General features: G+C 44.8%; 2 protein-coding genes across 8 annotated transcripts; one reads left to right on the plus strand and one right to left on the minus strand.

Annotated features, from left to right (window-relative positions):
- Positions 1 to 2,474: 2,474 nt before the first annotated feature.
- On the plus strand, positions 2,475 to 3,730 carry LOC115137705 (DNA-binding protein inhibitor ID-1-like). Its single transcript, XM_029674033.2, has 2 exons — positions 2,475 to 2,982; positions 3,201 to 3,730. The coding sequence occupies exons 1-2, from the start codon at positions 2,626 to 2,628 to the stop codon at positions 3,234 to 3,236; spliced, it is 393 nt and encodes a 130-aa protein (XP_029529893.1). The 5' UTR covers positions 2,475 to 2,625; the 3' UTR covers positions 3,237 to 3,730.
- A 4,193-nt stretch (positions 3,731 to 7,923) lies between these two features.
- Positions 7,924 to 56,083, minus strand: LOC115137716 (nuclear receptor coactivator 3-like). Of its 7 annotated transcripts, none has more exons than XM_029674083.2 (23): positions 55,978 to 56,080; positions 55,181 to 55,230; positions 27,230 to 27,293; positions 21,503 to 21,607; positions 21,072 to 21,232; positions 19,222 to 19,322; positions 18,881 to 19,055; positions 18,548 to 18,748; positions 18,276 to 18,362; positions 16,447 to 16,590; positions 16,147 to 16,294; positions 14,380 to 15,955; positions 13,122 to 13,248; positions 12,766 to 12,966; positions 12,384 to 12,614; positions 12,165 to 12,282; positions 11,841 to 12,012; positions 11,408 to 11,725; positions 11,154 to 11,255; positions 10,789 to 11,026; positions 10,383 to 10,551; positions 10,067 to 10,286; positions 7,924 to 9,935 (listed from the first exon to the last, which is right to left on the minus strand). In XM_029674083.2, exons 4-23 carry the CDS (start codon positions 21,586 to 21,588, stop codon positions 9,924 to 9,926), a joined length of 4,587 nt encoding a protein of 1,528 aa, XP_029529943.1. In that variant the 5' UTR covers positions 21,589 to 21,607; positions 27,230 to 27,293; positions 55,181 to 55,230; positions 55,978 to 56,080; the 3' UTR covers positions 7,924 to 9,923. The 7 variants fall into 7 exon arrangements, with proteins under 7 accessions (XP_029529943.1, XP_029529937.1, XP_029529904.1 ...); XM_029674077.2 differs by having other exon boundaries at positions 10,789 to 11,005; positions 12,733 to 12,966; XM_029674044.2 differs by having other exon boundaries at positions 12,733 to 12,966.
- Between the last annotated feature and the right edge of the window lie 11,276 nt (positions 56,084 to 67,359).

The raw sequence follows: 67,359 nt of genomic DNA on the forward strand, positions 1-67,359 counted from the left end.
TGTTCTGGCACAAACTGTTGAAAACACTGCTGCACTGTACACAGTGTTCCTTCTAAGCAACAGACTGCAACTGTTGCATATCAGCCTTTTTGATAGATGCTCTAATAGCATGTTTACATTGATACGTTCAGAATACAATGCACAAAGATTAAATACAACGTGGGATCAGATTTTTACTATATGTCATTAAAATGAATTTGGCAATTAAATGCCTGTTTGCATTTCAGTATTAACTCAAATGAATGAATGTCCATGGAAAACAGGGTTTGGGGTAGTTGGATGGTGGTGAGGGTCATTGCCATTCTGTCAGTTAAAATCAGGAGCTAATTTCCTTCACTTTTCTTTTCCCTCATCTGTTTCTTCCCTTTTCCCTCTTTCCTCTCTCTGTCCTTGCCTTGATGTGCTGTAAACAGGCTAAAAAGGGCCCAGCTGTGTAGAGTTATTGTTGGTGTCAATAGGAAGTGCTGATAGCTTTTGCAGCTGAACAAAAGCTGGATGAGGGGAGTGGAGGGGCGCTCCAGACACTGTGGCTCCAGCCTAGATTCTCTCCCACAATCCCTTCACCGCACTCCCATTGTTCTGGCAGCCGGCCCTCCCCCTTCCCCCCTCCGCCCTGTCAGCTGCAACCTGGGACAGAGTGCAAAAAAATACAATACTAAATTACGTTTAAGACAGTAGGCTAAAATTATTTTAAACGGACTATTTTCTGCTTTTAATTCATTTTTTCCATAGTTTTCCTAGTGATATCTAGGCTAATTTGCATACATATAGGCTAATTTCAATAAGTCGCTTCTTCAAAAAGTTTATTTCAATTTTATAACTAAACCCATTGCTATAGGGTTCAACAGAAGTGAACTATTATCATTTGTAAGAACAAAGTTAAGGAACTTTTTAAAACTTGCGGCAGTAGCTCCTACATTTGTTTTAAAATGTTGCATATTATATCATTGTATAATACTTTTTGATATAAACTTTTCTTGGAAATTCCAGCTTTTAGAAAAGCTGCATGTTTTATATAAGATGTTGATTTTAGGAGACATTCACATACAGCCTCCATAGAGTTTCATGTGAAGGAATGCTGCCGCAATTTATCCTATCAATTTGCGTACAAATGCGGTACAAATGCATGGTTTCACTTTACAGCGCTCGCTCTTTCTCTTTCTTATTCGTTTCCTAAAATACTATGCTTGAGTAAACTGGCGAGAATGACGGTTTGCAGGTGTGCGGGGCGGTAATCTCATCAAAGTGATTTAAAGTGATAAATTAATAATGAACTCTGATGCCAGTTTGTTCTCAGGGTTTGCGCGTGGTTAGTGCATTATGGGATCCTTGGGACGTCCATAGCCTAACCATAACTCTTTACCTAACCCTAATCTTAAATATTTGAAATGTCAACGTCCCAAGGATTCGAAATAGCATGGACCGTTGGCGCTCTACTCAGGTGAACAGTGGAGTGCGAGCCTGTTGTTTGAGGTCTCCATAGCGACCGCCCGCTCGGCGCCAGGCTGACAGGCGTCAAGGCTCCAATGAATGGGTGACGTCACGGCGCTGGCGCCTGCCTGTCTGCCTTGGCTTGTTTGGACAATCTGGGGAAAGATTCAGAACAGAGCAATGCAATTTCAATGTGCACACAAGGCTGAGCACACACGGAGAACATGTGAAGGAATCCGTGAAGTGGCTCACAGGGGCTTCCCTCATGAGAGGAAAAAGAGAGTCTGTGCTAAAAAGTGCAGTTTGTAAGTATAAAGAAAGCTTGGTGTGACTTTTAACACACATTCTCAGCCAGCTATGGTGAATAACGGGAGAAAGTGCGCCAAAGACAGACATGTAGGCAGGACCTATAAATACATTTTATAATAAATAATAACTAATGCTACACTAAATTGTGAATGTTGTTTTCCCCCTTGTGTGTAAAGTTCTGAATCATAAATTGCACACATGAGTGTTATAGATATAGAGCTAATTGTTTGAATGGACTTTAATCATATTACACCATACCCAATGGTAATAAACCAGTTATTATTCATAGTCTGAATATCTCTTAATTTATTGCACCTTTATAACGTGGTCATCTAAGGTGCCCTCTAACTGTTGGGTGGGCAAGTCTCAGGCGCTATGGTTATTATCACCAGCCATTCATCCCATCCGACACACAGCACATATACCCCCATATCCATACACAACACCAACCCTTCAGTGTCCCCAGGCACTCTACACCTGCAGAGTCCCCAAGCCATGGCCAGCTGGATTCCCACATAGGCCCATCACCCGTAAAAATACACATTTGTTTCCATTTGTAACGCCTTCTCTCAAACATATTCTAAATCCTTAAAATCAGGCGCAGGCTCCCATTGGCTAAGAAAACAGTTGTGAAACGTCCTAGCACTAACACGGCGGCGCTTATAGGCCCTCGCTCCGCAAACAGGACAAGTTTGGGCACGCCCCAAAGTCCCAGTCTTATAAATTCAAGGCGGTACACTCGTGCGTTGTTGAGAACTGTCAACATTGCTGAGACAATATTCCCATTACTACTAAAAATACTGTTGGAGCCTTTGCTAATCTCTATAGCTTTTACACACCATCTTTTTATTATCTTTCGAAACTACAGCTACACCTTCAGCCAATATGAAGGTTGTCGGACCTACCTGCGCACTGAAGAGTAAGGTTGGCGGCGAGGACATGGTGCGGTGCCTCGCGGACCAGAGCCTGTCCATCTCCAAATGCAAGATCCCGCTGCTGGACGAGCAGATGACCGTCTTTCTGCAAGACATGAACAGCTGCTACAGCAAGCTGAAGGAGCTGGTACCTACTCTGCCCACCAACAAGAAGGCCAGCAAGGTGGAGATCCTCCAACACGTCATTGACTACATCTGGGACCTGCAGGTCGAGCTGGATGAACCGGAGAAGAGTCGTCAGCAGAGCAGCGTGCCCCGCACACCTCTGACCACCCTGAATGCAGAGCTGGCAAGCATCACTGTCGAGGTAAATATCACTCTGACATGCCTTTATGAGTTTCTGTAAGAGCTACCTAGTGTCTCCCAATATCTGACCCAACTGTTGGAAGTAGCCTAAATATGAATAGTCTGTAGCCGTGCGTAAAGTTGGTTTATAACAGTGAATAAAGTTATGTTGCATTGAAACTAGTAGACAAGTACTTTCACAGCAAACACGGACCTAACGTTTGTATCTTCTCTCTCCAGAATGGATGTTCGGATGACAGAATCATGTGCCGCTAGACCTCTCGGAGCATCGCCCCTTGTATCGTTCCAGAGCGAGCACCACGAAGAAAGAACAAGGTTACATTATGTGACATTCGATCACAAACAAACCTTGAGCCAAGTAGGGAAGTTGCAAACTCCCATGCTAGAAAATACTTTTGATGGACATTCTCAAGAAGAGGGGAACTGTCACTCAAGGCATTCGATCCATCCCGAGGTCTCTGATCTCATGGCGACTAGTGGGTCGTAATAGACTGTGTTAGTCATGGGACCATGGCAGTTACTGCAAACAGCTTCGCCTGTTGTTGTGAAAGACAACGTTTCTCTTACGTTTTGTAAAACATGTATGAAATTCAAAATTTTGTAAAATAAAATGTATTCATTTTCTCAGTATCCTGAGCGACAAAATGTATTGTATATTACAATGCCACACTATGTGAAAAATATTGTTGTTTTTTTACAATGTACCTTCATGGTGTTTTTATTAAAATAAGGCAATTATTTTAAACATGGCTTTTGATGTTTATGGTCTGTGTGTGTGTGTCATATCATTACCCCATCACATTTACAGTTAGCCATTATGCATTTACTATAGTGTTTACAAGTGCACATAAGATGATGTACAGGCTGAGAGAAGAGGGAAACAAACATTCCCTGAACTGTCATCAACTATTCAGAATTAGCTGTCCCAGCTCCTGAAATGAAATTGGACCACCGCTGGTAGCCTACATAATGACTTAACAGTTAACTTGTACTTTGCTTTTATATGCTTCGTTAACATCAAATAACACGGCGAAGTCTTGAGCGTTGAGTCAAAATGTCTTGACGGTATTGACAATGATAACTAGCATGCAGAAAATATGTGCGGAATTGTATAAAATGTTATGCACTCACTGTCAAAACACATTAGGAAAGGTATAGGCAAGTATTCTGTCTAATCAGGAATTCATCAACAATAGATAAATTGGGATATACTATAAAACACTGAAATCAATAATTGTGTTTTAGTTCAGGATCCTTTTTTATTTCGGAAATGCAGGGGTTAAATCGGCAATTCTTTAAAAGATTTATTCTGTCTCCCCTGGTGCAATGTTTTTCCCATTTCCCTGCGGTGCGATGCGCACAGCTGCAGCCCCGGCGTTCTGAGGCACGGCCAGTGTGTGATTGTGTTTGTGTGATAGCTTTGTGCCAAGGGCAGGGGAGGGCGACGGGGCCCAGACTGAGCGGCGCCTCCGCACACCTGGGGAAGTTCAGGTTAAATAGCTCCACATTCCTCAACACACAGCTGATTGAAACATTAACAAACAGTACTCCACGAGCCAGGCCGCAGATGGGACGGGCGCTCTGCCAAGCAAGAGACTCGCTCTCTGTTATAGATTATATTCCCACACATAGGAGACATACAGCTATTAATATATACTTTTCACTTCTTTATTTGTGTTAAGAAACATAGAACTAAACAAGTGTGACTATTTAAAATGAAATATGTGTGTTATGTAGGTCTATGCTTAGTTGTGGATTAAATGCCAGTGTTTATTTTTTATCTTACCCCCTTTTCTCCCCAATTTTGTGATATCCAATTGCGATCTTGTCTCATCGCTGAAACTTCCAAACTGGCTCGAGGTCAAGTCATGCAACCTCTGAAACATGACCCGCCAAACCGCGCTTCTTAACACCCGCCTGCTTAACCTGGAAGCCAGTTGCACCAATGTGTCGGGGGAAACACCATTCAAGTGATGACCAAAATCAGCCTGCAGGCGCCCGGCCCACCACAAGGAGTCGCTAGAGTGCGATGAGCCAAGTAAAGCCACCTCCCCCAAAAACCCGGAAGGCGCTGGACCAATTGTGCGCCGCCCAATGGGTCTCCTGGTCACAGGCCTGTTGTGATACAGCCTGGGATCGAACCTGGGTCTGTAGTGACGCCTCAAGCACTACAATGCTGTGCTTTAGACCGCTGCGCCACTCGGGAGGCCCCATATGCCAGTGTTTTTATACGTATATTCTTTCAACAATGATATTTTCACATTTGATTAGACTTTTCAATCACACATTCTTTCAGAGGAAGTTTACGAGCCCTCTTACATAATTCTGCCTCGGAATGTTGGATAGGCTACAGATAGGGCATATCCTACACAGTGATATAACCAACATTGCATATTTGCTTTAATTACATCCTTTATCTAGGAGTGTGGGTGGGTAGCCAGCCAGGCAATGAGTGTGTAGCCTGTTAGTCTATGTTTTTTGGAATGCCTTATAATATACTGCTCCCATGTGGCAGCTCATTGGACTACAGTCTTTGAAACTCAGATACCACCCAAAGAACATCATATGTCTCAATCTGACCACAGGAGTCATGTGTAAAACATGCACTGTGCAATGTTATTGGGATTTACACCACTCTTTACAGTTCAAAGATCACTCCAAAACCTTTATACTTCTTGTTGCAGTAAAATATATACAGTTGGAGTTGGAAGTTTACATACACTTAGGTTGTAGTCATTAACACTTGTTTTTTCAACCTTTCCAGAAATTTCTTGTTAAGAAGCTATAGTTTTGGCAAGTCGGTTAGGACATCTACTATGTACATGACACAAGTAATTTTTCCAACAATTGTTTACAGACAGATAATTTCACTTAGAATTCACTGTATCACAATTCCAGTGGGTCAGAAGTTTACATACACTAAGTTGACTGTGCCTTTAAACAGTTTGGAAAATTCCAGAAAATGACATCATGGCTTTAGAAGCTTCTGATAGGCTAATTGACATAATTTGAGTCAATTGGAGGTGTACCTGTGGGTGTATTTCAAGGCCTACTTTCAAACTCAGTGACTCTTTGCTTGACATAATGGGTCAGCCAAGACCTCAGAAAAAATAGTAGACCTCCACAAGTCTGGTTCATCTTTGGGAGCAATTTACAAATGCCTGAAGGTATCACGTTCATCTGTACAAACAATAGTACTCAAGTATAAACACCATGGGACCACGCTGCCGTCATACCGCTGAGGAAGGAGATGCATTCTGTCTCCTAGAGATGAACGTACTTTGGTGTGAAAAGTGCAAATCAATCCCAGAACAGCCCTTACACAGCCTGGAGGTGTGTTTTGGGTCATTGTCCTGTTGAAAAACAAATAATAGTCCCATTAAGCACAAACCAGATGGGATGGCGTATTGCTGCAGAATGCTGTGGTAGCCATGCTGGTTAAGTGTGCCTTGAATTCTAAATAAAATACGGACAGTGTCACCAGCAAAGAACCCCCCCCCCCTCCATGCTTCACGGTGGGAACCACACATGCAGTGATCATACGTTCACCTACTCTGCGTCTCACAAAGACATGGCGGTTAGAACCAAACATCTCAAATTTGGACTCATCAGACCACCTTATATATATTTCCACCAGTCTTATGTCCATTGCTTGTGTTTCTTGTCCCATGCAAGACTCTTATTATTGGTGTCCTTTAGTAGTGGTTTCTTCGCAGAAATTGGACTATGAAGGCCTGATTCACAGTCTCCTCTGAACAGTTGATCTTGAGATGTGTCTGTTACTTGACCTCTGTGAAACATTTATTTGCATTTTAATGAGGGAAATAAGTATTTGACCCCTCTGCAAAACATTACTTTGTGATTGCCAACAAGGGCTTTGCCACCAAGTACTGAGGTCAGACGTTTCTTGTAGTTGGCCACCAGGTTTGCACACATCTCAGGAGGGATTTTGTCCCACTCCTCTTTGCAGATCTTCTCCAAGTCATTAAGGTTGAGGTTGACGTTTGGCAACTCGAACCTTCAGCTCCCTCCACAGATTTTCTATGGGATTAAGGTCTGGAGACTGGCTAGGCCACTCCAGGACCTTAATGTGCTTCTTCTTGAGCCACTCCTTTGTTGCCTTGGCCGTGTGTTTTGGGTCATTGTCATGCTGGAATACCCATCCACGACCCATTTTCAATACCCTGGCTGAGGGAATGAGGTTCTCACCCAAGATTTGACGGTACATGGCCCTGTCCATCGTCCCTTTGAAGCGGTGAAGTTCTCCTGTCCCTTTAGCAGAAAAACAGCCTCAAAGCATAATGTTTCCACCTCCATGTTTGACAGTGGGGATGGTGTTCTTGGGGGTCATAGGCAGCATTCCTCCTCCTCCAAACACAGCGGGTTGATGCCAAAGAGCTCCATTTTGGTCTCATCTGACCACAACACTTTCACCCACTGGTCCTCTGAATCATTCAGATGTTCATTGGCAAACTTCAGACGGGCATGTATATGTGCTTTCTTGAGCAGGGGGACCTTACAGGCGCTGCAGGATTTCAGTCTTTCACGGCGTAGTGTGTTACCAATTGTTTTCTTGGTGACTATGGTCCCAGCTGCCTTGAGATCATTGACAAGATCCTCCTGTGTAGTTCTGGGCTGATTCCTCACCATTCTCATGATCATTGCAACTCCACGAGGTGAGATCTTGCATGGAGTCCCAGGCAGAGGGAGATTGACAGTTCTTTTGTGTTTCTTCCATTTGCGAATAATCACACTAACTGTTGTCACCTTCTCACCAAGCTGCTTGGCGATGGTCTTGTAGCCCATTCCAGCCTTGTGTAGGTCTACAATCTTGTCCCTGACATCCTTGGAGAGCTCTTTGGTCTTGGCCATTATGGAGAGTTTGGATTCTGATTGATTGCTTCTGTGGACAGGTGTCTTTCATACAAGTAACAAACTGAGATTAGGAGCACTCCCCTCAATTCTTCTTTATTAATGAACAGCGGGCAAAAAAAAAACTACAGTTGGGAGTCATGAGTTTAAATAAACATTTACATCAAAATCAGGACAAACTGTCATACATCCTATAAAATAAAAAAGGAAACAAAATAAGAATACCCAGGTGAAAAGATCCTTTGTTTTTGCTCTTTATTAAAATTCTACCTAGGTAAGTGATTAAAAACGGGACATTGAAAATGTATATTTTGAGAAAAAAAAAATCCATATGGTATTCCTCTTCCACAGAAAAGGACTTTGCCAGTCAATTATAGATCCACACATTACTGCTACTGTTAACTACCCACTGGCCTCTGAACAATACGCAGTCCCCTATGCTTTCAGTACAAAATCAAAATATGCATTTATCATTTCATAAAATGTACCCGGTAACTGTCTGCATATACAATGCATAGATAAAAAATGTACACCGTCAACGTCAGAAGCTATACAATGAACTGGAAAAATATCTTTGGATTGCGCACTGTTAAGGTAGATTTCTTAGAGAGTGAAGAGTAACAGTCAAAGGAAATGATGAAGGCGAGAGCTAGGGAAGGAACAACTACTTTAGGAACAGTCCCTTGTTAACTCCTGAAACTGTCCCCCTATCCCATCTTTTTCTACAATGTTTACATATCTGTATCCTACACAATCAGCTTGCCAACCAGCTGCTCATTTGAGGGACTGTCCTTTCTTCATTCACCATCAAACCTTTTGATAATTTCAGAAGTTCCAAACAGTCAACACACCAAATCAGAAGTAAAAGTGCTTCTAAAAAGAAATAGATGGCTTTTATCACGTAAAAAAAAAAAAATGTTCAAAGGACAAGGACCAAGTGGAAAATGGGAAACCCACCCCCCTCAGTCATGTTCCAAAAGGTTCAAATTAACTGCAAACTAAAAGTGTATTGACCTTCTAGACAAAGATGAGTTAGAATTTGACCAAGTCTTACACTGTGCAAAAAAGAGTGATCTATAAAAAGCATGTATGATACATTTATAGCATATTTACAATTTGTATTCACATAGAATACATTCGTGACTAATTTGATCTAACACTGGAGTACCGTTTGCTTAGGAGTTCATGACGCTCAGTTCACGTTTAAAGCAGAGGTTTTATTGCTTGAATCTGCATAATATATAGAAATAACCTGTGCTTATAGCTCCTGATGATTTAAACATAAAATGAGGTGCATCCAAAGGATAAAAGGAAAAGAAACCCAATGCTGTGAATGCATTGAATCGCTGGTAAGGCTGTAATGACTAAGAAATATTGCAACAATCCTTTTACATAGAAGCCTTCTGGTAAAGTGCAGCCATAGCTAGTTGTACCGTATCCCATCCAGTTCCCAAATAGATTCTGTTTCCCAGTGTTGATGCTGAATACTGCATGACAGCTAGCTCCAGGGGTCAAGAGGTGTTAGTCGGATTCCGTTGCAAAACATTTCGCAACGGAAACAGTTTACTCCAAATGGAGAATTTTATTTGCAACAAAAACAAGTTTCTATTGGACAAATTCAGGTAGGTCCCTCAGTTCTGTTCCATTTGCTCCGTTTGCGTCCAAGAGTAAACGGTATCTGTTGCTAAATGTTTTGCAACGGAATCCGACTAACACACACACGATGAGGCCTCCTCTGGTGTAGAAGGCAGGATGCCAATCACACTCCCACAGGTTAGAGGAAGAGAAAAGCATGGCGTCTTCTTGAACTAAGCCACTCACATACTCCTCCAGAGAGAAGAAACCTACATTGAGAGGCTGCATTAGGTATGAGGTGTCTTTATTTCAGTCTCTCATTCTCACTGAGGCTTCTTTTGAGTCTCTCCACACACAGGTCTGAGAACAGTGGCGGGAGCAGATCTTGGCGCTGTGTCTGGTGGCCCCTGGCCAGGCCATCTCCCACCCACCCAGGTGGTGCACTGTAGTCTCTGCTGCCTTCCTGGTGAAGGCTCTTATTGATTACATACGTTTTCAGCAATATTTCTGTAAACGACAAAAAAAATGTAGGCTATTGTTACAATACATTCACACAGTTCAGGCTGAGCTATAAAATAACTAAAAGTTGTGACCTTTATAACTATCTTCATTTACTTACAAATGACAAACTAATTTACCTGTTCAGGTCCCATTGGCATTCTGCCCATTCCCATGGAGTTCGTGCCCATCTGCATTTGCCCCTGCATTTGCCCAGACATTTGGCCCTGCATCTGGACCATCTGTGCTCTACCAGCACCACTGACTGGACCTGGCCCGCCCATGGAGCCATTCATCATCATGGGCCCCCCAAACTGGCCTGGGTTCCCCTGCTGGGTGAACTGCTGCTGGGGGTATGAGCTGAAACACAGAGGTATAAAGAACAAAGTAGAGGAGATAGAGAAGGAAGTAATGGGAGTGTTTTTTTGCCATTACATCAGTGTATATCAGACATACTTGTTCCGTGCCATGCCACCCTGTGGCCAGCCTTTCATGTCTGCTGACTGGTACATGGGGCTGCCTTGGGGGTGTTGTTGCATCACGGGATTCTGAGGCCCTCCCATGCGACCTGGCATCATGTTGCTGCCTGCGCCTACAAATGAGGCGTCTCCCTGCTGGTTCATTCCTGTATGCACAGCCAGAAACAGGTCTTATTTCATGTCTGCATTGTAAAGTCTGTTAGAAATAACAGTTAGAAAGAGAGAAAGTCAGTTTACGTTACAACACCTATGAATGGAAAAACTCCTGGTCAGAAGCGGAAAGAGTTGTGAGAACATAGCCTTCTATTTTAGAGAATAGTCAACGTAGGAGACTCATCAAGGCTAGTAAATAAACGGATATGAATTTAGGTCAGATAGCTCACCATAGTTTCCACCGTAGGTGAACTGCTGCTGTCCTGGCTGGTTCATGGGTGGTCCTGCCATGGGGTTGTCCATGCCTGCAGGGGCCGTTACGTTAGGAGGGGGGCTGAAGCCTCCTGCTGCAGCCTGTTGCTGCTGTTGCTGCTGCTGCATTAGCATCATCATCCGCTGTCTCCTCATCTGTATGGTCATCATCTCTCTGCTGCGCTGAGCCATCATCTGAGCATTCAAGAAGCCAGGCTGACCAAGCAGACAGGGGAAAACACTGAAATGACTGCAAGTACTGCATTGGTTTCAGTGTGTGTCTGCGGTGGTCTGCCCTAGCAGATGTTGATTTTAAATGGAGCAAGATGTGGCAGGTGTGTACCTGACCGCTCATGCCGGGCTCCATCCCAGGCCGTGTCGCAGGGTTTCCTGTAGGGGCATTCTCCATCTTGATGCCCATGGCCTGACGGGTCTGGTTCATGAACTACAGCGGGAGAGAACAAAAGTTACTCCCATTTGCCATCCATATAAGTCACCCACCTGCCTGCTTTTATACGTGGCTCTGTATCGAGACCTATCACAATCAAATATAGCCTCTTCCACAACTTCTAAGTCATGTGTGTCATATGCTAATACCTGCTGGCCCTGTAGTCTCTGCTGCAGCTGCAGTCGGAGGGGCTTGGTGGCACTCATCATGCGGGGTCTCATGTTGGCGCGGGGGTGACTCATGCCCCCCATGCCAGGGAAGCCCCCTGGGCCTGCCTGAGCCCCCATCTGGTTCATGGGGTTGAAGCCAGAAGGAGACTGGCCCTGCATGGGGTTGGCCACATAGGCTGACTGCATGCCCATGGAGGGTGGTCCTGGGTACCCCTGGCCATACATGGGCTTCTGCTCCATCCCCATGGAGGTGTCTGGTCCTGGGACAGGACCTGGCTGCTGCTCTGGACCAGGACTCTGGGAGGGAGAGAGGCCAGACATGATCAAAATAACAGTGTGGTTCTTGTCACGTGGTTTATAGGGACTGTAGATAGAGGACGCTCCATGTTATCCGAATGTCCTCATAAGGTACCTGTCCTACGAGGTCGGGGATGCCCAGGGCCCGGTCGATCTCCTCAAGGGCAATAACGTCGGTGTTGTTGAGCAGAGAGTCCAGCTGGTCCAGCAGCGCCAGCTCATCACTCTGCCCCTGGCTGGTGGAGGGCGGCACCAGGAGCTCATCCAGGGGGTTCCCAAACTGACGCCTGGTACACAACAGGGGGGGGGTCAGTGCAGGCACTTGTTGTATACCGAGGAGGCAATGTACTCCACACCACGTGTTATTGATGTGTGGGTTAAAAGGAGACAGAGCGAACAGATTAATGTGTACAAGTGTGTGTGGATGATGGTTATTCACCTATTTGTGGTAGCTGGTGGTCCGTCTATTCCCATTGCACTGTCAGGCCAGGAGGGGGACAGAGGTGGAGGACCCTGCCCACTGAAGGGACTCATCCCCATATTCACCTCACTGGAACCTGTAGAGGCAGTAGAATTCAGCATGAACCAATCAAACATCTACCAACAGGAAGAACACACATACAGCTGGTAATATTTACACAGACGCGTCAGTACATACCCATTTCTACGAGTTGCTGCTGCAGCATAGACCTGGTGTTGCCAGGTAAACTGTTGGACCTGATGACCATGGGGCCTCTCATCATGCCCTTGGAGTTGAAGTCCATCCCTGGCCGGCCCATTGAGGGGTGACCTGGCACCCCCACAGGACTTCCACTGGACCTGGGCATCCCCCAGTCACCTTGCCCTGCCATGGGAGGCCGCTGTGGCATCCCCATACCCCTGCTCATGCCTCCAGGGGAACACACAAACAGTGCAGTTATTATCCATGAACTAGACACAGTCTAGTAACTGTAGCCTTCACACTGTTCCAGTCAGCTGGGAAGAGTAGTACTGGGGGGGTAAGTTACTTGTGCCGGCACCGCCCCGTAGTGGACACACACCCATGCCTCCTGGTCCAGGGAAGCCGTTGGTCATGCCTGGCCGGATGTGGGCCTCCACGTTCTCCTGTTTGATGAGCATGGGGCAGGGAATGTTCCTCCTCCCCGCCAGGCATCCACCACCAACCAGGGGTTTAGCGTCCACTGACAGAGCCCTCTGGAGGGGCCCACGCCGGGCAGGCAGCATGGCTCCTCTCTCCACATCTGGAAGGCACAGCAGAAGGGTCAGTACAGGCCAAGGACAAACACTCTATAGTAAGGATGTCTGGTTTGCTGCATAACAGTCAATGAAATGGCCAACATATTAGCACTTCTGATATAGTCATAATTTAAATTAGAATACACTCATGCTAGTATACCATGGAAACTGCCTGGGCCATTTCCCTGCTGGTTTCCCCCTTCTTTTCCTGCTCTGGAGTCCGGTTCGGGATTAAACCCGGAGCTAGAGTTCCTGCGGCCTCCGAGAATTGTCTCCAGGGTTTCCAACTGGCAAGAAAAACAAATGTTACTGTTAATGAACACGCTGCTCTTTGCTGAATAAATAATAGAAAGTAATTAACCGTAGGCAGGACACACATTTCTTTTTCAATTGGTAGCACTGGTGCTCACAACTGTAAAAGGTTAGGAGCACCAGAATTTATTAAATTAGAATTGATATAGATATGAATTTTCGTTACTTCTGAAACATGTTGTGCGTTGGTTTCGTATTGAAAAGCTAAAATGTTGATAAAATTTCGATTATTGGTATTTGTAAAGTAATTTTTTACTTTTACCCCTTTTTCATGACATCCAATTGGTAGTTACAGTCTTGTCTCATCGCTGAAACTCCAGTACGGACTCGGGAGAGGCGAAGGTCGAGAGCCATGCGTCCTCCGAAACACGACCCAACCAAGCTGCACTGCCCGCTTAACCCGGAAGCCAGCCACACCAATGTGTCGGGAAGAAACACCGTACACCTGGCGACCGTGTCAGCGTGCATGCGGCCGGCCCGCCACAGGAGTCAGTAGAGCACGATGGCACAAGGACATCTCTGCTCGCCAAACCCTCCCCTAACAACGCTGGGACAATGGGGTCTCCCGGTCACAGCCGGCTGCGACAGAGCCTGGACTCAAACCGGGATCTCTAGTGGCACAGCTAGCATCCGCGATGCAGTACTTTAGACCACTCTGCCACTCAGGAGACCCCAGTATAATATTAGGTTTCTACATTATGTAGAAGCACTATTTTCCTATTGAGATGCATTACAATAAAAATTGTAAAAGTCTCTTAAGAGCGTCAAGTTCTTGATGACATCTGTCATTCATTCAACGCAATGATCATTGATCTCCCGAAGAAGCTATCCCTTTCCTTCCTTTCTGTGCCCCCAAATGTTTGGATATACTGATCAAGTTGCCAGGTTGTTAGGAAGAAAATTGGGTCAGATCTTTTGAAGTATTTGGTTTAGAAACAAGCAGTTTTTGCTGTATTAATGGTGCAAGCATGACACTAATGAATCTGTGCGTGGGAAACAAATGGTACAGCAAAGCCTCATCACTACAACAATAATACAATTTTTTTAACGTATTTTGTCACACTGGTTGCACTTTAGAGCCCTGACCGTAGGCACAATGTCCCTACCTCATCAGGTGGTTCAGTCTTGACCTGCTCCACAATGGGGTTGGGTTCAGACGTCGTGACCACTGAGGATGCTCCCTGGGCTCCTCTGCCCTTTGGTTGGACATCACCCCTTGCTCCTTTGGAGTCATCTTTTTTGAGGAGATAGTGGAGGAGGGCGTGGGTCTTCTCCTTCTTGGGGCTGTGAAGTTCTTGCTTCACCTCAGCCCCCCTCGCCCCTGGTCCCTCTTCTGGATCTCCTGGCCCAGCCTCTGGACCCCCACCATCTGTGACCTTCCCAGTGGCCTCGGCTGTGATGCGGGCCACCTCGTCTGGGGTGTTGCCATTCTGCAGCAGCTTGTGGAGAATCTTGTGCTTCTCCTGCAGGGACTGGTTGGCAAAGTGTGCTGCTGCAGCAGCTGCTCCTAGGCCTTGCTGTCCTACTGCAGCCGTGGAAGAGGATACGCCTGTGGAGGAGCTGGTCAAACCCCCCAATCCCTCCTTGGACTCAAAGCCCATGGGAGTGTTGCCAGGGCCGGCCTGGTGGTTAGGGGGCACTAGCTCCTCCGTAGGGGAGGTGAGGAGCTGCAGGAGCTTTTTGTGGCCCCCTTTGTTGTCATGGCTCAGTCGGTTGGCTTCTCCCCCGGCTGGGCCCTCACTGTTGGCCTGGCTATCTGGGGTCACCTCTGTGGTGGGGGTGTGCTGCTGCTCTCCTCCACTGGCCAGAGTGTTGCCCGGGCTCTTGGAGTCTGAACTGCCTTGTTTACAGGTTCCACCGTGGCACTGCCCCTGCTGGGTGGAGTTGGCGCCGAGGCAGCTGTCAGGCTTGTGTGTGGGGGGAGAGTTCAGGGGCGTGGGGAGGGCCGAGGGTAGAGAGGTGCCCACCCCCTCACTGATGGCCTGGAGGGCACTCAGGGAGCTGCTGGAGAAACTGGTGCTACCACCTGTGCCTCCAGGACCACCTGGGTGACCCGAGCTCATGGAAGAATGCATACCTCCTGGGGAGAAGGGGCTAGCACCTATTTTGGGGCTCCTCCTTACTCTAGGGGAGCCAATGTTCTGCTGGGGGGCATTCGTCCCTGGACTGCTCTGTGGGGGGCTGGTCATGCCCCCCATGCTGTATCCCGCTCCATGGAATGGGGCCTGCTGCTGCTGTGGATACTGCTGCTGCATTCCAGGGTGGTTCATCTGATTCCTCTGGTTCATTTGATTCATCTGGTTAATCCGACTCATAGAATTCATCTGGTTCAAGGAATTCATCCGAGAGTTCATTGGACGCATGGAGTTCATTTGATTCATGGAATTCATCTGACTCATGTTGTTCATCGGTTGACCCATTGAATTCGTCTGGGAGTTCATTTGATGCAACGAGCGGTTCATTTGATTCATCGGATTCATGGAGTTCATCCCATTTCCCCCTGTGTACGAGGGGCTGCCTCTTTGTCCCATGTGCCCCTGCTCTGCCCCCATACCGTAGCCCCTGTTCATGCCACCACTGCCCCCTCCAGGGGCCATGTTCATCTGAGTGTTGGGGTTGGTGACGCCCATGCCCTGGGGCCTCATCACTCCCCCCTGGTTGGTTTGGTAACCATTCTGCTCCCTGACAGAGAGAAAGATAATGAGGGGTCAGGAGTGGAAAAAGTTCATTAAAACACTACTCTACAGTATAAAAAATAAAAAAACTCAGTTCAATCTTAGCTACTACAGCTGGGAAAAGAAAACAGTAAAATCCTACACGGAGTGAGTGATATTGATGCCATGTCTCGGAGTGCTCCAAGCTGACAGACTAACCTCTGTAGCAGATGGGTAGAGAGGAAGGTGGGTGGCTCATTGGCGGCGCGGCTACGACAGAGCTCGCTTCTGGTCTGCGCAGTGACCGGGGTGCCGTCGGAGAGAGAGAACCGGTAAGACGGCGTCTCGGCACGGCCATGCAGGAAGGCTGGAGAGGACAGAGAGCCTTCGTTAGGAGCAGAGATGCATTGTACTTGTGCATTTATAGCAGAGTAACAAGGTGAAACATTGGTGAGAAGACATGGTGATATAGCAGGGAGCACGGAGCCAGAGAAGAGGGTTTAGCAGAGAGAGAAGTACCCTCATGGTAGTGGTGTTTGTAGGACCAGGGATGGCCCTCACTGCGATGGAGGAACATCTGCATGCAGCGCCTTACCAGGTCCTCCCACCCTGGCCGCATGGTGGTGTGGAGAGAACTCTGCTGTTCGATCTCTACCAGTTTACCTATCAGACAACATTACAGCATAAAGGGCAAGGGTCAAATGAACGGAGCAATTTTTTTTTTTTTATGTCTTCACTCTCAACTGCGTTTATCTTCAGAAAACTTAACATGTGTAAATATTTGTATGAACAAAACAAGATTCAACAACTGGGACATAAACTGAACAAGTTCCACAAACATGTGACTAACAGAAATGGAATAATGAGTCCCTGAACAAGGGGGGGGGGTCAAAATCTAAAGTAACAGTCAATGCAGCTGGTGGCCACACCAGATACTAAGTACTGCAGTGCATCTCCTCCTCATGGACTGCACCAGATTTGCCAGTTCTTGCTGTGAGATGTCACCCCACTCTTCCACCAAGGCACCTGCAAGTTACCGGACATTTCTGGGGGAGGGAATGGCCCTCACCCTCCGATCCAACAGGTCCCAGACGTGCTCAATGGGATTGAGATCTGGGCTCTTCGCTGGCCATGGCAGAACACTGACATTCCTGTCTTGCAGAAAATCACGCACAGAACGAGCAGTATGGCCAGTGGCATTGTCATGCTGGAGTGTCATGTCACAATGAGCCTGCAGGAAGGGTACCACATGAGGGAGGAGGATGTCTTCCCTGTAACGCACAGCACTGAGATTGCCTGCAATGCCAACAAGCTCAGTCCGATGATGCTGTGACACACCGCCAAAGACCATAACGGACCCTCCACCTCCAAATCAATCCCGCTCCAGAGTACAGGCCTCGGTGTAACGCTCGTTCCTTCAATGATAAACACGAATCCGACCATCACCTCTGGTGAGACAAAACCACGACTCGTCAGTGAAGAGCACTTTTGAAGAGCACGGTCCTGTCTGGTCCAGCAACAGTGGGTTGCCGTTGCCGGTGATGTCTGGTGAGGACCTGCATTACAACAGGCCTACAAGCCCTCAGTCCAGCCTCTCTCAGCTTATTGCGGACAGTCTAAGCACCGATGGAGGGGTTGTGTGTTCCTGTACCTGTCCCGCAGGTGTGATGTTCAGATGTACCGATCCTGTGCAATTGTTGTTACACGTGGTCTGCCACTGCAAGGATGATCAGCTGTCCATCCTGTCTCCCTGTAGCGCTGTCTTAGGCATCTCACAGTACAGACATTGCAGTTTATTGCCCTGGTCACATCTGCAGTCCTCATGCCTCCTTGCAGCATGCCTAAGGCACGTTCACACAGATGAGCAGGAACCCTGGGCATCTTCCTTTTGGTGAGTCAGCAGAAAGGCCTCTTTAGTGTCCTAAGTTTTCATAACTGTGACCATAATTGCCTACCGTCTGTAAGCTGTTAGTGTCTTAACGACCGTTCCACAGGTGCATGTTCATTAAACAAGCACGGGAAACAGTGTTTAAACCCTTTACAATGAAGATCTGTGAAGTTTTGGATTTTTACAAATCATCTTTGATAGACAGGGTCCTGAAAAAGGGACGTTTCTTTTTTTGCTGAGTTCACATGGCAATTATATTCTTATTTAATTTTGAGCAACAAAATATTGCATCTCAATGTTATAATCTAGTCAAACTAAACTGTATACTCCTACATTTTTGCAGATCAATAGACAATCCCAGAAGAGTCAAAGAGTGTGTTATTTTGCTCAGATTGAATGAAGGGAAAGAGCATTTGAAGAGAATGAACACGTGAATGCAGTGGGTTTACAGTCATCTCACCTGAGAGCTCATGGCGGGTGCTGAACCTCTCGGTCCTCTCCACTGCAGTGACGCGCCGGGCCACACAGATCATACACGACTGCAGGTCTGCACACACACACAGCCAGTCAATATCCACAATCCTTCTCGAATGAACCTATATCAGGCTTGACAACACTTTAGTCCAACTTCCCATAATCAAGTTACAGCAACTCAATGTGAAGAGTACAGCAAGTCTGCATCATAAATAGAAACACATCTAACTGTGACATGACTGAGGAGGATTCCCCTACCTTCTCCCTCCTCCATTATGGTGCGGGGTTGAGTCAGGGCGAAGCACTGCATGGTCTCGTAGCGCTGCCTGTTGGGCCCCTCCTCAGACGGACCATGGTTCTGATGGCTCTGCCCGTGACCGTACTTCACCAGCATACGACAATTAAAGGTGTGGCTCTTCTGCCGCGGTGCCTCTCCTCCCCATGACCCACCGTTGGGTGCTAGAAGGGGCAAGGGGACACAGTAATTGCTTTCATGCTGTGGGTTGGGAAGATTACCGTTCTGCATTACCATTAAATCCAAGTCCAATGGCACATGCATTATCGTGACTGCATTTGTGTGCGTCTGCGTACCCTTGGTCTTGGGCAGATTCTTGTGCAGCTCCTCCCTGTCGTCCTCATGGAGGATGTTGTAGACAGAGGTGTTGATGAGCTCCTCCTGTTTGTACTGCAAGTACTGGGTCACATTATCAGACACAAATACGATGCTGCCCTCCCGGTTCACCACAAACAGGAAGCCATCCAGGGCCTGAGCCAGAGGAAAGATGCACAAAATTATATTATCAATCAATATCTATACTAAATGTGTGACCAGCTGCACCCCTGTACATACAAGAGTCTTGTATGTCCCCCATTCAACATAAGGTGAAGCTAATTACACTGCCCTTTGACCCCCACCCTGTCCTCAGGCTAACCTGTAGCAGCAGCGGTCCCAGATGGTCCTTGTCAATGACCCCTTGACCGGTGGATGACACATCTGCCTTCTGTACATCGTCATCGCTGCACGAGCTCTTCCCTGCAGAGGGACAAGGACCCCCAGTCACTTCACAGTAGATAAGGTAAATCTAGTAACAATGCAACACACAGCAGGATATGTACACCCTCTGTAAACAAGCAGCTTGATATACATTGTGGAAATTTGAGGAGAAATGAGAAACATTACTTGCAAAACAGTTTTACTGGAGGCCAAAATTAGCATACAATACAGAGACCAGTGATCCAGCCAACCATGTTACTGTAAAAATAACTTACTGTCCGCCACCAGGAGGCAGCATTACCAATGCTTTTACAGTTCTAAAAATGTAACTATATCATGATTTAAAATGGAATTATGAGTCAGATTCTGATTCTGAGGGAAGAGATTCACTTGCAACGAAGAGAATGACAAAAAAATGATTCTGGTTTTCAAGGCTGCTTCAAGGCTAACACTAATGTAAGGGACGAGAGGATAGAGTCTGCCTAAATAAGATGACCTAAGGAGTAAATGGATAGGTGAAAGAGAGCTGGTTAAAAAGGTACCGGTGAGAGAAGGACGGCCTTCATCATTTACTTCCTGTAACTATGGGAACCTAGCTGTACAAAGCTCCTGCCAGCAGCAGCCATCTGTGGCCCTGGGGTGGATTCCAATCCAATAATTCCCTCCCTTCCTTCCTTCCTTCCTTCCTTCCTTCCTTCCTTCCTCCTCACTGATCTTATCTGATTGGACTGCATAGTTATAAGATTGCATATAACCTACCAGAAGGCTGGGTGGAGTTAATACAGCTTATACCGATCCAACCACTTCAGATCGGTAACAGTGAAATGAGGCGGGGGGGGGTTGAGTGATTTATGGGGTCCCTCACCTGTCCCAGCCCTCCCACCCTGCTCTCCAGTCCCATCCGTCACAGTCTGGGGCCTGCTACTCCAGTGCAAACAGACAGATGAGCCTGGAGCACCACAGCCTTGAGCCATCACCACCACAACTCAACTACTGGTGTTAATTTCCCCCAAACAGAGGCCAGGCAGGCCACAGGACCATGAACCCACCACCTAGTCTCTACAGCCCTGGTTGGCAGAGGCATCCTCCTGACCATGCAACCATACACTGAGCTAATACTACAAAAGGATTTCACAAATGCCAAATCATGTTCTCCTATTTCCTCTTTTTGCTAAATCCAATGGCGATAACATGCTGATATTCAGATGACTGCTAGCGTTAGCATTACACGGAACCGGCTGCGCGCGTGCGTCATCGTGCATAAATTAATTTTTTTCCCAAACGCGATCACAACACGCAGGTTAAAATATTTAAACAACTCTGAACCAATTATATTAAGTTGGGGACAGGTCGAAAAGCATTAAACATTTATGCCAATTTAGCTAGCTAGCTTGCACTTGCTAGCTAATTTGTCATATTTAGCTAGCTTGCTGTTGCTAGCTAATTTGTCCTGGGATAATTTGTCCAGGCTTTTTCTTCTCTTGACTTTATATTGCGATTGGCAACTTTCATAAATTAGGTGCATTACCGCCACTGACCTCGTTCGTCTTTCAGTCACCCACGTGGGTATAGCCAATGTGGAGATGGCACATTGGTACCTGCTTCTATAAACCAATGAGGAGATGGGAGCGGCAGGACTTCCATTTTAGCCCTTGGCAACGCAGACGATCATTGGCGCGCGCGAGCAGTGTGGGTGCAATAATTGAATAATCTAGATAACTAAATTTATTTTGCAACACTCGAGCACACGACACGAGCAGTGTAGTCAGCCTGTTAGGGAGCTGGTACCTTGCCCTTTGATTTGCCTGATCTGCCGAACGGTCTCCTTGAGGATGGCACATTTATCTGGCTTCACGTTGAAGCTGTCCATGTTGCCGAAGTTGGCAGAGATCAGCTCGGCCAGCTCCTCCATGTAGTTACTCTCCTGCTCCTTCCTGCGCTTGTCACATCTGCAGGGAAAGGGAGTGGTGGGGGGAGAAAATAGGAGATAGATATGTCACCATGACAACCACACCTCTCCCTCCATAATGACCTGCTGTATACTTGAGTTAAAATGCTGACACCACAGAAATCTTCAACATGAAAAACAGAATTTGAAGCTGAGGGAATTTAACAGAGGCTAGAGAGAAAAGGACACACTTTGCCCATAAGACAGACAGTGTCACACACAAAGATCGACAGAAAGGAAGATGGAGACGTCGCTCCCGACAGGGACTCACCCCATGCCTGGTGTATCGCAGGTGGAGATCTTGCGTTTCCGTTCGGAGCACATGGGCTCCAGCGAGTTGTCTGCCACTTCACTCATCCTCAGCGCATGTCAGCACCTGAGACAGAGACACAATGTATCCAGACCTCTGAGACCAACATGGCTTGGTCTATTATGTTAGAACTTTGAGAAGGTCCCATCTTTGGGCGTCTTGTCCAAAAGGATAGTCCATTAAAACTATTATTCCAGACACTGACCGACTATAATCCCTTGATTAATACTTCAACTCAACGCTGATTTCAGGGAGAAAGCTGGAGGTTTGGAGCAGTGCTGAGCGATAGTGCTTTCTGAGGTCGGTTATTCAAAATAAATAGAAAAGGTTTTCGATTTTCGGGTTGAATGCTGTAACTGAAACAATGAATAAAAGTCCCATGGTAGTGACTGCCCATTACTGCTTATTTACATTACTGTAATAAATTACTTCAGTCATGTATATTACATTTATTTTATTTGATGACTTATTTAATTCCAAGTCATCTCATCTCTACAGAGCTGCTGTCTTACAAAAATCACTATTTTGGAACCTCAACTGAAATAAGGCATACTTTTATGACTGCTGAATACCAACTATCAAATCAATTTGATCATGTATTTGCAGGTGGAGAAGTCACGAAGCAACAGCTGCTCTCTTTATCCCTTCATGATCTTGCAGTCTGGTCTCTTCAGCAGTAGAAGGCATTAAAAGAACCACAGACCGGACAAGTAAATGCGCAATGGATGATAGGCATTGTAGTTAATTACCACGTTTTATGCTCGAAACTATGTAGAATATTGGCCTGTTGGAAACTACAACTCCCTACATCGCACAGTTCAAGCTGGATCTGATTTATCTCTAGAGAAACTGTGCAATGTGCGCATTGAGCTCACAAGAAGAAAAAATGTAATGGAATTCAAATAATTGAACTGACTTGGACAATTAGTTGTTTAAAAAAAAACTAAAACAAATTTTGGTTAATTGCTCAGCACTAGTAGCTACATGAGTCTCCCTTCATTGCACACTGTTCCAGTGTGAGGAGAGACTGACAATGATGTAGTGATTTAGAGCCTCTGGGGAAAATGGGTCATCCTGCGTTCATCCTGTGCCTGCACCACTCCTCGTGCTCTAATAGTACAGTACGGTCAATAAACCCCCAGCACAGGGACAAGCACAAGCTGGATTGCGTTCCTACAGAACAGAGATGTCCCAAGGTTAGGCTATACTGCTCTGTTTAACCTTACTGAACCGCAAGATACATTCACATTTCCAACTGCTCCCCGACCCCTCTCTCTATATCCGCTCTCCCCTTCTTCCTACACTCTGGCCATTCCTCTTCCCGTCCAACACCCCCCCTCTGAGCGTGCTGCTGGCCGGGCGATCCTGCCCTTGTTTTCCTCCCCTGGCCCAGCCTTGCACTGCGTCTGACCCCCTCAGGGTTCACACCAGAGGAAGGTAGACACTAAGGCCACTGCTCTTTTCATTTCCACACAGAAAAAAAACACTGGAGTTCATTGTTCCAGCACTTGAGACGTAGGCAATGACAGACACACATCTCAGGGTGGGCAAGCACACACAGACATACACTGGCTTTCTAACAAGAGCACACACACACACAGCTATGAGCGCATCATTTCGGAGTGGAATACTGCAGAACGGATGGGAGTGGTTATGCAACCCCAGTCCAAACTGCAGGCATGGACTTGTATAGCGCCACCTCTTTGACACAGTCCTAGTCTCCTACCCACGCGCCCGGTCTTGTCGCCACTGCACGCTCCCTGTCCTGTCGCCACTGCACGCTCCCTGTCCTGTCGCCACTGCACGCTCCCAAATCTGTCTTTCCCCACTCAGTCTCGCTCTTTTTCCATCCCCCTTCCTTCCCTCTCAGTCCTCTTTTCCGTCCCCCAACTCACCTCTCGTGCTCCTAGACCTTAGTGCTGCTTTTGATACCATCGATCACCACATTCTTTTGGAGAGATTGGAAACCCAAATTGGTCTACACGGACAAGTTCTGGCCTGGTTTAGATCTTATCTGTCGGAAAGATATCAGTTTGTCTCTGTGAATGGTTTGTCCTCTGACAAATCAACTGTAAATTTCGGTGTTCCTCAAGGTTCCGTTTTAGGACCACTATTGTTTTCACTATATATTTTACCTCTTGGGGATATCATTCGAAAACATAATGTTAACTTTTAATGCTATGCTGATGACACACAGCTGTACATTTCAATGAAACATGGTGAAGCCCCAAAATTGCCCTCGCTAGAAGCATGCGTTTCAGACATAAGGAAGTGGATGGCTGCAAACGTTCTACTTTTAAACTCGGACAAAACAGAGATGCTTGTTCTAGGTCCCAAGAGACAAAGAGGTCTGATTTCAAGTTTTTACTGCTAACCTACAAAGCATTACATGGGCTTGCTCCTACCTATCTCTCTGATATGGTCCTGCCGTACATACCTACACGTACGCTACGGTCAAAAGACGCAGGCCTCCTAATTGTCCCTATAATTTCTAAGCAAACAGCTGGAGGCAGGGCTTTCTCCTATAGAGCTCCATTTTTATGGAATGGTCTGCCTACCCATGTGAGAGATGCAAACTCTGTCTCAACCTTTAAGTCTTTACTGAAGACTCATCTCTTCAGTGGGTCATATGATTGAGTGTAGTCTGACCCAGGAGTGGGAAGGTGAACGGAAAGGCTCTGGAGCAACGAACCGCCCTTGCCGTCTCTGCCTGGCCGGTTCCCCTCTTTCCACTGGGATTCTCTGCCTCTAACCCTATTACAGGGCCTATTACAGGGCCTGAGCACTGGCTTACTGGGGCTCTTTCATACCGTCCCTAGGAGGGGTGCGTCACTGATGTGATCTTCCTGTCTGGGTTCGCGCCCCCCCTTGGGTTGTGCCGTGGCGGAGATCTTTGTGGGCTATATTCGGCCTTGTCTCAGGATGGTAAGTTGGGGGTTGAAGATATCCCTCTAGTGGTGTGGGGGCTGTGCTTTGGCAAAGTGGGTGGGGTTATATCCTCCCTGTTTGGCCCTGTCCGGGGGTGTCCTCGGATGGGGCCACAGTGTCTCCTGACCCATCCTGTCTCAGCCTCTAGTATTTATGCTGCAGTAGTTTATGTGTCGGGGGGGCTAGGGTCAGTTTGTTATATCTGGAGTACTTCTCCTGTCCTATTCGGTGTCCTGTGTGAATTTAAGTGTGCTCTCTCTAATTCTCTCTCGGAGGACCTGAGCCCTAGGACCATGCCTCAGGGCTACCTGACATGATGACTCCTTGCTGTCCCCAGTCCACCTGGCCGTGCTGCTGCTCCAGTTTCAACTGTTCTGTCTGTGAGTATTATTATTTGACCATGCTGGTCATTTATGAACATTTTAACATTTTCGCCATGTTCTGTTATAATCTTCACCCGGCACAGCCAGAAGAGGACTGGCCACCCCACATAGCCTGGTTCCTCTCTAGGTTTCTTCCTAGGTTTTGGCCTTTCTAGGGAGTTTTTCCTAGCCACTGTGCTTCTACACCTGCATTGCTTGCTGTTTGGGGTTTTAGGCTGGGTTTCTGTACAGCACTTTGAGATATCAGCTAACGTACAAAGGGCTATATAAATACATTTGATTAGATTAGATTTTACCTCTGCAGTTGTGGAGAATGATGACAACAAACCTCAGTCAGCTTCACATCTTGAAAGACAAACACATGCTAGAGTGCTGCTTGCTGGTAATAATATAGAAGGCAGAATATGTAGCTCACATGTATAGAGTATATCGGTGGAAAAGAACAAGGAAGTGGTTATATAGATCAGGGTTTCCCAAACTTGGTCCAGAGGCCCGCCCTGGGTACACATTTAGATTTTTGACCTAGCACTACACAGGTGATTCAAATAATCAACTCATCCCCCTGTGTATAGCCTCGCTATTGTTATTTTACTGCTGCTGTTTGTTACTTTTATTTTCTATTTTTTACTTAACACTTTCTTAAAACTGCATTGTTGGTTAAGGGCTTCTAAGCATTTCTCCAAGGTCTGTTGTATTCGGTGTATGTGACAAGTAATATTTTAATTGATCATCAAGCTTTGGTTATTTGAAATCAGTTGTATAGTGCCAGGGAGGGCCCCAGGACAGAGTTTGGGAAACTCTGCTATAGGTGACCGTAGTGAAAGGTTTTATTCCCTTGTAGAAATCTTTCCCCTTGTATAGAATCTGCCAATCATACTGTGGTGATGGTAAAGCATTTGAATATAAGAAACGATTTTCTCCAGTATTGACAACCATGCTACCATGGCATCAAACAGTATATGCATGTTTGTAACATGCCTCATTTATTTGTTGTTCGCCTTTATTCCTCAACTTTTCCCCCAGTAAGTTTGTTGACTTTGAAACCTTGCAGTGAATCACGCTTCGGGAGAGACAGTAGGCCTATACTCGGGAGAGAACGCAAACATTGTGCCCTTTCTATTTCAGAGAGACGTCGACTGAAAACAGCAGCCAGCGCACCACAAATGAGTCACAACAGGCCTGGCATTATGCAAATTATCCTGAAGCAGACACTTCTGACAATGTGAAACTTGCCCAGAGATAGATAGATGTTTGTTCCATCAGATACGGGGCAGATTTTAAAGTGATAGGTACCGAAAAGCAGTTGGTTGTACAAGACTGCATAGGCTTACACAGTTTGTTGAACTAATGGAGACCAAGACGAATGAAGATCTGGGGCTTCATTTATCATCCGTGTGTACATTTCTCACTAAATTCTAGCATACATGGAGATTCTAAGACTTGCATGCTCAACAAATTGGGATTTATAAAAAATAAAAATAAATCAGAGCCATACTATGTGTGTGCTCGTGAACGACCGTTACAACCCCAACTGGAAAAAAAGGTGAATGGAGGGAAAAAAAAAAAGAAAAAACTAATTTGCTGTATAATTTGGAGAAATTAGAACTGGGCAATGACAGTTTCTAAAAGAAAGCGCAATGGCTAATTTCAAATCACCTGTAGAAGTGTGGGCAGATTATTATTATTTTATACAAACTCCTGCAGTGACTTTTTCAATCCAAAAATGCTTAGCGAGTCCGAAACACTGGCTGTGCATTCTGAAATAATTGTCTAGTCAAGCAATTTAAAAAAGGAAATACTACGGCCCTCACTACTATACAAAAAACAAACTGTTCTTCCATATTAAGATGAAATATGCTATGGTGTTGCACTCGTTATCAATACTGTTGCTTCCCCGTATTGTCAACCGTTTTGAATAGACCACAGGTCCATTTACTTTTGAGCATGGCTTTGTGTAGCAGGAATAATCTGGTCATGTCAGAAAGGAGAGACATGTCCTGTAATATGCTTGTGCTTGCGGCCTATATAATAAAAGTAAGATAATATAAGAGACTACATGTTGCTATGCGATCTCCTTACCAACGGCAAATGCAGATTTATCATTAAAATGGTAAAATGTTTATTAGCCTACCATTATTATAAGTCCTGTGCACCAAACACCTTCACCCCCCCTGCAATATAAATTGATCAACCACTAGAAGCTGTGCGGGTGCATGGTTTGAGCTGTGCGTGGAGATACACACTTTCCCGTCACGTTTGATAAATACCAACCTTTGCGGGAAAACTTTGTTGTGCGCAGGCACCTTTGATAAATGAGGCCCCTTGAGAGTGAGGGGCAGTGTAAGTGACATGGACTCCAGCGCACTGGTCTACTCACCTTCACCTGATTGTGTCCAATCAAAATCCATTCACAGTCTAGGGTCTCAATGTCTTAGCACAGCCTGTTATAAAAGACAGAAGAGACCACATTAGCAGGTCTGCAGCATATCATGCACTCTGACCAAAGCACGGACTACAGCAGTTATGAGCCAATGAATGCTACTGGAGTCAGACAGACAGCACTGTGACATGAGTTGGTGAACAAACATAACCAAGCCCAATGTGCAACTCAACACAAACCATACGTTTAATTTTTGGCTCCGTTTACTTTATGTTTACTGACGGTGGGCAAGGTAGACGAAATTCGAGCAAGGGTTGCCTTCCAGAGAGACCGAGATTGTAACATTCGCTGTTTTACGGAAACATGGCTCTCTGGGATATGTTGTCAGAATCGGTTCAGCCACCGGGCTTCTCCATGCATCACACAGAGAAACACCTCTCTGGGAAGAGGAAGGGCGGAGGGGGGGGAGGGGGTGTATGCTTCATGATTAACGACTCGTGGTGTAATCATAACATACAGGAACTCAAGTCCTTCTGCTCACCCGACCTAGAATTCCTTACAATCAAATGCTGGCTATTTTAACCTACCAAGAGAATTCTCGTCAGTTATAGTCACAGCTGTGTACATTCCCCCTCAAGCAGACACCAAGACGGCCATCAAGGAACTTCACTGGACTATATGCAAACTGGAAACCATATATCCTGAGGCTGCATTTATTGGAGCTGGGGATTTTAACAAAGCAAATTTGAGAACAAGGCTACCTAAATTTTACAAGCATTTTGACTGCGCTACACGCATGGGCAATACCCTCGACCACTGCTACTCTAACTTCCGCGATGCATACAAAGCCCTCTCCCGCCCTCACTTCAGCAAATCCGACCATGACGCCATTTTGCTCCTACCGTCTTATAGGCAGCAACTCAAACAGGATGTACCAGTGACGAAAACCATTCAACGCTGGTCCGACCAATCGGAAGCCACGCTCCAAGATTGTTTTGATCATGTGGACTGGAATATGTTCCGGTCAAGCCTCAGAGAACAACATTGACATATACGCTGACTCGGTGAGTAAGTTTATAAAGTGCATTGGAGATGTACCCAATGTGACTAAAACCTACCCTAACCAGAAACCGTGGATGGATGGCGGAATTCGCGCAAAACTGAAAGCACAAACCACCGCATTCAACCATGGAAAGAGGTCTGGGAATATGACTGAATATAAAAACAGTGTAGTTATTCCCTCCGCAAGGCAATCAAACAAGCGAAATGCCAGTACAGAGACAAGGTGGAATCGCAATTCAACCGCTCAGACACGAGACGTATGTGGCAGGGTCTACAGGGGGAGGAAAAAAATAAAAAAAATAAAAATAAAAAAAACACACCAACTACACACAGAAACAGCTACGTGACAGACACCGACATCACACTTCCAGACAAATAAAACACCTTCCTTGCTCACTTTGAGGATAATACAGTGCCACCGTTGCGGCCCGCTAACAAGGACTGCGCACCTCCACCCCTCTCCACAGTTGACGTGAGTAAAACATTTAAACCCTCGCAAGGCTGCTGGCCCAGATAGCATCCCTAGTCGTGTCCTCAGAGCATGCGCAGACCAGCTGGCTGGTGTGTTTAAGGACATATTCAATCGCTCCCTATCCCATTCTGTTGTCTCCACATAATTCATGATGGCAACCATTGTTTCTGTACCCAAGAAGGTAAAGATAACTAAATGACTACTGCCCCATAGCACTCACTTCTGTCATCATGAAGTGCTTTGAGAGACTGGTCAAGGATCATATCACCTCCACCTTACCTGCCACCCTAGCTAGACTCACTTCAGTTTGCATACCGCCCCAACAGGTCTACAGACGATGCAATCGCCTTCACAATCCCATCTGGACAAGAGGAATAACTATGCAAGAATGCTGTTCATGGGCCTCCCGGGTGGCGCAGTGGTTAAGGGCGCTGTACTGCAGAGCCAGCAGAGACTCTGGGTTCACGCCAAGGCTCTGTCGTAACCGGCCGCGACCGGGAGGTCCGTGGGGCGACGCACAATTGGCCTAGCGTCGTCCGGGTTAGGGAGGGTTTGTCCGGTAGGGAAATCCTTGTCTCATCGCGCACCAGCGACTCCTGTGGCGGGCCGGGCACAGTGCGCACTAACCAAGGTTGCCAGGTGCACGTTGGTGCGGCTGGCTTCCGGGATGGATGGCGCTGTGTTAATAAGAAGCAGTGTGGCTTGGTTGGGTTGTGTATCGGAGGACGCATGACTTTCGGCCTTCGTCTTTCCCGAGTCCGTACGGGAGTTGTAGCAATGAGACAAGATACTAAAACAATTGGATACCACAAAATTGGGGAGAAAAAGGGGTAAAAAAAATAAATACAAATAGAATGCTGTTCATTGACTACAGCTCAGCATTCAAAACCATAGTACCCTCCAAGCTCATCATCAAGCTGGAGGCCCTGGGTCTCAACCCGTCCTGTGGAATTGGGTCCTGGAATTTGACGGGTGGTGAAATTCACTGACCCTCAACACTGGGGCCCCACAAGGGTGCGTGCTCAGCCCCCTCCTGTACTCCCTGTTCACCCATGACTGTGGCCATGCACGACACAATAGTAGGCTTGATTACCAACAACGACGAGACCGCCTACAGGGAGGAGGTGAGGGCGCTGGGAGTGTGGTGCCAGGAAAGCAACCTCACTCAACGTCAACAAAAGGAGATGATCGTGGACTTCAGAAACCTGCAGAGGGAGCACCCCCTATTTACATCAAAGGGACAGCAGTGGAAAAGATGGAGAGTTAAGTTCCTCGGCGTACACATCACAGACAAACTGAAATGGTCCACCCACACAGACAGCGTGATGAAGAAGCCGCAACAATGCCCCTCCAAACTCAGGATGCTGAAGAAATTTGGCTTGTAAGCCCTGAAACTTTCATCACAGCCTGGTACAGCAACAGCACCTCCCTCAACCGCAATGCCCTCACCAAACTACAGGACCTCAATGACACACCTACAGCACCCGATGTCACAGGAAGGCCAAAAAGATCATCAAGGACATCAACCACCTGAGCCCCTGCCTGTTCACCCAGCTACCATCCAGAAGGCGAGGTCAGTACAGGTGCATCATAGCTGGGACCGAGAGTGAAAAACAGTGTCTATCTCAAGGCCATCTGACTGCTAAACAGCAATTACTAACTCAGAGGCTGCTGCCTAGATTGAGACCCAATCACTGGCCACTTTAATAAATGGATCACTTGTCACATGCCACTTTAATATTGTTTACATATCTTATATTACATGTATATACTGTTTTTTCACCATCTATTGCAACTTGCCTATGCCGCTCATTGCTCATCCATATACTCACATGTACATATGTACATATTCTTGGATCAAGCAGCCTACGGAGCTGTGAGGGGAACGGCACCTCAGTACCTCCAGGCTCTGATCAGGCCCTACACCCAAACAAGGGCACTGCGTTCATCCACCTCTGGCCTGCTCGCCTCCCTACCACTGAGGAAGTACAGTTCCCGCTCAGCCCAGTCAAAACTGTTCGCTGCTCTGGCCCCCCAACGGTGGAACAAACTCCCTCACGACGCCAGGACAGCGGAGTCAATCACCACCTTCCGGAGACACCTGAAACCCCACCTCTTTAAGGAATACCTAGGATAGGATAAAGTAATCCTTCTCACCCCCCCCCCCCTTAAAAGATTTAGATGCACTATTGTAAAGTGGCTGTTCCACTGGATGTCATAAGGTGAATGCACCAATTTGTAAGTCGCTCTGGATAAGAGCGTCTGCTAAATGACTTAAATGTAAATGTAAATGTATTCTCATTCACCCCTTTAGATGTGTGTAGTAGGTAGTTGTTGGGGAATTATTAAATATTACTGCACTGTTGAAACCAGAAACACAAGCATTTCTCTATACTCACATTAACAATCTGCTAACCATGTGTATGTGACCAATAAAATTTGATTTATGATTTTATTTCATTGGAGAGGTTTTCATGTGGAGTATGTCCCGCCGAAGCACGTCAGTAAGAGTCATCCAGTTGGCTGGCTGATACAGGATGGAACAGAACCCACTTCTCTACTTCCCGTGGAAAAGTTTAATATTTTGGTAGAACTTCATGGAACCATTATTTCTAAAAAAGATACAGGAAGCCACAGAAGACAGCATCCTATTTGCATCCTCTCTCACGGTCCCCTGCGTCATCACTTCCTGGATATGGCCTCCCAGCCACGACATTTACATAGAGTGGGGAAAGGGACCGATACAGACTATCTGGCCTCAGTTGGCTGTCAGAGTCCACTACTGCAGTACCAAGCAACTTTCCAACGCTAAGCTTAGCTATCCTCTGTCAGTTCCCTTGGTGTCTTAGATACTTAATTTCAACATTATTCACAGGTTTCCGTTAGGAAAATGTGGCACCGGACAACATGACAGGGAAGATTTTATATTTACAGTCCATTTGAGAAATGTACCAATGGCAAGGTTTAAGAGGCCCTTCTCTTGGCTGTAGAGACAACTAGCTTTAAAACAGCAAAATGTCCTGCTATACTATATATTTGTCATTGATTATGCCTTGTTTTTATGCCATCTGAGTGACTCAAAACATAATAATATCAATGGGGTCCCAAAAATATTTTCTTATTGATTTGCAGTGGCAGCCACGATTTAGCAGCGGTGGTGCATATAGGGGAAACACTGCGCACACAAAAAAAGATGCACCACCTGTGTATTCCTATGGGATCTTCCACACAGATCAAACCCAAAAAATGGTTCACAGCAACTGAGCTAAAGGTGCAGCTGAATAATTAAAACACACAGAGCGAGGGAGAAAGAGAGAGAATGGATGAGGAACGAGAGATGTTGGGAGGCAGACAGACTGAGAGTGTGTGCCACTTCAAGTCAAGCACCAAGGCTAAATGGTTTGCATCTCCCTTCTAGACATGCATTACTTCAGGTCGGCAGCCGATAAACTGGTAACACAAGTCTGACAAGGGGCACACACACACGTTTTTCATTAAAAAAAAAAACAGAAGACATGAATATGATAGGGGAGGTACTGTAAAAAGAGAGAAAGGAAGGGGTGGAAAAGGGAGGAAGAGTGTTGAGCTGAGCTCAAGAGCTGCAGTGTCACTAAGTCAGGATCAGAATAGAGGACATTCTAGCTGCGCTTGAACTGAAGCCTGTAATCTGAACTGTGAGACGCAGGCTAGCACAACAAAGACACCACACACTACGGACTGACCAGACCACAGCTCTCCACACGTAAACATAACCGCAACATCGTAAGCAGACAAACCGTCACCAACTGACCCACCTGTCTTTGGTCTTCAAATATGAAAGCAGTGGCAGATACATTTGGCGCAATTACCCTGTATTCAACCATTCAACCAACCCACACAGTCATAAAGAAACAAAAAGGCATCTACAAGAGATTGGGACGTCAAGTGCAAAAGGAAACAAGAGGACAGAATGACTTCCTGTTTTTCTTCAAAGACCAGCCCCACCTCCACCCCAGCAAAACACAAATCTTTCAGCCACTTTGGGATGACAACGGCTACAATAGCTGCTGCTCACACTACAGGAGCTTTTCTCCCGTCTCAACCCGTGTCATATCCCATTTTATATAGCTGAAGTTGACAGCGTGCACAGCGTGCACAGCAACAAATCCTTTGTTTTGTTGTCGCATCCATGTAAACAGGTGACCGAGTTAGCTACAGAATCTGAACAGTTTTATCCATTTGTGAAAACACATGATTCTCATGAAAATAGTGGGTCGTTGAGACAGAACTATGACTTATGATAAAGAAAGAAATATATGATTCACAAATGGGACTGAAGTACAGCGAGGCAGACATGCCAAGCATGTGAAAACTTGTGCAGACTTCCAAAAAGCTCTGCTGTAAAACTGTAAGAAAGACTCCATTATCCAGTCGGAAGCGGACTGGCAGCTCGGAATTCCAACCAAGCCCTGAGCATGGGGGGGGCGGTTCTCGCAGTCTGCACTTAAGGGCAGGACAGTCTGGAGGCATCCCCTCTGTCCATCCCAAGAGAGTTGCATTATAAAAACGCAACAAGGAAATCAGTCTATTGAAATAAATTCATTAGACCCTAATCTATGGATTTCACGAGACTGAATACAGATATGGTCACAGACACATTAAAACAAATTAAATAGGGGCGTGGATCAGAAAAAAGCAGATACTGACTGATGTGACCCCCATTTGGCATGACAATGGGCCTCAGGATCTCATCGAGGGATCTCTGTGCATTCAAATTGCAATTGTGTTCGTAGTTTATGCCTGTCCATACCATAACCCCATCATGGGGCACTATGTTCACAACAGAAAACCGTTCAGCCACACAACGCCATACACGTGGTCTTGCAGTTGTGAGGCCGGTTGGACATACTGACCAATTCTCAAAAATAACATTGGAGGCAGCTAAAGAAATTAACATACAATTATCTGACAACAGCTCTGCTGGACATTCCTGCAGTCAGCATGCCAATTGCACATTCCCTCAAAACTTGAGAAACCTGTGGCATTGTGTTGTGTGACAAAACTGCACATTTTAGTGGCCATGTTTTGTCCCCAGCAAAAGGTGCACCTGTGTAATGATCATGCAGTTTAATCATCTTCTTGATATGCCATGGATGGATTATCTTGGCAATGGAGAAACACTCACTAACAGCGATATAAACATATGTGTTTTTTTTTTAAATTGTGGGGGGGGACACTGTGCATATGGAACATTTCTGGGATCTTTTATTTCAGCTCACGAAATCAACACTTTACATGTTGCGTATGCATTTTGGTCAGTGTAGATAAACATACTGTTTTTGTATCCAGATCATCAAAACCAGCCCCATAGTACCGTTAGCCACAGTCCTGCCCATTTCTGCAACCAATATGACCGAGTGAGATGGAGGAGAAAGAAGCTTCAGTACACAAAGATATGTAAAAGCGATATCCAAAAATGCTTTATCTTATCCAGTGAAATGCCAGCACCTCCGTCAGACAGGAGACAGCAGTAGCTAAGGTTTACAGTAGAGTGCAAACACACCCCCAGCCTCATGAAGAAACAGCTCACATTAGAATAAAGCAAGCCTTTCACAAACTCCTATTCTATCACTCAGTATGAAGAGACAAAGAAAGAGGGGGAGGTAAGAAATGAAAAGGAAGGAGGGCAGAGATTCGGGACAAGAAAACAACCATACCTGTACCTCTTCAAAGTGCCAGGCCGTGTAACAGCCAATGGGCTCCTTGGGCTTATTCAGAGAGGTGCAACGGTAAAAGGGATATGCCACTCTAAATACAACCCAACTACATAGGACCCACAGTCAGCATGTGTGTCATCTCTGCCTGTCTGCGTGCTGTTTTCTGACGAGGTGCGAGTGTGTGCACATGAACATTAGAGGGAATTGGTGGTGCTGCAGTGCAGGGGAAGAGAAATACACAAAGAGAAAGGCACAGCAGAAAGAGGCACAGCAGAAAGAGCATTCAGAGCACAGCAGCTTCTCTTCTTGAGAAGGCACCCACCCTCCCACACACCATCATGCAACCGATAGAAACCCGACCATGGCCGAAACAAATGTGTGTGTGTGTGAGATTTGATCACGCAGGGCTAATATTATGCTAATGGATTCATTAATCAATGGCCAATGAGCCTTTTATCTGACAGCACAGAGCGCCAAGCCTGCTATGCCTCCATTCTGCCTATTGAGATAATAACATACCAGCTCTTCTCAGACTCTTATTGAAGAAGCAAAACACATGGTAATTTATCATTCTCATGAGGAAAATAATTTGAAGAACAATATAAAATCTCTACCACAAGTTTCAACTCGAGGGTAAATAATATGAACAATGAAAACACACCAGTCTACAGAGAGAGGAGGGTTAACTTTATACCTCCACCACCCAGGCAGGAGCAGTGTGTATGTAGTGTTAACGGTGTTGCTCAGCTGAAAAGCCAACTTTCATTTCAGAGCACGGCACATGATTTCCTCCTCGCTGGCTCCTCCCTCATGGATCTGTGGAGTAAACACAGGAAGAGAGCAGGCTCTGTTCCACGCCAGACCTGGGCGTTCCTGTGTAGCTCCTGCGGGGTCAAAAGTTTAACGTGGTTTAAATGTTACCTTTCCTCAGCCAATCGCAGCAGCTGAACTATGACACCTGCAAATAATTCCAGTCAAAAAGGTCTGATGCCAGTTTCACCACTACCCCCCCCCCCCCCATCCCCTTACTACTCCTTTTCTTTATTTACTCTGCCAATTTGGTTTGTTTGAGAATTTATGGGAAAAAGAGCATTTCCGACTGTGCAGAGAGAAAGAAGCACACGCAGTAGCTTTCAAATAAGAGGACGATTTGTCTTCATCACATATTACATCAGGTGACTCATGAGTTAAACACAGAATTCCCATAATTAAAAAGAAACACTACATTTATAGCTGCAAGTGGTGAACTTGATCAAATGCGTCAAATTAGGTCAATCCATTTATCTCCACGGAATGGGCACAATCGAATACAGTACATTACACTGTGGTCTACTGTACTGTCCAAACTTGTGAAACAGACCTCTGATTGGTTCAGATTTTGTCCGGCCAGGGCGGACTGACCCAATTTGAACTACTTTTCAGCGTCCATTGACATTCGGTGCTTAGTGGGTGAGCATGCTTGTTACAGTAAATGGAAAGAGGGTAGATTTCATGGTAGTAGGGATGGACATTTGAAATGATTTCACTATTCAAATTATATCCATACATTTTTGGGAGCTATCTGATGGGGATTTGCTCGAGCGACTCAGGAGCGAGTCGGTGCACACTGCTTGCTTTGAACACTAGATGACAGAAATAAAGAGTTATGAGCTTAACATAACAGTATGCCAGTGTAAGGGAGGACACTAGCCCGTGACCAAACTGATTTGTGACTACTATGATTTCCCAATGTAGCCAATTCAATTGCAGTAGTTCCATTACACATTTTTTAGTAATTCCATTTTCAACTTCGTAACAGAATTACAGTTTTAAAATCACTTATCTTTATATCAGTTAAAACAATACGATTGGTAGTTTGACCTTTACTTGTTACTTCTGTGAACTTTCATTATCCTGCCTCACGTGGGAGATTTTATTTTTAATGTTTTTATATAATCTTAAAAATATTTGAGTTTTTGGTAACCGAATAACAAGGTACAAGACAATGCTTCCTAAACTTACAGAACACAACTTTTTTTTAAACTAAATATAAAATATTAGTTGGCAGGGGTCTTTACTTCAACATTGTGATTTGATGCATTTCTAATACCTTAAGAATTTTTCTAAGAGCTTCCAAGATGGTGTAAGCAGTGGGATGTCTGTTTTGATGGTCTTGTCCCGTCTCTTGTATATATCGTTTTTCTTCGTATATATATTTTTTTATCTCAATTTCCATCTATGGACTGAACATACTCTTGTAACCCGCCTCACCCAATGTGGTATGGATCTGCTATTTTCTATACTTTAGAACTGGAACCCCCTTCAGAAGCTAGCCAGCTAACTAGCTACTAGTCAGTTAGCCACTGCTAGCGGTCATCACCGTCATCAACTCGGACATCAGTCAGCCTCAGCCCTGTCAACTCCTGCACAGCGCGATATCGGACTGTTTTTCCCTACCACATCTCTGGATTCCTACAGCAAACTCTGCACCTTTACACTGGAACGTCGCAGCTAGCTAACTGCTATCCGAGTGACTACTCATGGCTAACGTCGCCATCCCGAAAAATGCACCAGTTAGCCTGGAGCTAGGACCATCTCCCGGCTAGCCGAAGAGATCCATCAGCCAATTCCTGGGCTACAATACCTCTTTTGCCATTTGTCCTGGAACCCTTTACAGCCGACATGGGGCCCCGCCGATCCATCACAACTGGTCTGCCAACGTAACCGTCTGAGGGAGTTTCTACAGGCATCCCCCGCAGGCCCATCTGCTAGAACCGACCTGCTAGCTGTCTGCTCACCTAGCTACTCACTGGACCCTATGATAACTTGGCTACACATGTCTCTCCCTGCCTTGTCGATTGCTGTTTTGGTTAGTAATTTGTGTCTTATACCACTGTAGAGCCTCCAGCCCTGATCAATATTCCTTAGCTAGCCCTTATGTGACCGCACCTGGCTCACATCCTACCATACCCATGTCTGTACATTAGAGGTCGACCGATTAAATCGGAATGCTGATTAATTAGGGCCGATTTCAAGTTTTCATAACAATCGGGTATCGGTATTGTTGGGCGCCAATTTTCATTTTATTTTTTACACCTTTATTTAATCTTTATTTAACTAGGCAAGTCAGTTAAGAACACGTTCTTATTTTCAATGACGGCCTAGGAACGGTGGGTTTAACTGCCTCGTTCAGGGACAGAGACAGAGTTTCACATTGTCAGCTCGGGGGATCCAATCTTGCAACCTTACAGTTAACTAGTCCAACGCAATAACGACCTGCCTCGCTCTCATTGCACTCCACAATGAGACTGCCTGTTACGCAAATGCAGTAAGCCAAGGTAAGTTGCTAGCTAGCATTAAACTTATCTTATAAAAAACAATCAATCATAATCACTAGTTAACTACACATGGTTGATGATATTACTAGATATCATCTAGCGTGTCCTATGTTGTATGCTCAGTCAGATTATATGCAAGTATCAAAGTATCTGACTGAGCGGTGGTAGGCCGAAGCAGGCGCGTAAACATTCATTCAAACAGCAATTTCGTGCGTTTTGCCAGCAGCTCTTCGCTGTGCGTCAAGCATTGCACTGTTTATGACTATCAACTCCCGAGATGAGGCTGGTGTGACCGAAGTGGTGAAATGGCTGGCTAGTTAGTGCGCGCTAATAGCGTTTCAAACTTCACTTGCTCTGAGCCTTGGAGTGGTTGTTTCCCTTGCTCTGCATGGGTAACGCTGCTTCGATGTGGTGGCTGTTGTCGTTGTGCTGCTGGTTCGAGCCAGGGAAGAGCGAGGCAAGGGACGGAGGCTATACTGTTACACTGGCAATACTAAAGTGCCTATAAGAACATCCAATAGTCAAAGGTTAATGAAATACAAATGGTATAGAGGGAAATAGTCCTATAATAACTAACTACAACCTAAAACTTCTTACCTGGGAATATTGAAGACTCATGTTAAAAGGAACCACCAGCTTTCATAGGTTCTCATGTTGAGCAAGGAACTGAAACGTTAGCACATATTGCACTTTCACGTTCTTCTCCAACACTTTGTTTTTGCATTATTTAAAACAAATTGACCATGTTTCATTATCTACTTGAGGCTAAATAGATTTAATTGATGTATTATCTTAAGTTAAAATAAGTGTTAATTCAGTATTGTTGTAATTGTCATTATTACAAATACATTTTTTAAATTTAATTTAAAAATCTGCCGATTAATCATTATCGGCTTTTTTGGTCCTCCAATAATCGGTATCGGCGTTAAAATCATAATCGGTCGACCCCTACTGTACATTATGCCTTGAATCTATTCTTCCGTGCCCAGTAACCTGTTCCTTTAACTCTGTTCCGAATGCACTAGACGACCAGCTCTTTTAGCCGTACTCTTATCCTACTCCTCCTCTGGTGATGTAGAGGTTAACTCAGGCCCTGCCAACCCCCAGCATCACTCCCATTCCCCAGGCACTCTCATTTGTTGACTTCTGTAACCATAAAAGCATTGGTTTCATGCATCTCAACATTAGAAGCCACCTCCCTAAGTTTGTTTTATTCACTGCTTTAGAACACTCCGCCAACCCGGATGTCCTAGCCGTGTCTGAATCCTGGTTTAGGAAGTCCACCAAAAATCCTGAAATTTCCATCCCTAACTATAACATTTTTCGACAAGAAAGAACTGCCAAAGGGGGCAGAGTTGCGCTCTACTGCTCTGTCATACTATCTAGGTCTGTGCCCAAACAAGTCAAGCTTCTACTTTAAAAAAAAAATTTAAAAAAAAAAAAACCCACCTTTCCAGAAACAAGTCTCTCACCGTTGCCGCTTGTTATAGACCCCCTTCAGCCCCCAGCTGTGCCCTGGACACCATATGTGAATTGATCTCTCCCCATCTATCTTCAGAGTTCATACTATTAGGGGACCTAAACTGGGACATGCTTAACACCCTGGCCGTCCTACAATCTAAGCTAGATCCCCATAATCTCACGCAAATCAAAGGAACCTACCAGGTACAACCCTAAATCCATAACCATGGGCACCCTCTTAGATATCATCCTGACCAACTGGCCCTCTAAATACACCTCTGCTGTCTTCAACCAGGATCTCAGTGATCACTGCCTCATTGCCTGCATGCGTAATGGGTCCGAGGTCAAACAACCACCCCTCACTGTTAAAACGCTCCCTAAAACACTTCAGTGACCAGGCCTTCCTAATCGACCTGGCCCGGGTATCCTGGAAGGATATTGACTCATCCCGTCAGTAGAGGATGTTTGGTTGCTCTTCAAAAGTGCTTAAATAAGCATGCCTCATTCAAGAAAATGTAGAACTAAGAACAGATAAGGCCCTTGGTTCACCCCAGACTTGACTGCCCTTGACCAGCACAAAAACATCCTGTGGTGTTCAGCATTATCATCGAATAGCCCCCGCGATATGAGACTTTTCAGGAAAGTTAGGAACCAATATACTCAGTCAGTTAAGAAAGCTAAGGCTAGCTTTTTCAAATAGATATTTGCTTCCTGTAGCACTAACTCCCACATTTCTTGGGACACTAAAGTCAATGAGAATAAGAGCACCTCCTCCCAGCTGCCCACTGCACTGTGGATAGGAAACACTCACCACCGATAATCAATCATTTCAATAAGCATTTTTCCACAGCTAGCCATGCTTTCCACCTGGCTACCCCTACCCCGGCCAACATCTTAGCACCCCCTGCAGCAACTTGCCCAAACCCCCGCTTCACCCAAATCCAGAGAGCGGATGTTCTGAAAGGGCTGTAAAATCTGGATCCTACAAATCTGCTGGGCTAGACAATTTGGACCCCCTCCAAAAATTATCCACCGAAATTATTCTAACCTTTATTACTAGCCTATTCAACCTCTGGGGATCTCAGACGATACAAAAGAGAAAAGCTGCTGCGGTTATACCCCTCTTCAAAAAGGGGGAGACACTCAGACCCAACCTGTTATAGACCTATCTTCATCCTGCCTTTCTAAAATCTTCAAAAGCCAAGTTAAAATCAACAGATCACTGACCATTTAGAATCCCACCGTACAGTCTCCACTATGCAATCTGGTTTCCGAGCTGGTCATGGGATCCACCTCAGCCACGCTCAGGGTCCTAAGCGATATAACCGCCATCGATTGAAGTCCGTACTGTGCAGCCGTCTTCATCAACTTGGCCAAGGCATTCGACTCTGTCAATCACAGCATTCTTATCGGCAGACTCAATAGCCTTGGTTTCTCAAATGACTGCCTCGACTGGTTCACCAACTACTTCTCAGACAGAGTTCAGTGTGTCAAATTGGAGGGCCTGTTGTCCGGACCTCTGGCAGTTTATGGGGGGGTGCCACAGGGTTCAATTCTCAGGTCGACCCTTTTCTCTGTATATATCAATGATGTCGCTCTTGCTGCTGGTGATTCTCTGATCCACCTCTACAGAGACGACACCATTCTGTAAACATCTGGCCCTTCTTTGGACACTGTGCTAACAAACCTCAAACAGAGCTTCAACACCATACAACACTCCTTCCGTGGACTCCAACGGTTTTTAAATGGTAGTAAACCTAAGTGCATGCTCTTCAACCGTTTACGGCCTGCACCCTCCCGCCCGACTAGCATCACTACTCTGGACGGTTCTGACCTAGCATGTGGACAACTACAAATACCTAGGTGTCTGGTTAAACTGTAAACTCTCCTTCGACTCACATCAAGCATCTCCAATCCAAAATTCAATCTAGAATCGGCTTCCAATTTCGCAACAAAGCCTCCATCGCTCACGCTGCCAAACATACCCTTGTAAAACTGACTATCCTACCGATCCTTGACTTCGGCGATGTAATTTATAAAAATATCCTCTAACTCTACTCAGCAAACTGGATGTAGTCTATCACAGTGCCATCCGTTTTATCACCAAAGCCCAAATTACTACCCACCACTGCGACCTGTATGCTCTCATTGGCTGGCCCTCATTACATATTCGTCACCAAACCCACTGGCTTCAGGCCATCCATAAGACTTTGCTAGGTAAAGCCCTGCCTTATCTCAGCTCACTGGTCACCATAGCAACACCCACCCATAGCACGTGGTCCAGCAGGTATATTGCACGGGTCATCCCCAAAGCAAACACTTCCTTTGGCTGCCTTTCCTTCCGGTTCTCTGCTGCCAATGACAAATGAAAAACAAAAAAAATACAACAAACAAAATTCACTGAAGCTGGAGTCTTAGCTCTCCCTCTCTAACTTTTAGCATCAGCTGTCAGAGCAGCTTACCAATCACTGTACACAGCCAATCTGTAAATAGCACACCCAACTACCTCATCCACATATTGTTACTTACCCTATTGCACCCCAGTATCTCTACTTGCACATATATCACTCCAGTATTAATGTGAAATTGTAATAATTTTTCACATCTACAGCCTATTTATTGCCTACCTCCCTACATTTGCACACAATGAACATAGATTTTTCTATTCTGTTATTGACTGTACGTTTGTTTATGTGCAACTGTTGTTTTTGTCGCACTGCTTTGCTTTATCTTGGCCAGGTCGCAGTTGTAAATGAGAACTTGTTCTTAACTGGCCTACCTGGTTAAATAAAGGTGAAATAAAGACAATAACAAAGCCACCGTCTAATTTTTAATATGAAAAACAGTGGGGAAAGATTTTTTATTTTATAGCTTTGCCTTAATTTCTCCTCCAAAAATGGACTTCCTGCTTTCAATTGACATGCACCCATGACTTCACATGTTGGTGCTTATAGGTCCTTTTACATGGAAATGACCATAAAATCCACCTATCATGTTGGTTCTAAGAACTACACAGGATTACAAATCCTGTGCAAATGCCCATTCAAGTATGGCAGGATTAATTAATTAATGTTCTACAAAAAGGCAGCTGAGGAACATTCAGCTTTCACCACCCATTTAGAATAGTGAAGTGTCAAAGGGCATTTGTTCTGGCTTGCACTTTAAAATATAACCTCTGACATGGGTTTAGTTCAAAAGGAGTCTCTACATGTTGGTGTTTCATCAGGTATATTAATATAAAGTATGATGGCAGAGCCTCCCGATGTTGGGGGCCTCTTTTGCGCATAGGGAAAGAAAGCTTCATTTGCCAGGCTAGTAGCAATACGGGAACGGAAAAAAATAAAAGACTCGAGACTAAACAGGAAATTATTCCTCTGCAATAGGATCCCTATCTGCACATCTGAGCCATTAACCTTTGACAATAGGGACCTGTCAAAGCACTAGTAGAGTCCAGACTCCTGGTACAGATCATCAGTTGAGGTGCATGAATGCAGAGCCAAGACCACCCAAATGGGTTTGCTCCTGTGTTATCATTGCTCTACATCTGTGGGGAAAATGACAGCAGTGCTGGCCTGCTCTTAAAACATGGATCGACAGGTATCGGAAAGCAACCCTTGGATTGGGTGTTGCCATAAACCACATGAAGAGTGACATCACGGTAACAACTGAGCAGAAGTGGCAAGGGTGGGAATATGTTAATATATTACCCCCCACTAAGACGTACAGTGTGGGGTGGGGGGGTATTTGATCCCCTGCTGATTTTGTACGTTTGCCCACTGACAAAGAAATGATCCTTCTACAGTGGAGGGAGTTGAAAGTCCGTGTTGCCCAGCAACAGCCACAAAACATCACTGCTCTAGAGGAGATCTGCATGGAGGAATGGCCCAAAATACCAGCAACAGTGTGTAAAAACCTTGTTTTCTGTAAGTCTTCACATTTGACCTCCGTTATATACCCTTTGTTGGCAATGACAAAGTATTGAGATAAACTTTTGTTATTGACCAAATACTTATTTTCCACCATAATTTGCAAATAAATTCATTAAAATCCTACAGTGATTTTCTGGATTTTCTTTTCTCATTTTGTCTGTCATAGTTGAAGTGTACCTATGATGAAAATTACAGGCCCCTCTCATCTTTTTAAGTGGGAGAACGTGCACAATTGGTGGCTGACTAAATACTTTTTTGCCCCACTGTATAATTTTAATGGTAGGTTTATTTGAAGAGTGAGACAGAATAACAACAAAAATCCAGATAAACTTGTCAAATTTTATAAATTGATTTTCATTTTAATGAGGGATATAAGTATTTGACCCCTCTGCAAAACATTACTTTGTGATTGCCAACAAGGGCTTTGCCACAAAGTACTGAGGTCAGACGTTTCTTGTAGTTGGCCACCAGGTTTGCACACATCTCAGGAGGGATTTTGTCCCACTCCGCTTTGCAGATCTTCTCCAAGTCATTAAGGTTGAGGTTGACGTTTGGCAACTCGAACCTTCAGCTCCCTCCACAGATTTTCTATGGGATTAAGGTCTGGAGACTGGCTAGGCCACTCCAGGACCTTAATGTGCTTCTTCTTGAGCCACTCCTTTGTTGCCTTGGCCGTGTGTTTTGGGTCATTGTCATGCTGGAATACCCATCCACGACCCATTTTCAATGCCCTGGCTGAGGGAATGAGGTTCTCACCCAAGATTTGACGATACATGGCCCTGTCCATCGTCCCTTTGAAGCGGTGAAGTTCTCCTGTCCCTTTAGCAGAAAAACAGCCTCAAAGCATAATGTTTCCACCTCCATGTTTGACAGTGGGGATGGTGTTCTTGGGAGTCATAGGCAGCATTCATTCCTCCTCCTCCAAACACAGCGGGTTGATGCCAAAGAGCTCCATTTTGGTCTCATCTGACCACAACACTTTCACCCACTGGTCCTCTGAATCATTCAGATGTTCATTGGCAAACTTCAGACGGGCATGTATATGTGCTTTCTTGAGCAGGGGGACCTTCCGGGCTCTGCAGGATTTCAGTCCTTCACGGCGTAGTGCGTTACCAATTGTTTTCTTGGTGACTATGGTCCCAGATGCCTTGAGATCATTGACAAGATCCTCCTATGTAGTTATGGGCTGATTCCTCACCATTCTCATGATCATTGCAACTCCACGAGGTGAGATCTTGCATGGAGTCCCAGGCAGAGGGAGATTGACAGTTATTTTGTTTTTCTTCCATTTGCGAATAATCGCACTAACTGTTGTCACCTTTTCACTAAGCTGCTTGGCGATGGTCTTGTAGCCCATTCCAGCCTTGTCTAGGTCTACAATCTTGTCCCTGACATCCTTGGAGAGCTCTTTGGTCTTGGCCATGGTGGAGAGTTTGGAATCTGATTGATTGCTTCTGTGGACAGGTGTCTTTTATACAGGTAACACACTGAGATTAGGAGCACCCCTTTAAGAGTGTGCTCCTAATCTCAGCTCGTTACCTGTATGAACGACACCTGGGAGCCAGAAATCTTTCTGATTGAGAGGGGGTCAAATACTTACTTCCCTCATTAAAATGCAATTTATAACATTTAACATTTTATTTTTGACATCTTTTTCTGGATTTTTTTTGTTTGTTATTCTGTCTCACTGTTCAAATAAACCTACCATTAAAATTATTAACTGATCATTTGTCAGTTGGCAAACGTACAAAATCATCAGGGGATCAAATACGGGCAAGGTGGCAGTGTAGCAGTTGAGAAGTTAATCCAGAACTTACTCCTCTCTGCCCACATGAGAAAAAGCATCTGGTAACACCCCCCCCCCCCCCCCCCGCCCCTTTTCTTCCCAAACTTTAGAAAGAGGGGGCCCTAAACAAAACACAAATAGTCTTGCTAACAATTTACAATGGTAACAAAACCAGGGCAGGGAGCTACCCTCCCATTTGGTTGTTCAGGTGAACCAGTTTTACAAGCAAGGGAGAGAAAGTAGAGACGGGTGGAAGAGAGCTGTGCAACCCCCTTCCCCCTCCTTCTTTACAACATAAAACTGTTACAAAGCCTTGCTGGTTATAAATTGGAATTTGGTGCAATGATTGCTTCAGGCTGCACGTTTAGCCTTCATAAGTGTGGATGGCTCACATACGGCAGAATTACCCCTGCATTTGGGTATTACCTCAGAGTTGAACAAGAGGTGAATGGGGGAATGATTTAATACGAAGTGATAGACTAGGGCTTGGTGGTTTCCATTGAAGGAAATTCTGCCGTTTAAGTTGCTCTGCAGTTCCTACACATCCGGTATTTAACTCACTGTCAGAAATGTAGTCCTAAATAATTCAACCAGCTAACCTGTTACGGGTATTTGTTGAGATGTGGGGCTTTGGTTCCCCTCAGGTGTGCGTTGACATGCAGTGATACAGTCTACGGTCACCACATGAATGACTGACCTTGAGCTTGTTGTACAGGACTGTATCGTCACGGAAATGTAGCGTCATACAACCTGATGCTACTTTAGCGCTCTCGCCAAAGAAGAACCAGAAGTAAAATGTTAACTCAAAAAAGGTGTAAAACTGTATATAAAAATTTTAAAAAGTTAACTTATACGAAACAAAAATATAAAACGCAACATGTAAAGTGTTGGTCCCATGTTTCATGAGGTGAAATAAAAGAAGCTGAGGGAGTGTGTAATTGGCATGCTGACTGCAGGAATGTCCACCAGAGCTGTTGCCAGAGAATTTAATGTTCATTTCTCTACCATAAGCTGCTTCCAACATTGTTTTAGAGAATTTGGCAGTACGTCCAAACAGCCTCACAACCGCAGGGTACGAGTAACCACACCAGCCCAGGACCTCCACATTCAGCTTCAGGATCATCTGAGACCAGCCACCCGGAGAAACTGAGGAGTATCTCTGTCTGTTATGAAGCCCTTTTGCAGGGGAAATCAAATTCTGATTGGGGAGCCAGGCCCATTCAGTGGGAGGGCCGATGCACTCCCAGGCCCACCCATGGCTGCGCCCCTTCATATTCATGTGAAATCCATTGAATAGGGCCTAATGAATTTATTACCCTTATATGAACTGTAACTCAGTAAAATTGTTGCAAAATGTATTTTTGTTCAATATACTATGACTGAGATGTGGTTGTCGTATTTAGCTACCTTATGATGAAAGCACTTTACTGCAAGTCACTCTGGATAAGAGTGTCTACTAAATTACTAATATTTAAATGTTTCAAGTTAATGATCACATGCACAAGTACAGCAAAATGCCTTCCTTGCAATCTCCAAACCCAACAATGCAGTAATCAACATCAATATAGCACTAACAATAAACACAAGGCAGAACAAAAACACATGAGAAATAAAAATGAGAACACAGAAAAGCAAGAAGCTATATACAGGGTCAGTTCCAGTACCATATTTACAATGTGCAGGGATACTGGAGTGATAGAGGTATATACAGTACGTATAGGGATAAGGTGACTAGGCATCAGGATGTACAATAAAAAGAGTAGCAAAAGTGTAAATGAAGATTGTGTGTGTGTAGTCAGTATGTGTGTGTGTGCACGCGTAGAGTCCTGTGAGTGTGAAGAGGGCATGTAAACGTTTAAATAAAATACAAGCGTAAACTAAGATCGTCCGTGCAGCCAATTTGTTAGCAATTTTGCAAAGTTATGGCTTTGGGATAGACGCTGTTCAGGAGCCTGTTTGTGTCAGTCTTGATGCACCGGCAATTTCGAAGCGGAGACAACAGTCTATGGCTAGGGTGGTTGGAGTCTAATGATTTTCTGGGCCTGATATAGAGGTCCTGGATGGCAGGGAGCTCAGCCCAAGTGATGTACTGAGCTGTCTGCACCACAATCTGTTCGCCCATGCAATCCAGGGCGGTGCTGTTGCCATACCAAGCAATGATGCAGCCAGTCAAGACGCTCTCAAATGATGCAGCTGTAGAACTTTGAGGATTTGTGTAAACATTGTGTAACCCAAGTGTGACTTAAACCAAACAAGAAAATTACACTTAACTCCACAAGAGAAAAAGCCTACCTATTCCAAGTTAATAAGGATCACCTACAGGGATAATTCAGGATTTTGACAATGAAACCCTTTATCTACTTCCCCAGAGTAAGATTCATTTGTCTCTGAATGCAGTTTGGGGGAGGGGCTTGCCTGTTTTGCATTAATACGTGTCACATATCAGTTTGCAAACAATGTAAAAAAATATATATAATTTAGTTAATAAAGCCGCAAACACTCTTTTTTGCTTTCTTGAGTAAGGCAGCTCCAAAAATGCAGGCGTTTCAGCCTAGCTCAGTGCTTTCTGTCATGGGGCAAAACAGCAGAAAATAGAGCGTTGCGCTGTGATTGGGCCAGTGTTCTGTCACTCATGGGGACACTACGTCATCGCCAAGTCTAAGGGTAGAGCTAGAAAATTCTAGCCCCGTCGGTGCTGCCATAGAGCTACATTAGAAGTGCCCACCCAAGAAGGCTCAAGGTCAGTGGCCACAGATAAAATGACGTCAAATCAAGTTATATGTACAGCAGCTTTGGTTGGACTGATCATGTCAACATCATACTTGCAAAATCTTAGCTAGTAGTCGACATCATGAATCAAGTCGACAATCTACTGGCAAATCATTTTTTATTCCTTGTTATTTGAAAAGAAGTAATGAAGAGAAACTATAGCTAAAACGTATCGGTGCGCATCGGCCATAAACATGACAAGTTGGAAATTGCTCATTTAACAATGAGTCGTTTGCAAAGCAATCTCTAGCCTGCCATTCAGTGGAGTGGCTGTGTGGTCCCAAATCTGGGATTAAGGGGCTCTTTTCCAAGTTTAAAATGATAAATAGGGATGGATGATACCAATGCTGGCATTTTTAACTTCTTCGGGATAGGGGGCACTCTTAGTTTTTGGATAAAAAACGTTCCCGTTTTAAACAAGATATTTTGTCACGAAAAGATGCTCGACTATGCATGTAATTGACAGCTTTGGAAAGACAACATTGACGTTTCCAAAACTGCAAAGATATTATCTGTGAGTGCCACAGAACTGATGGTACAGGCGAAACCAAGATGAAACTTCAAACAGGAAGTGAGCAAAATTTGAGGCGCTGTATTCCATTGTGTCCTTATATGGCTGTGAATGCGCCCTGAACGAGCCTACACTTTCTGCCGTTTCCCCAAGGTGTCTGCAGCATTGTGACGTATTTGTAGGCATATCATTGGAAGATTGGCCATAAGAGACTACATTTACCAGGTGTCCGCCCGGTGTCCTTTGTCGAAATTGGTGCGTAATCTTCAGCTTCAAGCATTCTTCCATGTGATTCAGAGGAGAAAGCAGACTTCCACGAACGATATCATCGAAGAGATATGTGAAAAACACCTTGAGGATTGATTCTAAACAACGTTTGCCATGTTTGTCGATATTATGGAGTTAATTTGGAAAAAAGTTCGGCGTTTTGATGACTGAATTTTCGGGTTTTTTTGGTAGCCAAACGTGATGTACCAAACGGAGCGATTTCTCCTATACAAAGAATCTTTTTGGACAAACTGAACATTTGCTATCTAACTGAGAGTCTCCTCATTGAAAACAACCGAAGTTCTTCAAAGGTAAATGATTTTATTTGAATGCTTTTCTTGTTTTTGTGAAAATGTTGCCCGCTAAATGCTACGCTAGTTATCAATACTGTTACACAAATGCTTGTTTTGCTATGGTTGAAAAGCATATTTTGAAAATCTGAGATGACAGTGTTGTTAAGCTAATATCGTCTGATTCCGATATGTTCACCGATGTATCGTCCATGTTTATCTTAACGTCCGATGTGCAAAACCGATGTGCATACGTATATAAAAAGGTACAGGGCTCCGGGCAGCCGAGCGGAAATGGAGGAAAACTCGCCTCCCTGCGGACCTGACATCCTTTCACTCCCTCCTCTCTACATTTTCCTCTTCTCTCTCTGCTGCTAAAGCCACTTTCTACCACTCTAAATTCCAAGCATCTGCCTCTAACCCTAGGAAGCTCTTTGCAACCTTCTCCTCCCTCCTGAATCCTCCTCCCCTCCCCCTCCTCCCTCTCTGCAGATGACTTCGTCAACCATTTTGAAAAGAAGGTCGACGACATCCGATCCTCGTTTGCTAAGTCAAACGACACCGCTGGTTCTGCTCACACTGCCCTACCCTGTGCTCTGACCTCTTTCTCCCTCTCTCTCCAGATGAAATCTCGCGTCTTGTGACGGCCGGCCGCCCCTACAACCTGCCCGCTTGACCCTATCCCCTCCTCTCTTCTCCAGACCATTTCCGGAGACCTCCTCCCTTACCTCACCTCGCTCATCAACTCATCCCTGACCGCTGGCTACGTCCCTTCCGTCTTCAAGAGAGCGAGAGTTGCACCCTTCTGAAAAAACCTACACTCGATCCCTCCGATGTCAACAACTACAGACCAGTATCCCTTCTTTCTTTTCTCTCCAAAACTCTTGAACGTGCCGTCCTTGGCCAGCTCTCCCGCTATCTCTCTCAGAATGACCTTCTTGATCCAAATCAGTCAGGTTTCAAGACTAGTCATTCAACTGAGACTGCTCTTCTCTGTATCACGGAGGCGCTCCGCACTGCTAAAGCTAACTCTCTCTCCTCTGCTCTCATCCTTCTAGACCTATCGGCTGCCTTCGATACTGTGAACCATCAGATCCTCCTCTCCACCCTCTCCGAGTTGGGCATCTCCGGCGCGGCCCACGCTTGGTTGCGTCCTACCTGACAGGTCGCTCCTACCAGGTGGCGTGGCGAGAATCCGTCTCCACACCACGTGCTCTCACCACTGGTGTACCCCAGGGCTCTGTTCTAGGCCCTCTCCTATTCTCGCTATACACCAAGTCACTTGGCTCTGTCATAACCTCACATGGTCTCTCCTATCATTGCTATGCAGACGACACACAATTAATCTTCTCCTTTCCCCCTTCTGATGACCAGGTGGCGAATCGCATCTCTGCATGTCTGGCAGACATATCCGTGTGGATGACGGATCACCACCTCAAGCTGAACCTCGGCAAGACGGAGCTGCTCTTCCTCCCGGGGAAGGACTGCCCGTTCCATGATCTCGCCATCACGGTTGACAACTCCATTGTGTCCTCCTCCCAGAGCGCTAAGAACCTTGGCGTGATCCTGGACAACACCCTGTCGTTCTCGACTAACATCAAGGCGGTGGCCCGTTCCTGTAGGTTCATGCTCTACAACATCCGCAGAGTACGACCCTGCCTCACACAGGAAGCGGCGCAGGTCCTAATCCAGGCACTTGTCATCTCCCGTCTGGATTACTGCAACTCGCTGTTGGCTGGGCTCCCTGCCTGTGCCATTAAACCCCTACAACTCATCCAGAACGCCGCAGCCCGTCTGGTGTTCAACCTTCCCAAGTTCTCTCACGTCACCCCGCTCCTCCGCTCCCTCCACTGGCTTCCAGTTGAAGCTCGCATCCGCTACAAGACCATGGTGCTTGCCTACGGAGCTGTGAGGGGAACGGCACCTCAGTACCTCCAGGCTCTGATCAGGCCCTACACCCAAACAAGGGCACTGCGTTCATCCACCTCTGGCCTGCTCGCCTCCCTACCACTGAGGAAGTACAGTTCCCGCTCAGCCCAGTCAAAACTGTTCGCTGCTCTGGCCCCCCAATGGTGGAACAAACTCCCTCACGACGCCAGGACAGCGGAGTCAATCACCACCTTCCGGAGACACCTGAAACCCCACCTCTTTAAGGAATACCTAGGATAGGATAAAGTAATCCCTCTCACCCCCCCCCCTGAAAAGATTTAGATGCACTACTGTTCCACTGGAGGTCATAAGGTGAATGCACCAATTTGTAAGTCGCTCTGGATAAGAGCGTCTGCTAAATGACTTAAATGTAAATGTTAAATGTAAATGTACATGGCATAATATTTTGCTCTATACGTGCAACACAGCATTCCTAAACTAGCCCACAATATCTGCTGTGTGGATCGAGCAGTCAACAAGTCAAGCAGTCATTTTAAAGAGTAACAAAATGTCAGCGAGAGAACTCTAGGGCGAAATCCATTAAAGCCCAAATTGAATTCATTGCCCTTGAAAATCAACTGTTCTGTCGTGGGTGATGTTGGCATTCACCAACTGGTCGAGCACCGTTTAACACTACCAAGTGCGCTATTTATCCGATGATGCCCTACCGGAGTTACACAGTAATAGCGTCACTGCTATTAGCATCCCGACATACATAGTATGGAACGTTGTTTGCATGTCAAAAAAGATACAGTAGCACTGTCAAAGCAGTACAACAAAAAAAGTCAGCAAACACCGGCCATGAATGATGTTTACAATACTGTGTTGGTAATAAAGCATCATTTGTTCGACTGAAACTTATGGGGTACCTAGCTAGCACCAATACTTTTATTTTGAAGGCAAATCGCAAAGTCCACTTTTGTGGCTAATCCTTATTGTGGCTAGCTTCAAAGATATGTCAGTCCACAATTAATCAAATAGAACAGTCTTATAAATTTGGGATATTTTAGATGGTACCTATCTATATAGTTAGCCATCTACAGCTACTGAAACAGATTGTCGTATTGCTATGTTTTTGGGGAAGAACGTTGTTTACATCCATGAGCTAGCTAGCTTTTTTAAATTGCCAGCACTGTAGGTGCGCGAGACACCTTTACCAGCATCATAGCATACGTATAGATGAAATACAAATGAGTGTAATAACTACTTACAAAAATGTTTGACGTGCAGTCATATTCAGGTCCTGATTGGTCAAATAGTGTTATTTGACACGACAAATAATATATTTTTTGACATGCAAAGACCCCCAAAAAAATCCTGGTTGAGAATGAAACGACTGAAAAACAAAAACGGCACAGCAAGTAAGTGAGAGAAATAGGTTTGATGATGTTTTACTGGTAATGGGGACATACGTAAATGACAACAAAATAACTTTTTGGTCAGTGTGGTGTGTGTGTGCAACTTTAATTTAACTAGGCAAGTCTGTTAAGAACAACTTTTATTTACAATGACGGCCTACCCCAGCCGCCCCATGGGACTCCCAATCACAGCCAGATGATACAGTGATACAGTCTGTATTTGAATCAGGGACCGTAGTGACGCCTCTTGCACCGAGATGCAGTGGCTTAGACCGCTGCATCCATGCGTGTGTGTTTGCTATACTAGAATTCTTAAAAAGGCCGCTCAAGTTTTAAATATCCTATTTGGGTTTTTTTTTGGCAAGGGAAATATTGGATTTCGGTATCGGCCAAAAATATATCGGTGCATCACTAATGATAAACATTCAACATTGGCTATGATTTGTGCCGCGCTCAAAACAACCGTTAACTCGGAACTGTGAAAAATTGACTTCAGTGAGTGCAAGACAACTGGGAAGTCCGTAATAAAACGAGCTCCGACTGCGAAAATACATTTTGAACAGTCATCCAATTCAGAATTGTAAATCCAGCCACTTTCTGGAGCTATGACCTGAAGATCAATGATGTCATCATGATTCAACCTCATTTCTCTCACCCTAATAATTTGGTCTGTTTACCCCTCTTAATTTCACCTACTGTTCTGACTTGGTGGCGCACATGTAGCCTATAACCCGTTTTAGAGAAATGTAACCATTGAATATTGTAGGAGCTTTTATTATTGTCTGCTTATATGCCCCCTTTATTTATCCTACGGTTCTGACTTGGTGTACAGGGAGAACACTAAGAACGGCCCATGTTCTATATTCTGTTGCTGTGCATTTCAGAAGTGCTAAACAAATAGTCAATATAATTACGTCCGTCCTAGCTCGCTCATTAATGTCTAAATCTAAATTACGGATTGCCTCTTATTCGCTTGTCGTCCCCTTATGCCATAGTTCAATTGTCATTAGAAACCACATTTGTTTAAGCAAGTCAGCCATATCAGCTATGTTTTTTTTTAAGGCAGTAAATGAGGCAGAATTAACTGTTTTGCTGAAAGTGTATCGGTGGTAAAATGTTGGGACAGCTTTATGTAGGCCGTTTGTGGGTACCATTTGTCACCGTTATAGTGCAATTCATGTATCGATTAGTTTTGTGTAGTGGCTTTGCTGGCATGCATCCCACTTGTTTTTGTTTGTTACCCAACCAAGATTTACATGCTTAAATCACCTTTGTTTAGCACAATTGCTAACTAGCGTTATCGCAATGACGAAGTCTATGGTAACTGCTATTGTGCTAGTAGATACCATATACTTCCAGGTATTGTGGTAACGCTAGTTAGCATTGGCTACCTTCAACTTCCCTCATACTGGATGCAGAGACAAAAATGTTATCCATGAGTTAATTTGACTGGGGAAATATTGCCCAAATCCTAATGTAGCCTTTCCATTTAAGCTCCTCACTACCGCTCCTCTTTTACCCTAAAAGAAGAAAAAAAAAGTACAGGCCAAGGAATCAAAATTCCAATTAGGAAAACAATCAGGCTTTCCTTTCAGCTCGCTGTGTCATCAAGAGCCCTTCCGCAGCCACTACTCCGCTCTCCCCACTATTCATCTTGTTAATGCCACACACACACCAAATACCTTTGATCTAACATCCTCTCTCAGTAACACACACACCCCTTACGACACACTAAAAGAATGCCATCTATTCAGACATCAATGGAGCAAAAATGCAGCGTGACAAAGACAAGAGTGGAGGTAGTTATCAAAAAGGGCCTCGCCACCACACAAAAAGGGCCTCGCCACCACACAAAAAGGGCCTCGCCACCACACAAAAGGTGATGAGGCATTCGCTTATTTTCCCGCTCATTCTTATTGATGGAAGTAAAAGTCCACGCTTTCAGAGGTGGCAAGGATGAGGGCGATTTTCTTATACTAACAATTAAATAAGGCCAAGAATGCTCTTTCAAATCCTAGTCTAACTGCTGACAAACACCAACTCAAAAACACACCAACAGTATCCAATCAATATGCCATGAAAATCATTCGATTGGTTCATCTGCTACAAAGCTCTGACACCACATAGAGAGATGTTCCCGCTCCCATGAGACGAAGCCCGTTAATGAGAACACAGTAGCAAAACGGACAAAGAGCAAAAGCAATGCATCCAAGTCACTTCAGCCCATCTGTAGTCAAAGAATCTCCCAGAAGATTGATTCATTGTTAATGCAGCCTGACACCCTGTGTGTGACAGAAAGGGAGAGAGAAAAAGGGGGATACAACAGGGGCTCCATTTGTTAAGAATATGAGTAGCAGCAGCAGTTCATTGGGTAATTTCCCACAGTGGCCACTGTTCCCCTCCTACAAACATACTAACACATATAGGCCTACACTGCTAGAGAAGATGTAAGTGTGCATTACATTTAATTAGGCCTATTTATTTATCATGAATAAATCATCTCAAAATTAAGAGACCATGAAGACCACCCGGTAAATAGGCTAGCTCAGTGGCCTTATCCATACTCCATGCCAACAAGCCAAAAAAAAGAAAACACACACATTCACATGATACCATGCTCGCCAGACTTACATGTCACATGTGTGGGTAGTAGTGTGGAGGAGAAAGGATGTGTTATAACTCAGGTCTCAAGCTTTTCTTGGTCAGGTCACATTGTTAGGAAAAACTCCTGACCCTAATTAGAAAACTGACAGATAGACATGGCTTATAACACAACCCCCATCTTCTAAACCAATACCCAAAGCATGCATGTGATTGAATAGTTATTCTATGGCAGATTTCATTTAAATTTGCCCCCCCCCCTTCAAAAAAATAAAAATGTCCGAAGTCAGACACAGAGCATTGAGTCTTGCAAGACGAGATGGGTAGGTCCTCCTCCTGTATATGTGTGCGTATAGGTGCTTGTGATTCACGTGTTCTGCCAGCAAGCAAAGACTGACTGCACACACCTAGACCTGAACCTTACAAATCCAAGCGACATGACTCACGCTCCATTGTCTGTCGAGTTACATGAGCAAGCTCTCGGAAGAATGCTCCCTTACCTCCTCCGAAAGTGAATGTTCAGCATACACAGATATCAGTAGTTGTTAACCTTTAAAAAAAAAAAAAAAACTCAATGAGGAGTTTGCACTGCTGAGTACACCGTCTCGCTAACACACACTCCACACACACGAATTGATACTAACACCATGTCCCATCAAATGTCTACACTACAGTAAATTAAAATGTAGCCTGTGAACTTGAGACATATCGTGTCATAAGTAGCCTATTCTGTACCGGTGTGTGACATGTAGCATAGACTAGAGGGTTTCACGGGTGGCCTGGCGTCCGTATCCAACCCTCCCCTTTCCGTTGTACATAGTAGTGCTGGGTCATTAACCGTTACAATCACAGAGATACTTAACCTGCTAGACTACACAAATAGAAGAGTTCACTCACAGTCGAAATTAAATAGAATTGGTTCTGAACGTAGCCCATCAATTGCCCCTCGGATAAACTTTGTAACAAAAGAGTAGGTGGTATAAAAGCAGTCCGAAACCACGAGGAATGCACATTCAAAACGACAAAATTTGGTCTCGCATCAGCAGGTAGAAAGAACACTTCACACAACCTAAAATTCCGTAAATAAACGAACACGATCGGAACTAACGTTACAAGGTAGGTTAGTTGGTTGCACTGAGGTATACTAAGACGGGTGAAACCTCTACCTATTCCAAGTAACTCGGCACATCAGATCAACAGGAACATTTGCCACATGTTTAAACCCCAAATCAGTGTTACCAACAAAACACTTTAAAAACTTGAAAAGAAAACACCGACTATTAGCAGAAAAACTCACCCGCTTCAATGCATTCATTGGGTACACCACACCAGTTTCTTTTTTGCCACTATTAACTCTCCGCCATCTTCACCACTGTGCTTGTTTAAATGGGAAACACTCCCAAAGCGCAAGAAGCCAGGGGCGTATTCATTATGCCGATTATGTTGCAAAACGTTTCTTAAACGAAAGCAAATGGAACGAAATGGGGAGGGACCTACCTGAATTTGTCCAATAGAAACTCTCGTTTTGTTTTACAACGAACAATAGTGTTTCTATTGGCCAGATTTAGGTAGGTACCTTCCCATTGGCTGCACTTGTCCAATAGAAACGCTATTTTTCGTTGCAAAACGGAACATTTAGCAAATGTTTGGAGTACTGACTTATACAACCCAGCTTGCAACAGAGCGACAGGAATTCTGGGTAGGGTAGTTGTCTTCCTCCTCTATTAGCGTAAAGATGTATAGGCTTTTCTAAATATGGACTACACGTACACGAATTAAATAAACCTACCTATGAGACAGGCAGCAGCAATGCATTTATTTATAGCTCACCAAAGTAGCTCATGGAGATATGCATGATAACGGTGCACGTGGCCGTTGTGACATGCTATTTTCCATTAGGCCAAGTCAAACTATTTTCTTTATAGACACATCATTCTATGAGGTCTCAGAAATTGATATTGACAGGTCTAATGTTTCGGTCTGTAATTGTAACAAGGCTAGAATCACCCCCCAAATTTCATATAGGTCTACATATTTTCTTTGTTTGTATGATTGTTGGTTAATTTTTCAACATGGTCCGTTGTAACCATTGCGGGTTTCCAAGTATGACTATTTCAATTATGAGGGGGATATAAAACATGCATGTTATCTACTGACACACAAACCGGCCAACATCCATATGCCACATTGGGATTGGAGAGCAGCAGGTGGTCAGGGTACAATTTGCAATTATGTAGCAAACACTATGAAGTCAAATCGCCCTATAGGAGGATGAAGTGACTCGGGAGGCCCAACTGCCCTCTGGAGAAGAGCCACAGAAGATAGTGACGAATTTGTCTCTATGGTGATCTCTCAGCACACCAGTGTAGAATTTCAACTGTTCGGAGGGAGTCAGGGCTAAAGATGGAGGGAGGGAAGGGGGTAAGGAGAAGGGGTAGAAAGAGGGAATGGTTGGAGGATAGCGCCAGTGAGAAACAGTCTAACCACCCAGAGGTGCATCATCGTAAGACTTCCGGGAAACCGATCAAGCAAAACATTTTTAGTTAGTGGTTAATTTTATATATTCAAATGACTTAAGTAGTTGAACATGTTATTACTCCAACCTTATGAATGTGACAAACTGACACTGACACATTTTCATTTGTCAAAAATAACTATATCGAAGGAGTGCCTTCGATTTGATAGCCTGCACATGCGAAGTTCAGCGCGAGACAACTGTTAAACCCGATGACTTGTTTCTATGCATGAGCTTAGCTAGCCAACGTCACCATGACATCGCCTAAAAGCAATGTTCCCTGATTTTTTTTTTTTAGCACTGAACAAATTTCAGGTCTGCTGAGCACAAACTTGAATGTTATGAAAATTCTGTGCAACTTCCGGTGTGTTTCCTGTCGACACTGAGGCTGTACCCGCTTTAAGTGGTCAAGTAGGCTACTGTGGCTATTTGATCATAATGTAGGCCTACCAGAGTGGCCTACCATCAAAAACAATGGAGAAAATACACCCCATAACATTTTAACATGGAAATAGCTGTTCTATTGTTCAGTCTACAGTAGCAGCCAATGTGTGGTGTTCAATGTACGCCAACATTCCATGAACATTTGAAACAAACATGCAGGGCTTGACATTAACCTGTTAATAATCCACTTGTCCTGCAGACAAGGAGGTGACTGAAAATGTGTGATGCAAGAAACCACTTTACAAAATAAAATGGATAATTTTTTCCATACCATTATTACAGAGAATCAGACAAACTACGCTACCCTCTGCCTATTGGCTACACAATTTATTCAAGCCTGTCTCAAAATACACCGACCCTTTAAGACAAAAAAAAAAAAAACTCTTTGCCTGACTCACTATTCAAAAATGTCTAAAAATGCACACATTTTGTGCTCTTGTGGGAAGCAATCACTCCCCTATTGCTGTCTACAAATGATCTATAACTGGGCTAATAACTCACTAACTAGCGAAAGATATGAACAAAATGTACAAATGTCGCTACATGTAGCTCTCGCTTTGATCTTAAAATAAGTACATGTACTCACCACCGCTCATGCTGTAAAAACAGTCCAGTTCAAAGTGAATGCATATAGGCCTACTGCAGCTCTGATTGGTTATGGCACACCGGTCTGTGTAGACTGTAGAGTATGGGCCTGAGTCTTGCCTGTCAATGCAATATAATCCTACTCAGATGCTTCCTGCCTACAACAAAATCCCTTACATAGTTAGCTTCGCATACTAAAAGTCTTGCATAGTTTGTTTTGTTGTGGTATAATGCATTGAAAGTGGCTAAAATTGCGTTGATTCGATCACTATTCGCACATTAAAGGGAAACGTTGATAGTGTTAACGGGGAAAACTATAGAACGTTGAGTAAAGTTCTATCTCTTGCTTATTAGCGCACAGCATTCCCGGGGAGCTGCGTGCCTGCACACATGCTCAGTTTAGAGGGAACATTATAAGTTTGATCAGGGATTTCTATTGGAGAAGCAGTTTTAGCCTATCTTCATACTGTACTGTCTTTGGCGTAACACTTGGTAATTAGCTCCTTACTTGCTGTTTCCTGTCTGGGCATATTTGACCTTAATCAGCCTACAAATGAGAGGGGAAACGTTGACAGAAATAATATATAATGGAAAAAATAGCCCACCTGATACACAGTGTGTCTCTTAAAAGTTTTACTTACATGCAAGGCCTCTTTGATGTCACCTTCAAAGGGGTGTTGTTGAAAAAAATCTGTGAAGTTCATTGCCTCAGAGTCCCAAGTTTCAAGCTCAAAGAGATGTATGCAGTCCAGCCAATTGTATACAGATTTTAACGTCAAACATAGCAATTTTATTTAGGTTATTGATCCGCATGAACCCAAAACACAAAAGGAAGTATTATTTGTGACACTAGACAGACATTTAGTCTTGACAGAGAAAGTTTGATATGGACTCTTTCCCATAATATTATGCTACAAGAGTTCACTTGCATTTGATAAACAGCATTCAACTGAGATGATATGTTTATAACAGATATCACCACAGCCAGAAAGCCAACACAGCGATCATGAATTATCTGTTTTCCTGGTTGTTTGCTTGTGTTTTAAAGAGTGAGCCTCAATTACATTCCACAGAGACCTAAAAAGGGGCCCATGGCCCTCTGTGTGTGCCCCCTCCCCCATAACACACCGCAAACTGATCTCCCCCTCTGTCAGTGAGTGTGAGACGCTACATCCCAACCCCCTTCCCACTCTGCCTCTCTAGTATGAAAAGACAGGAGATAACAGTTTGAAAGGACAGGAGATAGCCCCCTAATAATTAATGCATTTGCAGATTGCTTTACCTGCAAACAACCAATCGGATGCCTCTCAGCTCATCACCCCTTCCCCCTCCCCCACTTTGTTTCAATTGCACTCAGATTCAAGGCTTTAGGATCATGATGAAGACAAACAGAGATAGAGTCCATTGCAGTACATGGGCACCATTTATGAATTTGATTTTACAAAGAAATGTGAAATTGATAGATAAAGCACAAATGAAAAGGGCAAAGAATGTTCAATATTGAATTAATTTGTTATTTTCAAGGAAAAGATTGAGTTTACTTACAGGGAGAGAGGGAGAGAGAAAGACACACACACACACACACAGTATGATACATTTATTTTTTTCCAGCTGATAGAGGTATTCAAAATATACATTTGAGAATGATAGGTGTTTGATGGTTTGCTTTAGAGGCCTGCTCAGTTGAACTCACAGCCAAATATTTCATCATTCCCATGTTAATGATTCTTGAACGTATTTCATGGGGAGTAGCCTACATAAGATGGATTTGCAATTGGCTTTTGTTTTGATCACATGCCTGAATCTGCTTGTGGAGGTCCCCTTAAAGTTTGGAGATGCAGGTGGAATACGTCCATGGAGTATCAGGTACACCAGACACGAACTTGTTGATATCAAATCATCATAGACCAGCAGAGAAAACTATGGCAAAAGCGCATTGCAGCAGGAGATCAATACAACATGGAATGTTCAATGGAAGAGACTAAAAGGAGGACTAAGGAAAGGAGACAAGAGGATGATTGCGAAGGAAACTTCAAAAACATAAGAACAATCCGCCACTCCCCAACATCCTTTTTGCCAACGTGAGATAAATAAGAAACTAAAATGATGAGCTCAGCACCAATTCCCGCTTTCTGAGTGAATATAGAGACTCTTGCATTCTCTGTTTTACAGAGACTTGGTTATCTGATGACATTTCTAACGACGCGCTGAAATTGAATGGATTTTATGGTCCCATTCGCACAGATCGTGACCCGTCAATCACCGGTAAAGCAACAGGAGGAGGGGTGTGTTTTTACGTAAACAAATGCTGGTTTTCTTCCATTACCATCAAGAGCACTATCTGCACAAAAGATGTTGAACTATTATGCATTTCACTGCGCCCTTTATCTCCCAAGGGAATTTGGACAAGTGTTTATCACAGCTGTTTATTTACCACCCACAGCAGAAACTACAACTGCTGCTCAAACCATCTACCAATGTATCAACATGCTGGAAGATGTCCCCTGATGCACCCAAAACCATACCCGTTTATTTTAACTCTCGCTCACTGTCCTACCAAACTATGAACAGTATGTTACTTGTAGCATAGGGGGAGATAGTAAATTGGATTTGTGCTGGTAATATTAAAGGGCATATAAGTCACTGCAGAAGCCCCCAGTGACACGTCGGACCACTATGCAATTAAATTACTGCCAACATTGAAACTGAAACTGAAAAATATTAAGGAAAGGGAAGTCCTTATATGGTCATAGAAAGCTGTAGAAAGCCTGCAAGGCTGTTTTGCCTGTATAAACTGGGACATTTTTATAGTGGACCATACCCTTGAGGAGTCAGTATCAGCAGTGACTGCAAATATACATTTCTGTGAGGGCATATTAGTCTCCACAAAGATGGTTAAATGCTATCCACAAGTCTTGGATTACTGCAGAGTTTAAACACACAAGATGAAACAGACAGCCTTTTCTGCTGGCAACCAAGAGGAAGTGAAAACCCTGCAGAGGACAGTAAAATAACAAATAGATCAGGCTAAGGACAACTACAAAAAAAGTGTAAATCATGGGAATCTCAGGCAGCCCTGGCAGGGTCTGGCAACCCTCATAGGGCAAGCCAAAAAAAACAAGGAAAAAACATAAATGACTAGGGACAGTTTGTCAATGAACTCAACACTTTTTTACTGTCATTTTGATAATCACAACTTCTCCACTGTAACAGAAGCCTGAGGGAACAACTGGAGTTCCAGGCTCTGGATTGAGGGGAGGCGTCAACCATCGAGAAGAGGTGGTGAGATGGGTCTTCAAGAGAGAAAAATCCATCAAAGCTCCCCGACCAGACAACATCAAGGGACAGCTACCGAAGGAATGCTCAGATGAGCTGGCAGACATCTTCCCCGTGCTCTTTAACAGCTTCTTATCAGAACACATGGTTCCCTCACTCTGGAAGACGTCTGAGATCCGACTATTTCCAAAGGAGAACAATCCAGCGGAGCTGAATGACTATCGTCCTGTGGCGTTAACGTCAGTCGTTGTGAAGTGCCTTGAGCGCTTGATACCCACACATCTCAGGTCTCATGTGGATGGAGCCCTTGACCCAATGCAGTTTGAATCCTTGTGCATCCTTTTCCTGGACTTCTCCTTGGCTTTTACCTGCATGCAGCCTCACCTTCTCTGTGACACACTCTCCCACTTACAGGTGGACCCCAGTATTACCTTTTGGGTCTTGGACTTCCTGCTGATTGGGGACAATATGTCAAGTGCAACAGCACAACATTCCTACCAGTTACCCCTAAGGAATGGTCATCGCTCCAGTGCTATTCTCCATATACACCAATGACCTGAGATGTTCCGACAGAGACTGCTTGGCAACGAAATATGTAGATGACACTACCCTTGTCAACCTCTCAGATGACACACTGCATTTCCAAATAGAAGTAAACAGGATTCATGTCTGGTGCAATAACAACTACCTCACACTCAACATCAACCCCAAAAAAGAATTGCTCATTAATTTCCGGAGGAAGGCAGACCCAGTGAGCCACCTAGTCCTGGGTGGTGAAGAGGTAGACTGAGTGGGGAGCTTTAAGTGTATGGGAACTATCATGGATAGCCCACTCTCTTTTAATGTCAACACTCAGAGAACATCAATCAAAAATGCCAACCACAACTGTACCTTATGCGCAGACTGAGACAAATTAATACCAACACCCGGATCCAATTATTACACCTGCCATATAGAGAGTGTGCTGACTTTCTGTTTCCTTGCCTGGTACAGTAGGCTGTCAGTTGCTGATAAGGGTATTCTCAGGCAGACTGTGAACCTGGGGTCCAAGCTCTGCAGGCTGCATTGCAGGGGGCTTAAGGGCCTCTATGATAAAACTGGCAAGGGACAAACACATCATAGAGGACCCCACACACAATCTTGCCCGAATGTTTTGAGGTGCTGCCCTCCGGAAGGAGATTAAGGGTCCCACTGTTTAGTAAGAATAGGAGCAGGGCAAGTTTCATTCCATCAGCCAGCAGGCTGCTGAACAGTGGAACATAGGACAGATGCAGGCCCACTACTTGGTCGGACAGTAGGCCACAGACACTTTGAATATGTGGAAAGTAAATTGTGTACAAATTTTCCAGTTTTCCGTACAGCACGTGATACTTTGTTTTGTGTATTTGTATGCTGATGTCACCAAATTCATTTCCATGTAATTGGACAATCAAGTATATCGTATTATATAAAAACAGAACAATCACCTGACGTTTTACTGTCTGGGTTTTTTTATAAATTCTTTTTGCTCCTTCTTTTACACACCTTTTAGTTCCATGTGAATACATTATGTCTGCTTTCAGGTGCCATCATTGCATGAAATAAAACTACAGAACAAATTAATATACTTTCAAGTCTGAAATATATTAAATCAACAAGGAGACTAATTTAGTGTAGATAAAGTCAACATTTAACTATGTCAAGATTTTCCACAGAGAAAATAATACAACTCTATAATTGAAATATCACTGGGAAAAAGTTCAAAAAGCATCCATGTCAAATTTTCCTTCCTAGAAACCTTTGTCCATGAACTCCATATTTCAGATATATCTCATTTCAGATGGGAAGATGGCTTCCACAAGTCCTGCGCAGCCCACAACAATTGAGAGGGATGCTTCTATTGTGCATTGGATTAGGCAGTGTATAATATTTTATACAGAGCAAAGGTGATCACTATGTATCTAAACCCATGGCTTGTATATAGAGATACTGTAGATCATGGCCATTCAATGATGAGTTCTTCTAGCACAGGGAAAAAGGGTGAAACTTGGTAGTAGCTTTCTTTCTTGACAGGTCATTGAAAGCTGCTTATAAATCAAATCAAATTTTATTGGCTGACAGCCGGGTATGACAAAATATGTATTTTTATTGCTCTAATTACATTGGTAACCCGTTTATAACAGCAATAAGGCACCTCTGCGTCATGCCTAAGAACAGACCTTAGCCGTGGTATATTGGCTATATACCACACCCCCTTGGGCCTTATCGTTTAACTACATTTACATTTACATTTAAGTCATTTAGCAGACGCTCTTATCCAGAGCGACTTACAAATTGGTGCGTTCACCTTAACTACACATCCACTTCTTGTCACATGGCCATTTTATCTCAAAATGATGACTGCTTTTAGGTGTGCCATTCCTCTGCAGTTATGGGATGAGATCCAATAGGTTTGGATAGGTGAGATGTGGGTTAAAGATTCATACGGTAGGCTAAATACAGTGTGACTGAAAAAAATAATGCACTCATCAACCAGTGCTCTTCAAGAAGCAATGACATACGTACCTTAACTAATAATGTTCCTCCTTTTCCCTCAGAGCATTCAAAGCTTTTTTCTCTCCTTTACACATGAAAGCTTTTCCCAGGCATTATGTGAATGTTGTGATTTATTAATGCAGCAAGGGGTCTGTGGCAGCTGTTCATAGCAAAATTGTCAAGATATCTGCTACAAGTCAAGCTGGAGGGTGACATCTAGTGGAGTGCTTTCTAACAGACACTGAGCCATAGACCACCAGAGAGGGAGACGGTTACCCTTTGGAGAGAAGTCAAGGGGAGAATCTCAATGGGTTTTGCCTGCCTCCTCTCCTCAAAGGTAATCGAGGAGCAAAGGCGAGGACAGTAAACATAGCTTGTATGAAATGAGACTCTCCTTCCCCACGCCCACATTATCAAGCAAATGATGTTTACAGGGGTGGAATACCAAAATAAATGTGTAAAGTGATTATATCAAATGTAACTAGTTGTGTAAGACATGTTATAGATAAAACCAAAAATACCGTATTGAAATGTGTGCATATGCTTTTCACCTTTGAGAAACCAACAGCTGATTCAAAGGGGGTGTGGCAGATTTTAAAACACTTCTGCGCTAGCTGCTGGTAGGAACCTCGTGTATCCTTTGCATAAGTAGGTCAATTGTGGAGGGAAGAATACTCATCCATCCGCCTACTAATGAATTGATACTTTCCTCAACCACTCGGCCACTTATTGGTTTCGGGGACACGGAGGAGAGGAGGACGGAGGGGTCAAGGAGAGGACATAATTTTTCCCAACTGAGAATCTCCCAAGGCAGGGCTGCATCTTTGTATTTTCATGTGACGTCTTCGACTAAGTCTCTTTTCCTCAAAGAGTAAGCAGTGCATCATAGATATGTGTGTCTGACAGTGTTTGAACCTGGTCTGGGTCACATACAGTTGAAGTTGGAAGTTTACATACACTTAGGTTGGAGTCATTAAAACTCGTTTTTAAACCACTCCACAAATTTCTTGTTAACAAACTGTAGTTTTGGCAAGTCGGTTAGGACATCTACTTTGTGCATGACACAAATAAATTTTCCAACAATTGTTTACAGACAGATTATTTCACTGTATCACAATTCCAGTGGGTCAGAAGTTTACGTACACTAAGTTGACTGTGCCTTTAAACAGCTTGGAAAATTCCAGAAAATGATTTCATGACGTTAAAAGCTTCTGATAGGCTAATTGACATAATTTGAGTCAATTGGAGGTGTACCTGTGGATGTATTTCAAGGCCTACCTTCAAACTCAGTGCCTCTTTGATTGACATCATGGGAAAAAAAAGAAGAAAAATCAGCCAACTTGTGTAGACCACAAGTCTGGTTCATCCTTGGGAGCAATTTCCAAATGCCTGAAGGTACCACATTCATATGTACAAACAATAGTACGCAAGTATAAACACCATGGGATCACGTAGCCGTCATACCGCTCAGGAATGGGACGCGTTCTGTCTCCCAGAGATGAACGTACTTTGGTGCGAAAAGTGCAAATCAATCCCAGAACAACAGCAAAGGACATTGTGAAGATGCTGGAGGAAACAAGTACAAAAGTATCTATATCCACAGTAAAATGAGTCCTATATTGATATAACTCGCGGCTACAGAAAGCCCAAGGACAACCCCAAGTTTTTTTGGGAGGGGGGCACATGGAGCTGGCGGCTGAGCAGAGGAAAGAGCCAGAGACTGTCAGGGAGGCAATGGCGAAGTTGGGAGAGAGTGAGATGAGAGCGATGTTGTGCAAGTGTGTTCTGCTCAACATCCGACCAGAGGATCCAGTCTGTCTCTCCAGTCTGGTACGTCATGTGTCTCCTCCTCGCACTCTCCCTGAAGTGTATGTCCCCTGTCAGGTATGTCCTGTGCCTGCACCCTGCACTCGCCCTGAAGTGCGTGTCCCCAGTCCGGTACGTCCTGTGCCTGCTCATCGCACTCTCCCTCAAGTGCGCCTTCCCAGTCAGGTACGTCCTGTGCCTGCTCCTCACACTCTCCCTGAAGTGCGTATCCCCAGTCCGGTGCCACCTGTGCCGGCCCTAGCTCCAAGGCCAGAGTCTTCTTCTGCGTTGGTGCCCAGTTCAGGCACAGCGTCCAGTCCTGCTCCATGGCGGGAGCCTTCCCCTGCGCCAATGCCCAGTCTAAGCACGGCGTCCAGTCCAGCTCCAAGGCCAGAGCCTTCCTCTGCACTGATGTACAGTCCAGATCTGGTGTCCAGTTCCGCTCCATGGCAGGAGCCTTCCTTGATACCAAGGTCCAGTCCAGGCACAGTGTTCGGCCCGGGTCCATGGCTGGATCCACGGGATGAGCGGGTTCTTCGGCTTGCACCAGAGCCGCCACCAAATATGGTGGATCCGCGAGCTGAGTGGGGGCTACGACCTGCACCAGAGCCACCACCGGCACTAATCACCCCCCCCTCCCCTCCCCATTTGTTTCAGGTTTTGCGGCCAGAATCCGCACCTTTGGAGGTGGGGGGGGGTGTCACGCCCTAACCATAGAGAGCCTTTGTTTTTCTATGGTATAGTAGGTCAGGGCGTGACTGGGGGGTTTTCTAGTTATTATTTTCTATGTGGGGTTCTAGTTTAGTTTTCTATTTTGGTATTTGGTATGATTCCCAATTAGAGGCAGCTGGCTATCATTGTCTCTAATTGGGGATCATATTTAAGTAGCATTTTTTCAACCTGTGTTTTATGGGATATTGTTTTGAGTTAGTGCACGTAGCACCTCTGTAGTCACGGTTCGTTGTTAGTTTATTGTTTATTGTTTTGTTAAGTTTCACATTCTAATAAATTATGTGGAACTCAACATCCGCTGCGCCTTGGTCCGATAATGCTTCCAACGAACGTGACAATAATGACCATCGTTATGTTTGGAGGAAAAAGGGGAAGGCTTGCAAGCTGAAGAAAACCATCCCAACCGTGAAGCACGGGGGTGGCAGCATCATGTTGTGGTGGTGCTTTGCTGCAGGAAGGACTGGTGCACTTCACAAAATAGATGGCATCATGAGGGTGGAAAATTATGAGATATTGCTTCAATATATCCACAAGACATCATTCAGGAAGTTAAAGCTTTGTCACAAATGGGTCTTCCAAATGGACAATGACCCCAAGCATACTTCCAAAGTTGTGGCAAAATGGCTTAAGGACAACAAAGTCAAGGTATTGGGGTGGCCATCACAAAGCCCTGACCTCAATCCCATAGACAATGTGTGGGCAGAACTGAAAAAGTGTGCGCGAGCAAGGAGGCCTACAAACCTGATTCAGTTACACCAGCTCTGTCAGGAGGAATGGGCCAAAACGCTACCCAAAACATTTGACCCA

This window comes from Oncorhynchus nerka, linkage group LG2, assembly GCF_034236695.1.
Source record: "Oncorhynchus nerka isolate Pitt River linkage group LG2, Oner_Uvic_2.0, whole genome shotgun sequence".
NCBI lineage: Eukaryota > Metazoa > Chordata > Actinopteri > Salmoniformes > Salmonidae > Oncorhynchus > Oncorhynchus nerka.

Bases quoted from the DNA above. Each gene is read 5' to 3' on its own strand.
- LOC115137716 (XM_029674049.2), bottom strand. From the start codon at position 21,588: ATGAGTGAAGTGGCAGACAACTCGCTGGAGCCCATGTGCTCCGAACGG. The intron at 19,323-21,071 runs GTACCAGCTCCC...GTCCCTCTGCAG, and splicing joins CAGGCAAATCAAAGGGCAAG to GGAAGAGCTCGTGCAGCGAT. The intron at 16,591-18,275 runs GTGAGATGACTG...GTTGTCTGATAG, and splicing joins CACCCGCCATGAGCTCTCAG to GTAAACTGGTAGAGATCGAA.
- LOC115137705 (XM_029674033.2), top strand. From the start codon at position 2,626: ATGAAGGTTGTCGGACCTACCTGCGCACTGAAGAGTAAGGTTGGCGGC. The intron at 2,983-3,200 runs GTAAATATCACT...TTCTCTCTCCAG, and splicing joins TGGCAAGCATCACTGTCGAG to AATGGATGTTCGGATGACAG.